The sequence below is a fragment of the Salvelinus alpinus genome, chromosome 37 (assembly GCF_045679555.1).
Source record: "Salvelinus alpinus chromosome 37, SLU_Salpinus.1, whole genome shotgun sequence".
NCBI classification, from domain to species: domain Eukaryota; kingdom Metazoa; phylum Chordata; class Actinopteri; order Salmoniformes; family Salmonidae; genus Salvelinus; species Salvelinus alpinus.
In genome coordinates this window covers 18810913-18865345 of record NC_092122.1, presented here as the reverse complement: position 1 = coordinate 18865345, position 54433 = coordinate 18810913, and the positions used below count along the sequence as shown (strand labels likewise).

Genomic DNA, 54433 nt, shown 5'->3' with positions numbered 1-54433 from the left:
GACAATGTGATACTTTATATTCTGGCACATCAGCATGTCTTTGTTTATGAAACCATACTGAAGTACAATTTCACGAAATGCCCCACATCTGTCATTTTAACAACTGTCCTCCTTTAAAACAACTGGTTACAATATTATGACTTGTGTTTTTTTCCCCTCTGTGGCCCTAATATTCTATCATTTTATATATAGCCTTATAGTCTATGGGAAACTGTAAATTATCTAATGATAGCAACATCATCTAAAAATCATTTTTTATCCAAAATCATTGAAATTAATGATCACAAACGTTTAAATAATAACAGTGGGTCTAGTTATATGTGATAACAATGTATAGTGAGCAGTGAAATAACTATTGGTTTCCATTTGTGGTGACTGCTGACTGACATTAGGGATGAGATTAAATAGATCCTGGAATTTAGCCTGGTCTGGAGCAGGCTAGCTCCACAGAATAAATCTCCATGGTAATTTATACCATAACATATCCTCCTGCCCCCTATCCATCTTTAGTGCAACCGGATTACGGATCAATTGAGCCAGGATCACCAAGATATCCTGGCTTAATCCCTTATCCTAGTTTTGTGCAACAGGCCCCAGGTTTCGAGGCTATTAGGGAGCCCATGCCGTTTATGTGAGCGAGCGCCTGCTTTTGGAGTCACTAGGCAGTGGGAGTGTGCGGTCCAGAGTGCACATGGCTCATGTCATCTGATATCTCGCCACATCAGTGCGGACTGGTTGGTTCAAAGGCAGCCCGGAAGTCTAAAGATGCCGCAGATAGATCGCTAGAGAGGCTATGCATCACCACTGGATGGGTGGCTGGATGGGTGAATAGATTAAAAGAGTGGATGAATGACTAGATCGATGAATGGAGGATAAATGAATGAACGAATGCTTGAGTCGGTGCGGTAGAAGTAGAGCAGCGGTTTTGTAAGCCAGGGGATTCTAAACTTGAATTTGAGGAAACAATGCGTGTAGCTTGACAGATGTGCCATGCCTATTTCTATGGGACGTGTTGGGTGGTTTGACTATATAGGTGATGAGATATTGGGCATCGCCATAGTTTTATTTTGAATGAACACTTCCACTTCACATTTTGCCCAGTTAGGTGTTCACCAGCCATGGTTCTCAAACGGGTGCCGATATTACGAACATATTACTGCAACCACATTCCCGTACGGGATTGAATGCTCAGGCAGCGGTGTGCGGGGCGGTATGCCCGGAATTTTACCTCGCGTGGCGCACTACCCCAATAGCAAGAGCTCCTGTGGCTGACAGATGACTGCTCGGCACTTTCTATTTTTATCCCCGTGGCGCTGTTTCTCCTCTAAGAACGTTTTTTTTATATTGCAGGAAGGGATCCAATAAAACTAAGAAACCCATCCTCTCTGTCTCTCTCTCTCTAACCATATCTCTCTCTCCTATAACCTGGTAGGCCTACTAGTCTTAAAATAGTGTGGCATGTCGTGAGTAACACGTCCTTCGGAGGCTAGCATTGTATGAAAAGGAGAGAGAGGAAGGGAAAAACTGAAGATTATGGATTGATACAAATAGTCGCTCGCACCAACCTCAGCCCGAGTTGAATTAATGTGTTGCTATTTTTGGATCTCCTGTGTTTCCAGGGGAAACCTAATGACGCAATGACGTCAATGCAGGTCACCAGTAGACTGGAGGAATTGAGTGCTTCCATTAGATTTTGCAGTATTTTCCAGAAACGCGGAAAGGACCAAATGGATTAGTTGAAAATGCATAGAAATATAAACAATAGAGTGAATTGGGAGTGTCAACGATGGACATCTCAAGAAAAGCTAAATATTGCATGTCACTGGGATGTGTTCCTCCAAATTCCCGGGGATTATGCAAAAACAGGAGAGAGCTGGGAAATGATGCACACTTCGGATCAGTGGCTATTGGGTGAGCCTATTTCATTTTTTCACAGATTAGTGCATTCAGAAACAGAAATACGCGTTTCGTGTCGTGCGGTTCTGTTTTTGTGCGATAGGACCATTAAGATATATATTTTTTCCGAGTTTGATGGTGAAGCGTGAGTGGATTGTTTTTGCTTCTCCCGCGATAATGAACTGAACAGATAAAGGTAAAATAAAAATATCCGATCTCAAACTCCTCTTAATTTGAGTTGAAGTGACCACCGCGTATAAACGTGCATAAGTGGTTATAACGCCAGGACGTGCTCCGTCTAGATTTCGATGCATTTGCAAAGCCTCGATGCCTACTTTGTTTTCAGCATACTGTTGATTTCAATAACAAAACATATGGTTGTGTTCATCCTTTTGTAGATCAATCATAATCTTGTTCATGAAAATGTAAATGTACATTCTCGTCCCATAGGCTACACAAAAAACGATCAATAATCGATAGTATTTGCCATTTTATATCGTTTTTTGTCTATTTCTGAACTATTAAACTATTCATGACTATGTAAATCCTTTTAATCTGTTTAATCGAGTGTCTGGTATGTGGTGCTGAGATATACTTTACGGCTGGGGTGGGGGGGCAGTCGTGCGCGTGGAGTAGAGAAGATTAGACTGTTCTATCTGGGCTCAAACACTAGCTCTCTCTCTCTCTCTCTCTCTCTCTCACACACACACACACACACACACACACACACACACACACACACACACACACACACACACACACACACACACACACCAGTATACATACTCTTACCTAAACCCAATCATATAGCATTACCGATCCGAGGAGCACAAAAGCATAAGCAACAAGTGCTATAGCCTATAGCCTATAATACGCATCTACAGATTCCATTGTCATTTATACAATGTTAATACAACACACACACACAGACACACACACATACTTGTTGATTGCACTAAAGCCAACGTAATATGAAATACAAAATACATTATTAGGGGCCTATTATTGTTTAATTATTATTATTGTTGTTGTTGTTATTATTATTATTGTTGCACTCCATGTTTCTCCTCATTCACAAACTGTGCTTCAGCAGGGCGAGGGCGTTCACCGCGGCTGGTTTAGGGCTCGACTGTTTCAGCACCATGGACAACTCCCACAGCGCCGTCAGCGCCTCGGAGGTAAGGCCATTACGTTTCAGCACCATGGACATTGTTCTCCTTAGTTGGCTAGTAATAAGCAATAATATGTGCTCATCGTTCAACAGCAAAAAAATTATTAACACAAGTACAACCAACTAAGTTACTTCGGGGGCTTGTGGTACTGATTTAGACAGCTTGGGTGTAACGTCATGAAGCCCCTATCATATAATTAAGTAAAGGGATTGTTTAGAGATATCAAATGTCGTTTATTTAACTCGAAAATTAATGAAAAATTGCACTTCACCCGTGGCCAACAGAAAAAGTCATTGGAACGTAGTAAAATGGGACGCAACCAGGACATATTTAGAAGCGAAGCGTTAGGGGATGTGACACTTTTTCCACATATGACGCATGAGGTGAGGTAAGCGTGGCAGATGCCTATGTGTACAGATGGCCTGCTCTTGCGTTCCCCGACTGCCTTTTTCTTGACGTCACACACACAAGGACACATTCTCCAGATGTGCCCTAATGTGCATCCCTGAAACAACTTTGAGGCCCGCCTTTTAAAATGTTTTGATAAATATATTTATTGCACATGAACTGAATAATTTAATCTAATTATATCTAAATGTCAATGCCTGATCATCAAATACGTTTTTTTTGTTGTTGAGCAAAGTGGAAAGAGTCACGGATCTTAGCCACATGGACATAATCTGAAAACTCAAGAGAAAACACTTTTGTCACAACTTGTAGATAAACCAAGTTGAAAGATGTGTCTGTATGGACTGCTGTGAGGCAGATTGCTGGTTCTCCTGTTTGTTTAGTAGTGATCTGTTGGCCTAACACATTATTGTGGCACAATACAGTGTAGCTGTAGAAATACATTTAGAGGGAGAAATGGGTCATGCCTTTGGGGTGAACAAACAAACACACACATGCCCGTGCGCCACACATTTGCACACACACACACACACACACACACACACACACACACACACACACACACACACACACACACACACACACACACACACACACACACACACACACACACACACACACACACACACACACACACACACACACAGGCACACTGAAATTGCAAGGGGTCAATCAAATCATTGGCAGAGATGACATTACATCAAACAGTTATATAGCCCCCAAAATGTACTTAAATTTGTCCCATTTTTTAAATGTGTTTTGTGAGGTTTATTTCAAGGGGAAATGCAGGAAAGACATTATTGTAACATTTCTAGACGGCCAGGGCAACAATCCCTTTAATGTTGAAATAAAACCTAATGAGAACATATTCGTTTGAGGTCATGTTTGATTAAGGATGTTGGAATACTGTTAAACATTAACAACCAATTTAGAACCATACAGAAACATTTCAAACTTCTAAATACAAATTAAAATGATGGGTAAAAAGGAACACCTGAAAGCCAATTCATTTCCAGCACTGTTCCACTACCTTACGATTTGTCATCAACCAATGGTTAGGTGTGCATTGTGCAGCCCACCAGTGTGGATCTCAAAATGTCACCTTTAATATGTCCTGCTTCAGATTACAGCCAGATGATTGTGTCATTTTGGGGTGTGGAATTTTACCAGATTTGCATCACTTTATTTGGTAGTCTAAAAAGTCACCCTGGATCATGTTTCTTCTGTTTCTCATTTCTGCTTACAGGTAGGGACAGGCCTGAGATCAGTGAACAGTGGCTGTATGGGCTGTACGTTTTGTCCTTTGCGGGTCTTTTTGCGGTCTGGGCTTGCTGTTCATAAGGCAGTAGCCAGGAAGCCCTTACCCCAAAAAGTATCTGCAGAGGACCCCCGCATCTCATCAGGATACTACTACCTGCCCCATCATTGGACAGTGAGTAACTTCCTCTTGCCCCCTCATTGGACAATGAGTCACTTCCTCTTGTCCCCTGATTGGTCAGCAAATACAGTGGGGCAAAAAAGTATTTAGTCAGCCACCAATTGTGCAAGTTCTCCCACTTAAAAAGATGAGAGAGGCCTGTAATTTCCATCATAGGTACACTTCAACTATGACAGACAAAATGAGAAAAAAAAATCCAGAAAATCACATTGTAGGATTTTTAATGAATTTATTTGCAAATTATGGTGGAAAATAAGTATTTGGTCAATAACAAAAGTTTATCTCAATACTTTGTTATATACCCTTTGTTGGCAATGACAGAGGTCAAACGTTTTCTGTAAGTCTTCACAAGGTTTTCACACACTGTTGCTGGTATTTTGGCCCATTCCTCCATGCAGATCTCCTCTAGAGCAGTGATGTTTTGGGGCTGTTGCTGGGCAACACAGACTTTCAACTCCCTCCAAAGATTTTCTATGGGGTTGAGATCTGGAGACTGGCTAGGCCACTCCAGGACCTTGAAATGCTTCTTACGAAGCCACTCCTTCGTTGCCCGGGCGGTGTGTTTGGGATCATTGTCATGCTGAAAGACCCAGCCATGTTTCATCTTCAATGCCCTTGCTGATGGAAGGAGGTTTTTACTCAAAATCTCACGATACATGTCCCCATTCATTCTTTCCTTTACACGGATCAGTCGTCCTGGTCCCTTTGCAGAAAAACAGCCCCAAAGCATGATGTTTCCACCCCCATGCTTCACAGTAGGTATGGTGTTCTTTGGATGCAACTCAGCATTCTTTGTCCTCCAAACACGACGAGTTGAGTTTTTACCAAAAAGTTCTATTTTGGTTTCATCTGACCATATGACATTCTCCCAATCTTCTTCTGGATCATCCAAATGCTCTCTAGCAAACTTCAGACGGGCCTGGACATGTACTGGCTTAAGCAGGGGGACACGTCTAGCACTGCAGGATTTGAGTCCCTGGCGGCGTAGTGTGTTACTGATGGTAGGCTTTGTTACTTTGGTCCCAGCTCTCTGCAGGTCATTCACTAGGTCCCCCCGTGTGGTTCTGGGATTTTTTCTCACCGTTCTTGTGATAATTTTGACCCCACGGGGTGAGATCTTGCGTGGAGCCCCAGATCGAGGGAGATTATCAGTGGTCTTGTATGTCTTCCATTTCCTAATAATTGCTCCCACAGTTGATTTCTTCAAACCAAGCTGCTTACCTATTGCAGATTCAGTCTTCCCAGCCTGGTGCACTTCTACAATTTTGTTTCTGGTGTCCTTTGACAGCTCTTTGGTCTTGGCCATAGTGGAGTTTGGAGTGTGACTGTTTGAGGTTGTGGACAGGTGTCTTTTATACTGATAACAAGTTCAAAAAGGTGCCATTAATACAGGTAACGAGTGGAGGACAGAGGAGCCTCTTAAAGAAGAAGTTACAGGTCTGTGAGAGCCAGAAATCTTGCTTGTTTGTAGGTGACCAAATACTTATTTTCCACCATAATTTGCAAATAAATTCATTAAAAATCCTACAATGTGATTTTCTGGATTTTTTTCTCTCATTTTGTCTGTCATAGTTGAAGTGTACCTATGATGAAAATTACAGGCCTCTCTCATCTTTTTAAGTGGAAGAACTTGCACAATTGGTGGCTGACTAAATACTTTTTTGCCCAACTGTACATCTAGAAATCAGTCATCACTCATAGTGCTTCAAAAAGTAATCTACTGAGGTTGAGGATGACGTTATGTCAATGTTTAATAATACATATCTAATGGAAGGGTGTGGTATTGTGTTAATGTTTAATAATACATATCTAATGGAAGGGTGTGGTATTGTGTTAACGTATAATAATACATATCTAATGGAAGGGTGTGGTATTGTGTTAATGTTTAATAATACATATCTAATGGAAGGGTGTGGTATTGTGTTAATGTTTAATAATACATATCTAATGGAAGGGTGTGGTATTGTGTTAACGTATAATAATACATATCTAATGGAAGGGTGTGGTATTGTGTTAATGTTTAATAATACATATCTAATGGAAGGGTGTGGTATTGTGTTAATGTTTAATAATACATATCTAATGGATGGGTGTGGTATTGTGTTAACGTTTAATAATACATATCTAATGGAAGGGTGTGGTATTGTGTTAACGTATAATAATACATATCTAATTGAAGGGTGTGGTATTGTGTTAATGTTTAATAATACATATCTAATGGAAGGGTGTGGTATTGTGTTAATGTTTAATAATACATATCTAATGGAAGGGTGTGGTATTGTGTTAACGTTTAATAATACATATCTAATGGAAGGGTGTGGTATTGTGTTAACGTTTAATAATACATATCTAATGGAAGGGTGTGGTATTGTGTTAATGTTTAATAATACATATCTAATGGAAGGGTGTGGTATTGTGTTAACGTATAATAATACATATCTAATGGAAGGGTGTGGTATTGGGTTAACGTTTAATAATACATATCTAATGGAAGGGTGTGGTATTGGGTCAACGTATAATAATACATATCTAATGGAAGGGTGTGGTATTGTGTTAATGTTTAATAATACATATCTAATGGAAGGGTGTGGTATTGTGGTAATGTTTAATAATACATATCTAATGGAAGGGTGTGGTATTGTGTTAATGTTTAATAATACATATCTAATGGAAGGGTGTGGTATTGTGTTAATGTTTAATAATACATATCTAATGGAAGGGTGTGGTATTGGGTTAATGTTTAATAATACATATCTAATGGAAGGGTGTGGTATTGTGTTAATGTTTAATAATACATATCTAATGGAAGGGTGTGGTATTGTGTTAATGTTTAATAATACATATCTAATGGAAGGGTGTGGTATTGTGTTCATGTTTAATAATACATATATAATGGAAGGGTGTGGTATTGTGTTAATGTATAATAATACATATCTAATGGAAGGGTGTGGTATTGTGTTAACGTTTAATAATACATATCTAATGGAAGGGTGTGGTATTGTGTTAATGTTTAATAATACATATCTAATGGAAGGGTGTGGTATTGTGTTAACGTTTAATAATACATATCTAATGGACGGGTGTGGTATTGTGTTAACGTTTAATAATACATATCTAATGGAAGGGTTTGGTATTGTGTTAACGTATAATAATACATATCTAATGGAAGGGTGTGGTATTGTGTTAACGTTTAATAATACATATCTAATGGAAGGGTGTGGTATTGTGTTAACGTTTAATAATACATATCTAATGGAAGGGTGTGGTATTGGGTCAACGTATAATAATACATATCTAATGGAAGGGTGTGGTATTGTGTTAACGTTTAATAATACATATCTAATGGAAGGGTGTGGTATTGTGGTATTGTGTTAATGTTTAATAATACATATCTAATGGAAGGGTGTGGTATTGTGTTAACGTATAATAATACATATCTAATGGAAGGGTGTGGTATTGTGGTAATGTTTAATAATACATATCTAATGGAAGGGTGTGGTATTGTGTTAATGTTTAATAATACATATCTAATGGAAGGGTGTGGTATTGTGTTAATGTTTAATAATACATATCTAATGGAAGGGTTTGGTATTGTGTTAACGTATAATAATACATATCTAATGGAAGGGTGTGGTATTGTGTTAATGTTTAATAATACATATCTAATGGAAGGGTGTGGTATTGTGTTAACGTTTAATAATACATATCTAATGGAAGGGTGTGGTATTGTGTTAATGTTTAATAATACATATCTAATGGAAGGGTGTGGTATTGTGTTAACGTTTAATAATACATATCTAATGGAAGGGTGTGGTATTGTGTTAATGTTTAATAATACATATCTAATGGAAGGGTGTGGTATTGTGTTAACGTATAATAATACATATCTAATGGAAGGGTGTGGTATTGTGTTAATGTTTAATAATACATATCTAATGGAAGGGTGTGGTATTGTGTTAATGTTTAATAATACATATCTAATGGATGGGTGTGGTATTGTGTTAATGTTTAATAATACATATCTAATGGATGGGTGTGGTATTGTGTTAATGTTTAATAATACATATCTAATGGAAGGGTGTGGTATTGTGTTAACGTTTAATAATACATATCTAATGGAAGGGTGTGGTATTGTGTTAACGTTTAATAATACATATCTAATGGAAGGGTGTGGTATTGTGTTAATGTTTAATCATACATATCTAATGGAAGGGTGTGGTATTGTGTTAACGTATAATAATACATATCTAATGGAAGGGTGTGGTATTGTGTTAACGTTTAATAATACATATCTAATGGGAGGGTGTGGTATTGTGTTAACGTTTAATAATACATATCTAATGGAAGGGTGTGGTATTGTGTTAATGTTTAATAATACATATCTAATGGAAGGGTGTGGTATTGTGTTCATGTTTAATAATACATATCTAATGGAAGGGTGTGGTATTGTGTTAACGTTTAATAATACATATCTAATGGAAGGGTGTGGTATTGTGTTAATGTTTAATAATACATTTCTAATGGAAGGGTGTGGTATTGTGTTAACGTTTAATAATACATATCTAATGGAAGGGTGTGGTATTGTGTTAATGTTTAATAATACATATCTAATGGAAGGGTGTGGTATTGTGTTAACGTTTAATAATACATATCTAATGGAAGGGTGTGGTATTGTGTTAACGTTTAATAATACATATCTAATGGAAGGGTGTGGTATTGTGTTAATGTTTAATAATACATATCTAATGGAAGGGTGTGGTATTGTGTTAACGTTTATTAATACATATCTAATGGAAGGGTGTGGTATTGTGTTAACGTTTATTAATACATATCTAATGGAAGGGTGTGGTATTGTGTTAACGTTTATTAATACATATATAATGGAAGGGTGTGGTATTGTGTTAACGTATAATAATACATATCTAATGGAAGGGTGTGGTATTGTGTTAACGTATAATAATACATATCTAATGGAAGGGTGTGGTATTGTGTTAACGTTTAATAATACATATCTAATGGAAGGGTGTGGTATTGTGTTCATGTTTAATAATACATATCTAATGGAAGGGTGTGGTATTGTGTTCATGTTTAATAATACATATCTAATGGAAGGGTGTGGTATTGTGTTAATGTTTAATCATACATATCTAATGGAAGGGTGTGGTATTGTGTTAACGTTTAATAATACATATCTAATGGAAGGGTGTGGTATTGTGTTAATGTTTAATAATACATATCTAATGGAAGGGTGTGGTATTGTGTTAATGTTTAATAATACATATCTAATGGAAGGGTGTGGTATTGTGTTAATGTTTAATAATACATATCTAATGGAAGGGTGTGGTATTGTGTTAATGTTTAATAATACATATCTAATGGAAGGGTGTGGTATTGTGTTAACGTTTAATAATACATATCTAATGGAAGGGTGTGGTATTGTGTTAATGTTTAATAATACATATCTAATGGAAGGGTGTGGTATTGTGTTAATGTTTAATAATACATATCTAATGGAAGGGTGTGGTATTGTGTTAACGTTTAATAATACATATCTAATGGAAGGGTGTGGTATTGTGTTAATGTTTAATAATACATATCTAATGGAAGGGTGTGGTATTGTGTTAATGTTTAATAATACATATCTAATGGAAGGGTGTGGTATTGGGTCAACGTATAATAATACATATCTAATGGAAGGGTGTGGTATTGGGTCAACGTATAATAATACATATCTAATGGAAGGGTGTGGCATTGTGTTAACGTTTAATAATACATATCTAATGGAAGGGTGTGGTATTGTGTTAATGTTTAATAATACATATCTAATGGAAGGGTGTGGTATTGTGTTAATGTTTAATAATACATATCTAATGGAAGGGTGTGGTATTGTGTTAATGTTTAATAATACATATCTAATGGAAGGGTGTGGTATTGTGTTAATGTTTAATAATACATATCTAATGGAAGGGTGTGGTATTGTGTTAACGTATAATAATACATATCTAATGGAAGGGTGTGGTATTGTGTTAACGTTTAATAATACATATCTAATGGAAGGGTGTGGTATTGTGTTAATGTTTAATAATACATATCTAATGGAAGGGTGTGGTATTGTGTTAACGTTTAATAATACATATCTAATGGAAGGGTGTGGTATTGTGTTAATGTTTAATAATACATATCTAATGGAAGGGTGTGGTATTGTGTTAATGTTTAATAATACATATCTAATGGAAGGGTGTGGTATTGTGTTAACGTATAATAATACATATCTAATGGAAGGGTGTGGTATTGTGTTAATGTTTAATAATACATATCTAATGGAAGGGTGTGGTATTGTGTCCATGTTTAATAATACATATCTAATGGAAGGGTGTGGTATTGTGTTAACGTTTAATAATACATATCTAATGGAAGGGTGTGGCATTGTGGTATTGTGTTAATGTTTAATAATACATATCTAATGGAAGGGTTTGGTATTGTGGTAATGTTTAATAATACATATCTAATGGAAGGGTGTGGTATTGTGTTAACGTTTAATAATACATATCTAATGGAAGGGTGTGGTATTGTGTTAATGTTTATTAATACATATCTAATGGAAGGGTGTGGTATTGTGTTAATGTTTAATAATACATATCTAATGGAAGGGTGTGGTATTGTGTTAACGTATAATAATACATATCTAATGGAAGGGTGTGGTATTGTGTTAATGTTTAATAATACATATCTAATGGCAGGGTGTGGTATTGTGTTAATGTTTAATAATACATATCTAATGGAAGGGTGTGGTATTGTGTTCATGTTTAATAATACATATCTAATGGAAGGGTGTGGTATTGTGTTAATGTTTAATAATACATATCTAATGGAAGGGTGTGGTATTGTGTTAATGTTTAATAATACATATCTAATGGAAGGGTGTGGTATTGTGTTAATATTTAATAATACATATCTAATGGAAAGGTGTGGTATTGTGTTCATGTTTAATAATACATATATAATGGAAGGGTGTGGTATTGTGTTAACGTTTAATAATACATAGCTAATGGAAGGTTGTGGTATTGTGTTAACGTTTAATAATACATATCTAATGGAAGGGTGTGGTATTGTGTTAACGTTTAATAATACATTTCTAATGGAAGGGTGTGGTATTGTGTTAACGTTTAATAATACATATCTAATGGAAGGTTGTGGTATTGTGTTAACGTTTAATAATACATATCTAATGGAAGGGTGTGGTATTGTGTTAACGTTTAATAATACATTTCTAATGGAAGGGTGTGGTATTGTGTTAACGTTTAATAATACATATCTAATGGAAGGTTGTGGTATTGTGTTAACGTTTAATAATACATTTCTAATGGAAGGGTGTGGTATTGTGTTAACGTTTAATAATACATATCTAATGGAAGGGTGTGGTATTGTGTTAACGTTTAATAATCCATATCTAATGGAAGGGTGTGGTATTGTGTTAACGTTTAATAATACATATCTAATGGATGGGTGTGGTATTGTGTTAATGTTTAATAATACATATCTAATGGAAGGGTGTGGTATTGTGTTAACGTTTAATCATACATATCTAATGGAAGGGTGTGGTATTGTGTTAATGTTTAATAATACATATCTAATGGAAGGGTGTGGTATTGTGTTAACGTATAATAATACATATCTAATGGAAGGGTGTGGTATTGGGTTAACGTTTAATAATACATATCTAATGGAAGGGTGTGGTATTGTGTTAACGTTTAATAATACATATCTAATGGAAGGGTGTGGCATTGTGGTATTGTGTTAATGTTTAATAATACATATCTAATGGAAGGGTGTGGTATTGTGTTAATGTTTAATAATACATATCTAATGGAAGGGTGTGGTATTGTGTTAACGTATAATAATACATATCTAATGGAAGGGTGTGGTATTGTGTTAATGTTTAATAATACATATCTAATGGAAGGGTGTGGTATTGTGTTAATGTTTAATAATACATATCTAATGGAAGGGTGTGGTATTGTGTTAACGTTTAATAATACATATCTAATGGAAGGGTGTGGCATTGTGGTATTGTGTTAATGTTTATTAATACATATCTAATGGAAGGGTGTGGTATTGTGTTAATGTTTAATAATACATATCTAATGGAAGGGTGTGGTATTGTGTTAACGTATAATAATACATATCTAATGGAAGGGTGTGGTATTGTGTTAATGTTTAATAATACATATCTAATGGAAGGGTGTGGTATTGTGTTAATGTTTAATAATACATATCTAATGGAAGGGTGTGGTATTGTGTTCATGTTTAATAATACATATCTAATGGAAGGGTGTGGTATTGTGTTAACGTTTAATAATACATATCTAATGGAAGGGTGTGGTATTGTGTTAACGTTTATTAATACATATCTAATGGAAGGGTTTGGTATTGTGGTAATGTTTAATAATACATATCTAATGGAAGGGTGTGGTATTGTGTTAACGTTTAATAATACATATCTAATGGAAGGGTGTGGTATTGTGTTAATGTTTAATAATACATATCTAATGGAAGGGTGTGGTATTGTGGTAATGTTTAATAATACATATCTAATGGAAGGGTGTGGTATTGTGTTAATGTTTAATAATACATATCTAATGGAAGGGTGTGGTATTGTGTTAATGTTTAATAATACATATCTAATGGAAGGGTGTGGTATTGTGTTAATGTTTAATAATACATATCTAATGGAAGGGTGTGGTATTGTGTTAACGTTTAATAATACATATCTAATGGAAGGGTGTGGCATTGTGTTAACGTTTAATAATACATATCTAATGGAAGGGTGTGGTATTGTGTTAACGTTTAATAATACATATCTAATGGAAGGGTGTGGCATTGTGTTAACGTTTAATAATACATATCTAATGGAAGGGTGTGGTATTGTGTTAATGTTTAATAATACATATCTAATGGAAGGGTGTGGTATTGTGTTAATGTTTAATAATACATATCTAATGGAAGGGTGTGGTATTGTGTTAATGTTTAATAATACATATCTAATGGAAGGGTGTGGTATTGTGTTAACGTTTAATAATACATATCTAATGGAAGGGTGTGGTATTGTGTTAATGTTTAATAATACATATCTAATGGAAGGGTGTGGTATTGTGTTAATGTTTAATAATACATATCTAATGGAAGGGTGTGGTATTGTGTTAACGTTTAATAATACATATCTAATGGAAGGGTGTGGTATTGTGTTAACGTTTAATAATACATATCTAATGGAAGGGTGTGGTATTGTGTTAACGTATAATAATACATATCTAATGGAAGGGTGTGGTATTGTGTTAACGTATAATAATACATATCTAATGGAAGGGTGTGGTATTGTGTTAACGTATAATAATACATATCTAATGGAAGGGTGTGGTATTGTGTTAATGTTTAATAATACATATCTAATGGAAGGGTGTGGTATTGTGTTAACGTTTAATAATACATATCTAATGGAAGGGTGTGGTATTGTGTTAATGTTTAATAATACATATCTAATGGAAGGGTGTGGTATTGTGTTAATGTTTAATAATACATATCTAATGGAAGGGTGTGGTATTGTGTTAACGTTTAATAATACATATCTAATGGAAGGGTGTGGTATTGTGTTAACGTATAATAATACATATCTAATGGAAGGGTGTGGCATTGTGTTAACGTTTAATAATACATATCTAATGGAAGGGTGTGGTATTGTGTTAATGTTTAATAATACATATCTAATGGAAGGGTGTGGTATTGTGTTAACGTTTAATAATACATATCTAATGGAAGGGTGTGGTATTCTGTTAATGTTTAATAATACATATCTAATGGAAGGGTGTGGTATTGTGTTAATGTTTAATAATACATATCTAATGGAAGGGTGTGGTATTGTGTTAATGTTTAATAATACATATCTAATGGAAGGGTGTGGTATTGTGTTAATGTTTAATAATACATATCTAATGGAAGGGTGTGGTATTGTGTTAATGTTTAATAATACATATCTAATGGAAGGGTGTGGTATTGTGTTCATGTTTAATAATACATATCTAATGGAAGGGTGTGGTATTGTGTTAACGTTTAATAATACATATCTAATGGAAGGGTGTGGTATTGTGTTAATGTTTAATAATACATATCTAATGGAAGGGTGTGGTATTGTGTTAACGTTTAATAATACATATCTAATGGAAGGGTGTGGTATTGTGTTAACGTTTAATAATACATATCTAATGGAAGGGTTTGGTATTGTGGTAATGTTTAATAATACATATCTAATGGAAGGGTGTGGTATTGTGTTAATGTTTAATAATACATATCTAATGGAAGGGTGTGGTATTGTGTTAACGTTTAATAATACATATCTAATGGAAGGGTGTGGTATTGTGTTAACGTTTAATAATACATATCTAATGGATGGGTGTGGTATTGTGTTAATGTTTAATAATACATATCTAATGGAAGGGTGTGGTATTGTGTTAATGTTTAATAATACATATCTAATGGAAGGGTGTGGTATTGTGTTAACGTTTAATAATACATATCTAATGGAAGGGTGTGGTATTGTGTTAACGTTTAATAATACATATCTAATGGAAGGGTGTGGTATTGTGTTAACGTTTAATAATACATATCTAATGGAAGGGTGTGGTATTGTGTTAACGTATAATAATCCATATCTAATGGAAGGGTGTGGTATTGTGTTAACGTTTAATAATACATATCTAATGGATGGGTGTGGTATTGTGTTAATGTTTAATAATACATATCTAATGGAAGGGTGTGGTATTGTGTTAATGTTTAATAATACATATCTAATGGAAGGGTGTGGTATTGTGTTAACGTTTAATAATACATATCTAATGGAAGGGTGTGGTATTGTGTTAATGTTTAATAATACATATCTAATGGAAGGGTGTGGTATTGTGGTAATGTTTAATAATACATATCTAATGGAAGGGTGTGGTATTGTGTTAATGTTTAATAATACATATCTAATGGAAGGGTGTGGTATTGTGTTAATGTTTAATAATACATATCTAATGGAAGGGTGTGGTATTGTGTTAATGTTTAATAATACATATCTAATGGAAGGGTGTGGTATTGTGTTAACGTTTAATAATACATATCTAATGGAAGGGTGTGGCATTGTGTTAACGTTTAATAATACATATCTAATGGAAGGGTGTGGTATTGTGTTAACGTTTAATAATACATATCTAATGGAAGGGTGTGGTATTGTGTTAACGTTTAATAATACATATCTAATGGAAGGGTGTGGCATTGTGGTATTGTGTTAATGTTTAATAATACATATCTAATGGAAGGGTGTGGTATTGTGTTAATGTTTAATAATACATATCTAATGGAAGGGTGTGGTATTGTGTTAATGTTTAATAATACATATCTAATGGAAGGGTGTGGTATTGTGTTAATGTTTAATAATACATATCTAATGGATGGGTGTGGTATTGTGTTAATGTTTAATAATACATATCTAATGGAAGGGTGTGGTATTGTGTTAACGTTTAATAATACATATCTAATGGAAGGGTGTGGTATTGTGTTAATGTTTAATAATACATATCTAATGGAAGGGTGTGGTATTGTGTTAACGTATAATAATACATATCTAATGGAAGGGTGTGGTATTGTGTTAATGTTTAATAATACATATCTAATGGAAGGGTGTGGTATTGTGTTAATGTTTAATAATACATATCTAATGGAAGGGTGTGGTATTGTGTTAATGTTTAATAATACATATCTAATGGACGGGTGTGGTATTGTGTTAACGTTTAATAATCCATATCTAATGGAAGGGTGTGGTATTGTGTTAACGTTTAATAATACATATCTAATGGAAGGGTGTGGTATTGTGTTAACGTTTAATAATACATATCTAATGGAAGGGTTTGGTATTGTGTTAATGTTTAATAATACATATCTAATGGACGGGTGTGGTATTGTGTTAACGTTTAATAATCCATATCTAATGGAAGGGTGTGGTATTGTGTTAATGTTTAATAATACATATCTAATGGAAGGGTGTGGTATTGTGTTAACGTTTAATAATACATATCTAATGGAAGGGTGTGGTATTCTGTTAATGTTTAATAATACATATCTAATGGAAGGGTGTGGTATTGTGTTAATGTTTAATAATACATATCTAATGGAAGGGTGTGGTATTGTGTTAATGTTTAATAATACATATCTAATGGAAGGGTGTGGTATTGTGTTAATGTTTAATAATACATATCTAATGGAAGGGTGTGGTATTGTGTTAATGTTTAATAATACATATCTAATGGAAGGGTGTGGTATTGTGTTAACGTTTAATAATACATATCTAATGGAAGGTTGTGGTATTGTGTTAACGTTTAATAATACATATCTAATGGAAGGGTGTGGTATTGTGTTAACGTTTAATAATACATATCTAATGGAAGGGTGTGGTATTGTGTTAATGTTTAATAATACATATCTAATGGAAGGGTGTGGTATTGTGTTAACGTTTAATAATACATATCTAATGGAAGGGTGTGGTATTGTGTTAATGTTTAATCATACATATCTAATGGAAGGGTGTGGTATTGTGTTAACGTTTAATAATACATATCTAATGGAAGGGTGTGGTATTGTGTTAATGTATAATAATACATATCTAATGGAAGGGTGTGGTATTGTGTCCATGTTTAATAATACATATCTAATGGAAGGGTGTGGTATTGTGTTCATGTTTAATAATACATATCTAATGGAAGGGTGTGGTATTGTGTTAATGTTTAATAATACATATCTAATGGAAGGGTGTGGTATTGTGTTAATGTTTAATAATACATATCTAATGGAAGGGTGTGGTATTGTGTTAATGTTTAATAATACATATCTAATGGAAGGGTGTGGTATTGTGTTAATGTTTAATAATACATATCTAATGGACGGGTGTGGTATTGTGTTAATGTTTAATCATACATATCTAATGGAAGGGTGTGGTATTGTGTTAACGTTTAATAATACATATCTAATGGAAGGGTGTGGTATTGTGTTAACGTATAATAATACATATCTAATGGAAGGGTGTGGTATTGTGTTAATGTTTAATAATACATATCTAATGGAAGGGTGTGGTATTGTGTTAATGTTTAATAATACATATCTAATGGACGGGTGTGGTATTGTGTTAACGTTTAATAATACATATCTAATGGAAGGGTGTGGTATTGTGTTAATGTTTAATAATACATATCTAATGGTTGGGTGTGGTATTGTGTTAATGTATAATAATACATATCTAATGGAAGGGTGTGGTATTGTGTTAACGTTTAATAATACATATCTAATGGAAGGGTGTGGTATTGTGTCCATGTTTAATAATACATATCTAATGGAAGGGTGTGGTATTGTGTTCATGTTTAATAATACATATCTAATGGAAGGGTGTGGTATTGTGTTAACGTTTAATAATACATATCTAATGGAAGGGTGTGGTATTGTGTTAACGTTTAATAATCCATATCTAATGGAAGGGTGTGGTATTGTGTTAACGTATAATAATACATATCTAATGGAAGGGTGTGGTATTGTGTTAACGTTTAATAATCCATATCTAATGGAAGGGTGTGGTATTGTGTTAACGTATAATAATACATATCTAATGGAAGGGTGTGGTATTGTGTTAATGTTTAATCATACATATCTAATGGAAGGGTGTGGTATTGTGTTAACGTTTAATAATACATATCTAATGGAAGGGTGTGGTATTGTGTTCATGTTTAATAATACATATCTAATGGAAGGGTGTGGTATTGTGTTCATGTTTAATAATACATATCTAATGGAAGGGTGTGGTATTGTGTTCATGTTTAATAATACATATCTAATGGAAGGGTGTGGTATTGTGTCCATGTTTAATAATACATATCTAATGGAAGGGTGTGGTATTGTGTTCATGTTTAATAATACATATCTAATGGAAGGGTGTGGTATTGTGTTCATGTTTAATAATACATATCTAATGGAAGGGTGTGGTATTGTGTTAACGTTTAATAATACATATCTAATGGAAGGGTGTGGTATTGTGTTAATGTTTAATCATACATATCTAATGGAAGGGTGTGGTATTGTGTTAACGTTTAATAATACATATCTAATGGAAGGGTGTGGTATTGTGTTAACGTTTAATAATACATATCTAATGGAAGGGTGTGGTATTGGGTTAATGTTTAATAATACATATCTAATGGAAGGGTGTGGTATTGTGTTAATGTTTAATAATACATATCTAATGGAAGGGTGTGGTATTGTGTTAACGTTTAATAATACATATCTAATGGAAGGGTGTGGTATTGTGTTAACGTATAATAATACATATCTAATGGAAGGGTGTGGTATTGTGTTAACGTATAATAATACATATCTAATGGAAGGGTGTGGTATTGTGTTAACGTTTAATAATACATATCTAATGGAAGGGTGTGGTATTGTGTTAACGTTTAATAATACATATCTAATGGAAGGGTGTGGTATTGTGTTAATGTTTAATAATACATATCTAATGGAAGGGTGTGGTATTGTGTTAACGTTTAATAATACATATCTAATGGAAGGGTGTGGTATTGGGTTAATGTTTAATAATACATATCTAATGGAAGGGTGTGGTATTGTGTTAATGTTTAATAATACATATCTAATGGAAGGGTGTGGTATTGTGTTAACGTTTAATAATACATATCTAATGGAAGGGTGTGGTATTGTGTTAATGTTTAATAATACATATCTAATGGAAGGGTGTGGTATTGTGTTAACGTTTAATAATACATATCTAATGGAAGGGTGTGGTATTGTGTTAATATTTAATAATACATATCTAATGGAAGGGTGTGGTATTGTGTTCATGTTTAATAATACATATATAATGGAAGGGTGTGGTATTGTGTTAACGTTTAATAATACATATCTAATGGAAGGGTGTGGTATTGTGTTCATGTTTAATAATACATATCTAATGGAAGGGTGTGGTATTGTGTCCATGTTTAATAATACATATCTAATGGAAGGGTGTGGTATTGTGTTAACGTTTAATAATACATATCTAATGGAAGGGTGTGGTATTGTGTTAACGTTTAATAATCCATATCTAATGGAAGGGTGTGGTATTGTGTTAACGTTTAATAATACATATCTAATGGAAGGGTGTGGTATTGTGTTAATGTTTAATAATACATATCTAATGGAAGGGTGTGGTATTGTGTTAATGTTTAATAATACATATCTAATGGAAGGGTGTGGTATTGTGTTAACGTTTAATAATACATATCTAATGGAAGGGTGTGGTATTGTGTTAACGTTTAATAATACATATCTAATGGAAGGGTGTGGTATTGTGTTAATGTTTAATAATACATATCTAATGGACGGGTGTGGTATTGTGTTAATGTTTAATAATACATATCTAATGGAAGGGTGTGGTATTGTGTTAACGTTTAATAATACATATCTAATGGAAGGGTGTGGTATTGTGTTAATGTTTAATAATACATATCTAATGGAAGGGTGTGGTATTGTGTTAACGTTTAATAATACATATCTAATGGAAGGGTGTGGTATTGGGTTAACGTTTAATAATACATATCTAATGGAAGGGTGTGGTATTGGGTCAACGTATAATAATACATATCTAATGGAAGGGTGTGGTATTGTGTTAATGTTTAATAATACATATCTAATGGAAGGGTGTGGTATTGTGTTAATGTTTAATAATACATATCTAATGGAAGGGTGTGGTATTGTGTTAATGTTTAATAATACATATCTAATGGAAGGGTGTGGTATTGTGTTAACGTTTAATCATACATATCTAACTGACTGGTGTGGCATTGTGTCAACATTGAATAAAAAGTAAGTGTAAAGGAAGATGATAGGAAACAGCTTGGGAGGTGTATCAGCCTGATCCCACATCTGTTTGTGCTGTCATGTCAACTCCTTGTTTGGTATGACAAGGGAAGTATCTCAATTGCATACTCTTCGCGTCCTCTCCCCTCACCTCCTTCTCAAAACCCATTGGATGAGAAAGCCAGAGGTCCCGCCCCTCTGAACTTCTCCTCCAATAGATTTTGAGAAAGAGGCTAGGAGAGAGGACACAAGGAGTATGCAATTGAGATTCTCCCAAGGAGTGTTATGATGGCACACAGAGACTGGTACACAGGCTAGTTTCAGCTGTAACACGGTTAACAACTCCAATACAGCATAAACAACCAGAGAGTAATCGTATTGTAGAGGTTGAGTTCAAGCATCTTTATTGCAGCTGCGCTGCCCAGATTAACAGATAACACCCGGAGAAGTGTTTAATATCTCAAGAAATATGTTACTTTAATATAGAATGTTATTGTATGTGAAGCCCAGCTGCAATAAAGACGACCTGGAGGGCAATGCATATCTGCAGTGATTGAATTCCGTCCCTACTCTCCTCGCAGCCTGATTGGACAGTAAGTAATGTGATACCTCTTTACTTCCTGCTCTTACAGGAAGTCATTAAGTGGATCTTACTTATTACATTCTACACAGAGAGGTTTGAATGTGGAGCATTGTAAAGTAGAGTCTTTATTATCCATGGGGGGCAATTCATTAAGCAAAACATGATGGACACATTACATTAAATATACACAAAAACAATATACACAGCTATACACTGAGTGGACAAAACATTAGGAACATCTGCTCTTTCCATGGCATAGACTGACCAGGTGAATCCAGGTGCAAGCTATAATCCCTTATTGATGTCACTTGTTAAATCCACATCAATCAGTGTAGATGAAGGGGAGGAGACAGGTTAAAGAAGGACGTTTAAGCCATGAGACAATTGAGACATGAGTTGTGTATGTGTGCCATTGAGAGGGTGAATGGGCAAGAGAAAATATTTAAGTGCCTTAGAATGGGGTATGATAGTAGGTGCCAGGCGCACTGGTTTTTGTCAAGAACTGCAATGCTGCTGGGTTTTTCACACTCAACAGTTTCTCATGTGTATCAAGAATGGTCCACCACCCAAAGGACATCCAGCCAACTTGACAACTATGGGAATTATTGGAGTCAACATGGGCCAGCATCCCTGTGGAATGCTTTCAACACCTTGTAGAGTCCATAACCATATGAATTGAGGCTGTTCAACTCATTATTAGGAAGGTGTTCTTAATGTTTTGTCCACCCAGTAAGTCGACCTCTAAACCAGGCATGTGTAATGTGTATGGGTGTATGGTAATATGGTCGACACATCTTCCATCCACCGTTCATTGGCTGTTGTAATTGAATGACAGGGATGTTCTCAAATCAGAGGCTTTGAGTGTGAATGTATCCATTCCGGCAAAGTGTAAACTTAGAGTAGGGATGTGAAGCAAGCGGGTGTAATCTTCTGTGCAATTCTAAATCAACCCCTACCCCCCTACCGCCTACACACCTAAATAGATCTGAAAGGATTGGACATGTTGGCGAAGGTTCCACCTAGCCAACCAGACGGCAAGGACGATGTTATCATGCTTATACTAGTGGAGGCTGGTGGGAGGAGCTATAGGAGGACTGTCTCATTGTAATGGCTGCAATGGAATAAACGGAACGGAGTCAAACATGTGGTTTCCATACGTTTAACGTGTTTCAGTCCATTCTATTGAGTGCATTCCAGCCATTACAATGAGCCCATCCTCCTATAGCTCATCCCACCAGCCTCCACTGGCGTATACGCTATAGCTATGAGTTCCTTTCAGATATTTAGTACATTTGGTATTTGGTATTTATTAGGATCCCCATTAGTCGCTGAAAAAGCATCAGCTACTCTTCCTGGGGTCCACATGAAACATGACATAATACATAGTACAGAACATTAATAGTCCAGGACTGAAATACATACATTTAAAACATCCCACCTAACCTACATATCAGTATATACACACATCATATGATAAAAAAAAGAATATCTGGAATAGAATGTGTGCCGTCTGAGGGTTACGCAAGCTTGGTATTCATCCAAATCCATGGGCATACACAATCTGGTTCTTGTATGTCCATGCCTGCAGCTTTCCTTGTCTTATGCCTCCTGTGCACTCACTGGGACAGCCAGTTGAGTGCTGCTTCCCTCTCTCCAACTGCGTGTGCCTGGGGTGTGTGAGTGACGTGTGTGTGTGTGTGTGTGTGTGTGTGTGTGTGTGTGTGTGTGTGTGTGTGTGTGTGTGTGTGTGTGTGTGTGTGTGTGTGTGTGTGTGTGTGTGTGTGTGTGTGTGTGTGTGTGTGTGTGTCTGCCCATCTCTATCACTCTTTCTATCGTTTCACTAATGTAAATGTGAAATGTAGATGGATGTCAGACAGTAATTGTTGGGGTTTTGGCTGATGAAAAAGCAAGAAAGCTGAGAAAGCTGACGCCTTTGATTCCTACTGTAGATGTAAGTTTCACTTGATCTTCATTCATGATAGTAGGGAACATGTTTATTTGGAGCAAGGTACACATTCAATCAAACCTGCCCTGCGGAAAGTAGGACATGGCCCCTGTGCTGCCATATCCTGTATTTTCACTAACAATAAAGTTGTGGTGAATGTAGTCGATTTTTCATTCACCCCCCAAATGGTCTAAATAATCAAATAATGTATTGTGTTTAATACTGAGGTGATTACTTTCTCCAGAAAGCTATTAGATTGAATTCCAGCGCGAATCACCCTACAGATGACCATTCAGCAAGTATTACATTCCGTCTTTCTGGAGTCGGTGTATCAGAATGAACATAGTCCAGTTGATCTTCATAGACAACCCATCAAATCCCAGACAACTCCACTCGTCTTGCCCTGTGGCTGAGCAAAACTAACCGTACTACAAGTCTAATGACCTGAATGTGTTCTTCAGAGAGCTCTGCTGCATCCTTTAATTGAGCCAACGCATCTCTGACCTTCATATGGGGTCCGGCAGTCCCTGTGAATTAGGGACGCCCCAACGCCGCCCACCATTTATGTGTCACACCGTAGCCCTGGGAAATGGAGCCGTGCCTTCTCCATGTCATCAGGCGGGGACGCGGGGTGGTGGATGCACTTTGCCCTCCTCGTCCACCGTCCATGTTGTAAGGGATCTTATGAAGTTGGTAAGTCAATGTGAATGTTGGGCTGAGCTATTTGAATGTAAACAGGTCTCATGGATCCAGCGACAGATGCTGAATATCTGTGGCTCAGTGTTGTATTGAAGTAGAGACTCAATAAAAGTGTTTAAGAAATGAATAGTCTGTTGGAACTGTTGGATATCTTCCAAAATGTAAAATGGTTGCCATTAACGACTGTGTATTTGTTTGAAGGATATGCCAACTTCACTCTCTATGTACTTCCATTGACTGCATTAAACTTCTTGCCAAAAGTAGAGGCAGATGGAAATCTGTGTAGGTAAACCTGTATTTTTCCACCATAGTATTCTGTAAGCACTACATTTCTGAATTACAGCGCTAACGTAGATCGTCCTCAATTTTGTTGTTATCGTCAATGTACAGCTGTTGATATAGTATCTCCTTCCTATTCACAACACATTAAAAACATGTAGATTAAGACAACCTGTTCATAAATCAGGGACAGAGCAGAGAGGTTGGCAAATAAAGGTGCCACGTGACTTGGTACATGTAAGCAAACGAACTGGAGAGAAGTCAGACTGCAGTATAAATGCAACATCATATTTACAATATGGTGCAGGCTATACATTGATATGCAGGTACTGTACCTGGGTAGCAGGGTTGGGGGTCAATTCCATTTCACTTCAATTTCGGTAGAATCAATTCAGGAAGTGTCCCGTTGTCTTCTTTCAGTCGTCTGCACTGATGTGAAAGAGTGGTAGTGGTGAATGCTATTCTTTGTTTTCAGATTAGTGCAAATGAAATAGAGTTGACAAAGAGAGGACGCCAGTTAAGACTATTGAGATGCAGCCCCTACATTTTGTATTCATAGATGATTCTCCATAGCCTACTTTCTCACATTGCAACTGTGGGTGACTAGAGCCCCCCAGAGGTCATTTTCAGAACTGCACCTGTCTGCTGCGTTGGGCCAGCAGTAGCACAACAATCTGGAGTATAGAAACCAAAATCAAGGCTTTGTTCTTAATCCATTTGAAAGCAATGGGATGCAAAATTTCAAAAAGCTTCCCCAGGTTCCAAAAAGCATCAGATCAGATCCATCCGTTCACACTTACAAAATGATTCCTCCCAGTCCCGAGGAGAAGTTGTGCCCGTTGAAAGGAGAGAGAGCATGAACCACATCAATTCTATCCAGTTAGGCGCCATTGAATTTGTCACTCAGTGCCAAGACATTAGATGCATTGACCCCCGTGCCCACAGTGCTGAAGCAGAGAGGCTATAATGTTTCACATCACAAGGTGAGTTTACTGTAAAATGCACATTGAGTCTTGAATATCCTCTAATTATACCAGTATTTGAAGATCAGAAATGGAAAAGTTGGTGCCATGCGCTGGCGTACCACACACCCCACGGGCTCTGGGAGCATATGAACATGGCATAAACCATGGCAACAAAACATTTGAATGAAAGGAAATTAGTTGTAAAACTTCAAGATTTTCTTACAGCCATAAGGCAAAATGTGAAGAATAGCAGAAAATGTACTTTAAAATGTGTGAAACTGTGGTACGCCACTGGTGCCCTTCCACCCATTTCAACCAGGTTTGGATTAAAAAGAGCCAACTTATGCAAACACTGATGAGAATGAGCTAGTTGTTGTTGTCCCTCATGCTTTATGTGGAAATCTACTGCCTTCCATGTATCAATCAATCAATCAATCAAGTTTATTTTATATAGCCCTTCGTACATCAGCTAATATCTCGAAGTGCTGTACAGAAACCCAGCCTAAAACCCCAAACAGCAAGCAATGCAGGTGTAGAAGCACGGTGGCTAGGAAAAACTCCCTAGAAAGGCCAAAACCTAGGAAGAAACCTAGAGAGGAACCAGGCTATGAGGGGTGGCCAGTCCTCTTCTGGCTGTGCCGGGTGGAGATTATAACAGAACATGGCCAAGATGTTCAAAATGTTCATAAGTGACAAGCATGGTCAAATAATAATCAGGAATAAATGTCAGTTGGCTTTTCATAGCCGATCATTAAAAGTTGAAAACAGCAGGTCTGGGACAGGTAGGGGTTCCATAACCGCAGGCAGAACAGTTGAAACTGGAATAGCAGCAAGGCCAGGTGGACTGGGGACAGCAAGGAGTCATCATGCCCGGTAGTCCTGACGTATGGTCCTAGGGCTCAGGTCCTCCGAGAGAGAGAAAGAAAGAGAGAAGGAGAGAATTAGAGAGAGCCAAGATTTTCAAAATGTTCATAAATGACAAGGATGGTCAAATAATAATCAGGAATAAATGTCAGTTGGCTTTTCATAGCCGATCATTAAGAGTTGAAAGCAGCAGGTCTGGGACAGGTAAGGGTTCCATAACCGCAGGCAGAACAGTTGAAACTGGAACAGCAGCAAGGCCAGGTGGACTGGGGACAGCAAGGAGTCATCATGCCCGGTAGTCCTGACGTATGGTCCTAGGGCTCAGGTTCTCCGAGAGAGAGAAAGAAAGAGAGAAGGAGAGAATTAGAGAGAGCATACTTAAATTCACACAGGACACTGGATAAGACAGGAGAAGTACTCCAGATATAACCAACTGACCCTAGCCCCCCGACACATAAACTACTGCAGCATAAATACTGGAGGCTGAGACAGGAGGGGTCAGGAGACACTGTGGCCCCATCCGATGATACCCCCGGACAGGGCCAAACAGGAAGGATATAACCCCACCCACTTTGCCAAAGCACAGCCCCCGCACCACTAGAGGGATATCTTCAACCACCAACTTACAATCCTGAGACAAGGCCGAGTATAGCCCACAAAGATCTCCACCACAGCACAAACCAAGGGGGGGCGCCAACCCAGACAGGAAGATCACGTCAGTAACTCAACCCACTCAAGTGACGCACCCTCCTAGGGACGGCATGAAAGAGCACCAGTAAGCCAGTGACTCAGCCCCTGTAATAGGGTTAGAGGCAGAGAATCCCAGTGGAGAGAGGGGAACAGGCCAGGCAGAGACAGCAAGGGCGGTTCGTTGCTCCAGAGCCTTTCCGTTCACCTTCACACTCCTGGGCCAGACTACACTCAATCATATGACCTACTGAAGAGATAAGTCTTCAGTAAAGACTTAAAGGTTGAGACCGAGTCTGCGTCTCTCACATGGGTAGGCAGACCGTTCCATAAAAATGGAGATCTATAGGAGAAAGCCCTGCCTCCAGCTGTTTGCTTAGAAATTCTAGGGACAATTAGGAGGCCTGCGTCTTGTGACCGTAGCGTACGTGTAGGTATGTACGGCAGGACCAACTCGGAAAGATAGGTAGGAGCAAGCCCATGTAACGCTTTATAGGTTAACAGTAAAACCTTGAAATAAGCCCTTGCCTTAACAGGAAGCCAGTGTAGGGAAGCTAGCACTGGAGTAATATGATCAAATTTCTTGGTTCTAGTCAGGATTCTAGCAGCCGTATTTAGCACTAACTGAAGTTTATTTAGTGCTTTCTCCGGGTAGCCGGAAAGTAGAGCATTGCAGTAGTCTAACCTAGAAGTAACAAATGCATGGATTAATTTTTCTGCATCATTTTTGGACAGAAAATTTCTGATTTTTGCAATGTTACGTAGATGGAAAAAAGCTGTCCTTGAAACAGTCTTGATATGTTCGTCAAAAGAGAGATCAGGGTCAAGAGTAACGCTGAGGTCCTTCACAGTTTTATTTGAGACGACTTTACAACCATCAAGATTAATTGTCAGATTTAACAGAAGATCTCTTTGTTTCTTGGGACCTAGAACAAGCATCTCTGTTTTGTCCGAGTTTAAAAGTAGAACGTTTTCAGCCATCCACTTCCTTATGTCTGAAACACAGGCTTCTAGCGAGGGCAATTTTGGGGCTTCACCATGTTTAATTGAAATGTACAGCTGTGTGTCATCCGCATAGCAGTGAAAGTTAACATTATGTTTTCGAATAACATCCCCAAGAGGTAAAATATATAGTGAAAACAATAGTGGTCCTAAAACGGAACCTTGAGGAACACCGAAATGTACAGTTGATTTGTCAGAGGACAAACCATTCACAGAGACAAACTGATATCTTTCCGACAGATAAGATCTAAACAGGCCAGAACTTGTCCGTGTAGACCAATTTGGGTTTCCAGTCTCTCCAAAAGAATGTGGTGATCGATGGTGTCAAAGGCAGCACTAAGGTCTAGGAGCACGAGGACAGATGCAGAGCCTCGGTCTGACGCCATTAAAAGGTAATTTACCACCTTCACAAGTGCAGTCTCAGTGCTATGATGGGGTCTAAAACCAGACTGAAGCATTTCGTATACATTGTTTGTCTTCAGGAAGGCAGTGAGTTGCTGCGCAACAGCTTTTTCAATTTTTTTTGAGAGGAATGGAAGATTCGATATAGGCCGATAGTTTTTTATATTTTCTGGGTCAAGGTTTGGCTTTTTCAAGAGAGGCTTTATTACTGCCACTTTTAGTGAGTTTGGTACACATCCGGTGGATAGAGAGCCATTTATTATGTTCAACATAGAAGGGCCAAGCACATGAAGCAGCGCTTTCAGTAGTTTAGTTGGAATAGGATCCAGTATGCAGCTTGAAGGTTTAGAGGCCATGATTATTTTCATCATTGTGTCAAGAGATATAGTACTAAAACACTTAAGTGTCTCTCCCGATCCCAGGCCCTGGCAGAGCTGTGCAGATCCAGGACAGCTAAGCCCTGGAGGAATACGCAGATTTAAAGAGGAGTCCGTAATTTGCTTTCTAATGGTCATGATCTTTTCCTCAAAGAAGTTCATGAATTTATTACTGCTGAAGTGAAAGCCATCCTCTCTTGGGGAATGCTGCTTTTTAGTTAGCTTTGCAACAGTATCAAAAAGAAATTTTGGATTGTCCTTATTTTCCTCAATTAAGTTGGAAAAGTAGGATGATCGAGCAGCAGTGAGGGCTCTTCGATACTGCACGGTACTGTCTTTCCAAGCTAGTCGGAAGACTTCCAGTTTGGTGTGGCGCAATTTCCGTTCCAATTTTCTGGAAGCTTGCTTCAGAGCTCGGGTATTTTCTGTATACCAGGGAGCTAGTTTCTTATGACAAATGTTTTTCGTTTTTAGGGGTGCAACTGCATCTAGGGTATTGCGCAAGGTTAAATTGAGTTCCTCAGTTAGGTGGTTAACTGATTTTTGTCCTCTGACGTCCTTGGGTAGGCAGAAGGAGTCTGGAAGGGCATCGAGGAATTTTTGTGTTGTCTGAGAATTTATAGCACGACTTTTGATGCTCCTTGGTTGGGGTTTGAGCAGATTATTTGTTGCGATTGCAAACGTAATAAAATGGTGGTCCGATAGTCCAGGATTATGAGGAAAAACATTAAGATCTACAACATTTATTCCATGGGACAAAACTAGGTCCAGAGTATGACTGTGGCAGTGAGTATGTCCAGAGACATGTTGGACAAAACCCACTGAGTCGATGATGGCTCCGAAAGCCTTTTGGAGTGGGTCTGTGGAATTCTCCATATGAATATTAAAATCACCAAAAATTAGAATATGATCTGCTATGACTACAAGGTCCGATAGGAATTCAGGGAACTCAGAGAGGAACGCTGTATATGGCCCAGGAGGCCTGTAAACAGTAGCTATAAAAAGTGATTGAGTAGGCTGCATAGATTTCATGACTAGAAGCTCAAAAGACGAAAACGTCATTTTTTTTTTTTGTAAATTGAAATTTGCTATCGTAAATGTTAGCAACACCTCCGCCTTTGCGGGATGCACGGGGGATATGGTCACTAGTGTAACCAGGAGGTGAGGCCTCATTTAACACAGTAAATTCATCAGGCTTAAGCCATGTTTCAGTCAGGCCAATCACATCAAGATTATGATCAGTGATTAGTTCATTGACTATAACTGCCTTTGAAGTGAGGGATCTAACATTAAGTAACCCTATTTTGAGATGTGAGGTATCACGATCTCTTTCAATAATGGCAGGAATGGAGGAGGTCTTTATCCTAATGAGATTGCTAAGGCGAACACCGCCATGTTTAGTTTTGCCCAACCTAGGTCGAGGCACAGACACAGTCTCAATGGGGATGGCTGAGCTGACTACACTGACTATGCTAGTGGCAGACTCCACTAAGCTGGCAGGTTGGCTAACAGCCTGCTGCCTGGCCTGCACCCTATTTCATTGTGGAGCTAGAGGAGTTAAAGCCCTATCTATGTTGGTAGATAAGATGAGAGCACCCCTCCAGCTAGGATGGAGTCCGTCACTCCTCAGCAGGTCAGGCTTGGTCCTGTTTGTGGGTGAGTCCCAGAAAGAGGGCCAATTATCTACAAATTCTATCTTTTGGGAGGGGCAGAAAACAGTTTTCAACCAGCGATTGAGTTGTGAGACCCTGCTGTAGAGCTCGTCACTCCCCCTAACTGGGAGGGGGCCAGAGACAATTACTCGATGCCGACACATCTTTCTAGCTGATTTACACGCTGAAGCTATGTTGCGCTTGGTGACCTCTGACTGTTTCATCCTAACATCGTTGGTGCCGACGTGGATAACAATATCTCTATACTCTCTACACTCACCAGTTTTAGCTTTAGCCAGCACCATCTTCAGATTAGCCTTAACGTCGGTAGCCCTGCCCCCTGGTAAACAGTGTATGATCGCTGGGTGATTCGTTTTAAGTCTAATACTGCGGGTAATGGAGTCGCCAATGACTAGGGTTTTCAATTTGTCAGAGCTAATGGTGGGAGCCTTCGGCGTCTCAGACCCCGTAACGGGAGGAGTAGCGACAAGAGAAGACTCGGCGTCAGACTCCGACTCGCTACTTAACGGGGAAAACCGGTTGAAAGTTTCTGTATGCATTCTGTTCATTCTGTATGAATTGCATATGCACATTCATATGATACATATGGAGATTGCATATGCACATTCATATGATACATGACAAATGGTGAATGTTATGCAACATTATTAGAGTGCAGATTCTTAGAAGTACAGATGTGAATTATTAGTAGGGGAAAATGGGTGAAGGTATTTAGCTACCCCACAGGGAAAGATGGGTGAAGGTATGTAACTACCCCACAGGGAAAGATGGGTGAAGGTATGTAACTACCCCACAGGGAAAGATGGGTGAAGGTATGTAACTACCCCACAGGGAAAGATGGGTGAAGGTATTTAGCTACCCCACAGGGAAAGATGGGTGAAGGTATTTAGCTACCCCACAGAGAAAGATGGGTGAAGGTATGTAGCTACCCCACAGAGAAAGATGGGTGAAGGTATTTAGCTACCCCACAGAGAAAGATGGGTGAAGGTATTTAGCTACCCCAAAGAGAAAGAGGGGGGAAGGTATGTAGCTACCCCACAGAGAAAGAGGGGGGGAAGGTATGTAGCTACCCCACAGAGAAAGAGGGGGGAAGGTATGTAGCTACCCCACAGAAAAAGAGTTGTGAAGGTATGTAGCTACCCCACAGAAAAAGAGGGGGGAAGGTATGTAGCTACCCCACAGAGAAAGAGGGTGGAAGGTATGTAGCTACCCCACAGAAAAAGAGTTGTGAAGGTATGTATCTATCCCACAGAGAAAGAGGGGGGAAGGTATGTAGCTACCCCACAGAGAAAGAGGGGGGAGAAGGTATGTAGCTACCCCACAGAGAAAGAGGGGGGAAGGTATGTAGCTACCCCACAGAGAAAGAGGGGGGGGGGGTATGTAGCTACCCCACAGAGAAAGATGGGTGAAGGTATGTAACTACCCCACAGGGAAAGATGGGTGAAGGTATTTAGCTACCCCACAGGGAAAGATGGGTGAAGGTATTTAGCTACCCCACAGAGAAAGATGGGTGAAGGTATGTAGCTACCCCACAGAGAAAGATGGGTGAAGGTATTTAGCTACCCCACAGAGAAAGATGGGTGAAGGTATTTAGCTACCCCACAGAGAAAGAGGAGTGAAGGTATTTAGCTACCCCACAGAGAAAGATGGGTGAAGGTATTTACCTACCCCACAGAGAAAGATGGGTGAAGGTATTTAGCTACCCCACAGGGAAAGATGGGTGAAGGTATTTAGCTACCCCACAGAGAAAGATGGGTGAAGGTATTTAGCTACCCCACAGGGAAAGATGGGTGAAGATATTTAGCTACCCCACAGGGAAAGATGGGTGAAGGTATTTAGCTACCCCACAGAGAAAGAGGGGGGAAGGTATGTAACTACCCCAAATAGAAAGAGGGGTGAAGGTATGTTACTACCCCACATAGAAAGAGGGGGGAAAGTATGTAACTACCCGACGGAAAAAGAGTTGTGAAGGTATGTAGCTACCCCAAAGAGAAAGAGGGGGGAAGGTATGTAGCTACCCCACAGAGAAAGAGGGGGGAAGGTATGTAGCTACCCCACAGAAAAAGAGGGGGGAAGGTATGTAGCTACCCCACAGAGAAAGAGGGTGGAAGGTATGTAGCTACCCCACAGAAAAAGAGTTGTGAAGGTATGTATCTATCCCACAGAGAAAGAGGGGGGAAGGTATGTAGCTACCCCACAGAAAAAGAGTTGTGAAGGTATGTAGCTACCCCACAGAGAAAGAGGGGGGAAGGTATGTAGCTACCCCACAGAGAAATAGGGGGGAAGGTATGTAGCTACCCCACAGAGAAAGAGGGGGGGGGGAGGTATGTAGCTACCCCACAGAGAAAGAGGGGTGAAGGTACAGTATCTATCCCACAGAAAAAGAGGGGTGAAGGTACAGTATCTATCCCACAGAGAAAGAGGGGTGAAGGTACAGTATCTATCCCACATTGAAAGAGGGGTGAAGGTATGTATCTACCCCACAGAGAAAGAGGGGGGAAGGTATGTAGCTACCCCACAGAGAAAGAGGGGGGAAGGTATGTAGCTACCCCGCAGAGAAAGAGGGGGGAAGGTATGTAGCTACCCCACAGAGAAAAAGGGGTGAAGGTACAGTATCTATCCCACAGAGAAAGAGGGGTGAAGGTACAGTATCTATCCCACAGAAAAAGAGGGGTGAAGGTACAGTATCTATCCCACAGAGAAAGAGGGGTGAAGGTACAGTATCTATCCCACATTGAAAGAGGGGTGAAGGTATGTAGCTACCTCATGTGGAAAATGATTCCTCACTTCTCCTTCTTCTCTCCTCTTGTAAGTCCAGTGAAGTGGGGAAAAAGAGGGGGAAAGTGAGAAGGGTTTACACTTTTTAATGGACTGTACTGTATGTCATATCAGCTTGACTTTACTGGAAATGGCTTGAGCACATATTACCATAAATTATGTAACATCAAGTATCAGGCCAAGTTTGTGAATGGACAAAAAGCCCCCCTTTCTCCACCCCCCCCCCCTTTCTCTTATACTCCACTCCATCTTCTCTTGTTTAACTTTATCCATCCCCCTCCCTCCCTGCAACTCCTTTATCCATCCTTCTCTCCTTCCCTCCATCTCCTTTATCCATCCCTCTCTCCCTCCCTCCAACTCCTTTATCCAACCCTCTCTCCCTCCCCCCAACTCCTTCATCCATCCCTCCCTCCAACTCCTTTATCCACCCCTCTCTTTTTCCCTCCAACTCCTTTATCCATCCCTCTCTTCTTCCCTCCAACTCCTTTATCCATCCCTCTCCCTCCCTCCTTGCAACTACTTTATCCATCCCTCTCTCTCCCTCTCCCTCCCTCCTTGCAACTCCTTTATCTATCCCTCTCTCCCCCTCCCTCTCTCCCCCCTCCCTCCCTCCCTCTCTCCCTCCAACTGCTTTATCCATCCCTCTCTCCTTCCCTCCAACTCCTTTGTCCCTCCCTCCCTCCCTCCAACTCCTTTATCCATTCCTCTCTTCTTCCCTCCAAGTCCTTTATCCATCCCTCTCTCCCCCTCCCTCCCTCCCCCCTCGCTCCCTCCCTCCAACTCCTTTATCCATCACTCTCTCCTTCCCTCCAACTCCTTTGTCCCTCCCTCCAACTCCTTTATCCATCCCTCTCTCCTTCCCTCCAATCCCTTTATCCATCCCCCTCTCCTTCCCTCCAACTCCTTTATCCATCCCTCTCTCCTTCCCTCCAACTCCTTTGTCCCTCCCTCCCTCCAACTCCTTTATCCATCCCTCTTTCCTGCCCTCCAACTCCCATATCCATCCCTCTCCCTCCCTCCAGCTCCTTTATCCATCCCTCTCTCTCTCTCTCCCTCCAACTCCTTTATCCATCCCTCTCTCCCTCCCTCCAACTCCTTCATCCATCCCTCTCTCCCTCCAACTCCCTGTATCTATCCCTCCCTCCCTCCCTCCAACTCCTTTGTCCTTCCCTCTCTCCTTCCTTCCAACTCCTTTATCCTTCCCTCTCTCCTTCCATCCAACTCCTTTATCCATCCATCCCCCTCTCCCTCCCTCCAACTCCTTTATCCATCCCTCTCTCCTTCCCTCCCACTCCTTTATCCATCCCTCTCTCCTTCCATCCAACTCCTTTATCCATCCATCCCCCTCTCCCTCCAACTCCTGTATCCATCCCTCTGAACTTCCCTCCAACTCCTTTATCCATCCCTCTTTCCGTCCCTCCAACTCCTTTCTCCCATCCTTACACCATCCTCCCCATATTTCCCTTTCTTTAATCAAACTGCACCTTTGATGCAACTGCGCCTTCCCACTGGACAACATGTATTATGTCCCAGTCACGTCTGCTGCATCAGCCATTTCTCACACATAACTGGGTCCCGCTGTGGCGTGAATGCGTCTGCAAACAGTGGATTGTTAGACGGCGCGCCAGCCCGAATTACTGTAACACACAACCAGCTTCCAACACTGGCATATTACTCATCCAGTTCCCCTCTTCCCCGAAACAGACACACACACACACACACACACAGATCGTTTTTTTTAGGGCAGCTGCCATCAATTAAAGCAACGGAAGTCACATGCTGCTGCGTATTCACTGAGAATCAAGCACCAATTAGTGATGCACACACTGTCCCCTCCACATACACACATACACATCCACATACACACACAGCACGTACGGTGCAGGTCACATGGAGTTTTACTCATAGGGAAGCAGTTGCGCAATTGTGCCCCAGAGACATGCTCCGGGGACGAAGAGCTTGGATGTTGTGGTGACAGAGCATGTGTTTAATCTGTGACACCAGGTGAGCATATGGAGGCGGAGGAAACTTTAGAGTACTTGGTACGGAGCATCCATTGGCCCAGTGGGCCATCAAGCAGAGGAAGTGTTATCCTGATGAGGATGCTCTGAGAACATATAAACCTGGCTTCCCTAGTCTAACTCCATGTCAGCCTTGATAATGGTGGAATTCCAGATTCGCTTTTTGCAGCTGCGCTGCACAGGTTATCACGAGAAACAGAGAAGCACTTAGCATCCACATGAACAATCTTCTGAGATGTCCAGCAGAAAAGAAGATGACATGGAACCACCAGCCTCTTTGTCCGCTGTGGACAATCCTCTTCTAATTTACAGTACACCAATGGAAACCACTGGCTTCAAGCTAACCAATTCAATTCAAGTGAGAAACAGACAGCAGAAGACACAGAGACCCACGTGGAGTGTGAGTTGTGCATTAAAACATGACATTGCAGCACAGACACTCAAGATTGCTGGTCTGCAAAGTCATAACAAGCCAAAATGTCTCCAGCATGTCAAATAGCCATGAAAACTCACAACACACACAAACACAACGTTTAAACAGACTTTCACTAATCCAGCTTCTGGGTCTGTTTGCTGGTGAGCTGTCGTTGAACTCACCTTTTAGACACAGGAAGTTCCAGATCCACGTTTTAATAACAGATTTTAATAACAGGTTTAAATAACAGGTTTTAATAACTGGTTGGCACTCCGTTTAAATGGTCCCTCGTCGGTATGGCTGGCCCATTGACGTGTGCTGTCATGTGCTTTGTTGTCATTGGCTGATGGGGTTGAGAATGCCTGGAAGTACCTAGAAAATAGAAATACCTCAAGTCTCAGCAATCCTGAGCAGAGACCCAGAGGCTGCATCAATCAGTCAGTTACTCAAACACACACATGGACACGGACACACACTCACACACACACACACAGAAACCAAATAAAACAGCCAAAGACATGTACACGTGCACTCACAGAGACACCCAGGCATTGACAAGTGCAAACACAGACACACTTGCATGAACCCAAACAAAAACACACACACACTGCAAGTGCACGCAAACACACATTATGCATAAACACACACCTGTATGTGTGTCATGCGGTGGGTGTAGCTGGTGCATGGAAGTCAGGCGCAGGAGAGCAGAGATGAGTGAACAAAGAAGCACTTTACTGAGGCAATAGTAAGAACAGAACGCAACCGCATCACAAAAACAAATGCCCAAAGAACAAGTGAGGCAGCACAAAGTACAACAACCAAGTACAAAGTACAAAGTACCGGCTGCCACAAATCACGGGTACAAATAAAACCCGGCGCAACCCAGCCGAAAGCGTGCCAACCTAGACAATAAACAATACCCCACACAGACATGGAGGGAACAGAGGGCTAAATACACATAGTAATCATGAGGAGATGTAAACCAGGTGTGTGGAAAACAAGACAAAACATATGGAAAAATGAAAGGTGGAGCGGCGATGGCTAGAAGAACGGTGACGTCGACCGCCGAACGCCGCTCGAACAAGGAGAGGGACCAACTTCAGCGGAAGTCGTGACAACGTGTTACAGCCAGGATCTGAACCCGGGTCGCCCATGGGAGATACCAATGTCTTAACCAATAGACCAAGAGGAAATGTCCTTTTGTGCCGAGGGCTGAAGTGTTTTGACAGGTATACACACAGATGAAGTACAGCACAACCTAGAGAGCTGCACCAACAGCTGAGACTAACTAATGAACATATGAAGCTTTGATCTGAAATGATTTTTCACCCTGAAGCAAATTAACATTTCTTTAAATCAGGGGTGTTAAACTCAGTCCATGGAGGGCCTGGTGTCGGCTGGTTTCTGTTATTTCCTTTCAATGAAGACCTAGACAAGCAGGTGAGGGGAGTTCCTTACTAAACAATGACCTTCATTCATCAGTCAAGTACAATGGAGGAGTTAAAACCCGCCGGCGCTCAGCCCTCCGTGGAATGAGTTTGACAAGTGCCTAACGGGTAAAGGATAGCGGGGCACTTCTGCCGGATCGAAGGCCTCGTGGAATGAGTTTGACGTGTTAGGTTATGGCGGGGCACTTCTGCCGGATTGAAGGCCTCGTGGAATGAGTTTGACGTGTTAGGTTATGGCGGGGCACTTCTGCCGGATCGAAGGCCTCGTGGAATGAGTTTGACAAGTGCTTTAAATGGTTCAGTCTTACTTAATTATCATAAACAAACATGCAAGAATGTTTTTTTGTTTTAGTTTTGTTAGCAACATTACAGCACACAATAAAGAGGCAATGCTAAGGTATTACTGTGGTAACTAGTTGTGATAACTTGCTGTTTCTCATAATTACCCAGGTAATAGATAAGTAACTACATCACAAAAACACCAAAAATGAGGAATGACATTTCACATTAATGAAATGAAATCATGGCTGGAAAATGCAGTTGACCCTATATCAGTAGTATTATCATTAGGTTATTCATCAAATTACATTTTATTGATCACATATACCTATTTAGCAGATTTGCGGGTGTAGTGCTTGTGTTCCTAGCTCCAACAGTGCAGTAGTATCTAAAAATTATTCACAACAATACACACCTACCTAAAAGTAAAAGAATGGAATTAAGAAATATATAAATATTAGATTGAGCAATGTCGGAGTGGCATTGACTAAAATACAGTAGAAATGAACACAGTATATACATATGAGATGAGGAAAGCAGTATGTAAACATGATTTAAACTAGTGTTCCATTACTAAAGTGGCCAGTGATTCCAAGTCTGTGTATATAGGGCAGCAGCCTCTAAGGAGCAGGGTTCGCCTTCTGGATGATAGTGGGTGAACAGGCCGTGGCTCGGGTGGTTGATGTCCTTGATGATCTTTTTGGCCTTCCTGTGACATCGGGTGCTGTAGGTGTCCTGGAGGGCAGGTAGTTTGCCCCTGGTGATGGGTTGGGCAGACCGCATCACCCTCAAGAGTGTCCTGTGGTTGCGGGTGGTGCAGTTGCATCCATTGTCTGATAGAAGGTGTGAGAGGATATGCTATACAGTAGCAAACGAACTCATCATTTTAAAGCTTAAGGCTAATGGGTTTCAAAGCTGCAGTCAGCATTATTTGTATTTTCTTAAGAGAAGTATCTAGCTAACTAGCTACAAATAGTAATGCAATCAGCCAACTATGGCAGTTTCTTTCAATTCTATGAAAATAATACTGGCAAAATTACATTTTACTAGACTGTCACAATAAACACTGAATCAGCTTCTTGAATTGCAGAATCAGCTTCAGGTTCCCAAGATGCCCATGTGAAAGGTGAAAGGTTAACATTCACTAGTTCTGCTGATTCACTTTGCACATTGCTGTAAGAAACAGTGCTGCATTGAGATTCCAGTGTCTTGAGTAAAGGTAAATGCATCCTTCGGTTGATTATAGTCTTTGGGACTATAGTGCTCTTTCATTTTTCATCTTCTAAATTGTGCACCATGTGTCACAGTTTAATCCACAATCCAATTCCATTCACTGCTAAAGTACACAATTACCTATGGCAATAAATGTATTTTTATTGAAATTTGAATTATGGAAATCGATCAAATACAATCAAAGTCACACCATTGTAATGCATTTTCACATAAAAGAATGAGTCATCATCTATTTGATTAGTAAAGTAATCTATAACTAGATAATTGGCATCTATTATTGATTACTTCATCACATGGTCTCTTTCAATCCTTACAAACAATGAGACGTTGTTATAGGTAAAAACCTCAACTTAAAAACATGAACTGGCTGTCTGGACATGAGCTTAAACTTACACTGTGCAGTGTGTTGGTCCTTCAGGGAGCATAAATACATGTAGGTGGATGTCCTGACCTGCACCATGACGGACTGGTTGTGTCTGGGCCCATAGGCTGGGTCCGGATGGAGAAAGAAGGTGGGGGTTAGGGGGGGTAGGAGGAGAGGAGGAGAGGAGCTGCCCAGGACCTGGGGGTGACACAGTGATGATGATTCACGCAGGCTGTGAGTCAACCGGACAGGGCTCCAGCAGCTATAAAGCCAGGGAACCATGCAAGGAGGCATGGATGTTTCTGGTTAGCACACATCCACCACAGCCTCACAACCACCAGGTAAGACTTGACTCCAGCACTGACTGGGGGTGACGGGATAGAGCTCTAAGGGACAGATGTGGATGGGGAGAGAGGACATGAGATTCTGAAGATGAGTATGTTCATTTGAGTGGCATGACAGCTCAAAGTTAAGTTTTTGAAGAAACAGACTAATTATGCATGCATTCAACTTTAGACATATTCAGTCATTTTATTTTTCATGATTTTACAGATTATTTATGATTTTTACATGAAAGCAAATGTAATAATTTCAACATTTTAAACCACATTTTCTATGCAGCATCTTGGTTGTGGTGAAAAAACTTAATTGACTTTAACCATGTTTTGAAGCTATATACTGTTTGTTTACATTGACGTTATTTACGAACACTGGAGTAAAACAAGCTTATATTTTGGGTTCTGATGAGGTACAACAGTTGAACTAATGCATTTCTAAGTTATATTCTTCAATGGGTACATATCATTAATTTGTTTTTATTTTTAAATGTATGTAGCAACTACAGATTGCCCCTTTAAATTGTATGACAGGGTCGATTTTGAAAAAAGCTTCTGCTAAATGGTATATCTTATTTTGTTACTATATATTAAATAGCGTGGTATTTGTATTGTTCTCCAGATAAAACAAGATGCATGTCTCTGTGGTCCTTCTCTGCCTGGGCCTGGTGGTGTCTGTGTCTGTGTGTCACCCTCAACGCGGTCGGCCCCTCAACGGGGACATCCAGATGAGGAACAACATCAAGTTGCTGGCCATGATCACTGTGGTCCACATAAAGAATTATCTGACCGAGGTACCACACACACCTCTTACTCAGCTACTCTGTATGCGTGATACGACGTAAAAGTATTCTGTAGTCAACGGACATGAGTAGGATAAATTTGTTCAATGGAAATGTGGTTGGGTGTACTACAGACCTTCGCTTAATAGCAATGTGTGGGTACATGTGTATGTGCATGTATGAGTCAAACATGAATGTGGTTAAAGAAAACATGAGGGTATATTTTACTGACTGACTCGCTCAGGATAGTATCATGCAAAGTCTACTGATTAAAATTATTAAGATAATCCCTGTGAACTAAAGATTCCTTAGAAAGAAATACAATGCATTACATAACCAATGTCCATAAAACTATTTTATATTTAATAAATGCAAAGAAAAGAAAAACAAATATACAAATCCCTCTACTCTCGCTCCATTCCCTCAGTTCGACATTCCCCCGGAGATGGAGTTCAACCCCATGAACCCCCCCATCGAGGGCCTGGCCTCCATCTGGGTCCACCTGGGGGGCCTGGAGGAGAGTCTGCAAGACAACAGGTGTGGTCAGGTGTATGAGGACTTGTCCAGCATGCGGGGGTGGGTGCACTCCTTGTCCCAGGCCCTGGGCTGCCCTGATCTGGCCAAGCCTGGCGAAGAGGCCCTGAAGACGGTCTATCAGAGCCTGGTGGAGGGGCAGAGGTACATGGAGAAGATCAGTCTCAACCTGTACAAGCTCAATATCTGCTGAGACCCCACACATGTGCACAGAAGCAGTCAGGCAGCCGGATAACCAGGCACACACAGATGCATAGTTTCTACACACCACACACAGTGTTATTCTAAATTATGTTTTTACATAATTTTTTTCTTTAAATGTATTTTGTCTCATCATTATTATGAATATATTGTTATTCTGTTCATAACTATTAATGATTCTTTTTTATAATAATATTTAATGCTTTAAAAGTCATATTTAAAGTTTATTGTTGTAGCACTGATAGCTCTTCATGCTCTTTTTGACAGAGGTGCAATACATTTATCTAATGAGTTGTTTGAATATATTGAAAGAATTGAAGCTTTTGTGGCACTGAAGAATGAACTGTTGTAAAAAGGTTTTATATTTGAAACGGAGGGCGCAGGCCAGGGCTCTCCAACCCTGTGAAAACCGACCGGAAGGGTAGCTTTCCAGGAACAGGGTTAGAGAGCCCTGGCCTAGGCCAATGTATTTTGCCAATGTATTTTAGGGATGCTATTTTTTTAATGAAATAATTCAGCTTCTGTAGCATTGTTACCTAGAGCTTTCAAGGATGTGTTGTTTTGTAATTTTGCAATAAATGATTTTGAAACGAGAGCAAAAGTATCCTATCCCTTAAAAACACACAAAAAAATCTTGAAAATGTAGGCATATTAATTGTTAATTCTATAGCCTCAATTATCGGCAGCAATGATAGCCACTTTTATTTAAAAGGTCAATTAAAAAGTGGAACTAAAACTCAGCACTATCTTCTATAAATGTTGTGTTGGTATTTCCGCAAGCCACTACAAGAGTAGCCCAGACTACAAATGAAAAGATAACATAATGGATCCATTTTGTAGGTAAAGTGAACTGTTCCCAAATTGGTCACTTTTCCCATTGTCATGTTTAAATAGGCCTAGATATCAAAGTGAAAACCGTACTTGAAAGTAAATGAATAACAGTGGGTGGACCCGAGACAAACTGTTAGGCAACCTTTCCTATTTCCAGGCTAATCATTTTTCAACAGAAATTAATCATATGCTACAGGCCTATTTTAAGCTGAGGTTTGAGCTGTTTCAACAGAGCTGCAACCACCACATTTTATATAGCCTGGGAACTTCAAAAAGTAACCTGGTCTCAGAGTATTTCGTATTATTCTGTACGTAAATGCGAACCACTCCAATGAGTATCATATGTAGATTACAAGTTGCTAATTAGCTAAAATGCTAAAGTTGTCCGCAGTAAGATTCAAACACGCAACCTTTGGGTTGCTAGCCGTTCGCGTTATACATAACATATCATACTATTTTGAGTGTGCCAGATTTACTTTTTTTAAAGCGCAACATGAAACAATGTGAAAGATTTTACTGAGTTACTGTCATATAAGGAAATCAGTCAATTGAAATACATTCATTAGGCACTAATCTATGGATTTCACATGACTGGGAATATAGACATGCATTTGTTGGTCACAGATACCTTAAAAAATAAGGGAAGTGGATCATCAAACCAATCAATATCTGGTGTGACCACCATTTTCCTCATGCAGCACGACACATCTCCTTTGCATAGAGTTAATTAGGCTGTTGATTGTGTCCTGTGGAATGTTGTCCCACTCCACTTCAATGGCTGTGTGAAGTTACTGGATATTGGCGGGGGAACTGGAACTCGCTGTCGTAAAAGTAAATCCAGAGCATCCCAAACATGCTCAATGGATGACGTGTCTGGTGAGTATGCAGGCCATGGAAAAACTGGTACATTTTCAGCTTCAGGAATTGTGTACAGATCCTCGGGGCATGGGGCCGTGCATTATCATGCTGAAACATGATGGGATGGCGGCAGATTAATTGCAAAACAATGGGCCTCAGGGTCTGGTCATGGTATCTACGTGCATTTCCATTTATAAAATTACATTTTCATCAGCTGTCTGGGTGGCTGGTCTCAGACGATCCCACAGGTGAAGAAGCCGGATGTGGAGCCCCTGGTATGGTGTGGTTACACGTGGTTACACGAGGCCAGTTGGACGTACTGCCAAATTCTCTAAAACGACGTTGGAGGTGGCTTATCGTAGAGAAATTAATTATTAAATTATCTGGAAACAACTCTGGTGGACATTCCTGCGGTCAGGTCTCTAGTGGCACATTCAAACAACTTGTAACTCAGCAATCTCTGATTGCGACTTCAGTGCGACTTCAGTGCGTTGAAGACAACTAGGACCTCAGAAAAAAATTTGCTCTGACTGGGAAAAATTGTTTTGAACGGTCATCCAACTCAGAATTCCAATTCAGAAACTCTGGCATCTTTCTCTGACTTTCTGACCTGAAAATCACTGATGGCAAGATTTGACCTCGTTTTTTCCCCCTCAGTTCCCAGTTCACCACAAGTTTAATGGTTTAACAGACACTATCACTGTAAACATGCAATCCTTAGCCTATCAATTTCTGTGGAGATGTCTTATGGTTAAAAGCAGGGCTTGAATTGAGAGAGTATGAGAGGATATAGGCCTAACCCTTGTTATAGAGATGGGCTAAAAGCGATCTAGGCTATAACAATGATTAACTCCACGATTATTTCTACATAGTCTACTAGCCTATCGAAGGTCTAGTTCAGCCTCAACATGGTCTCTTGTTAGGCCTAAAGGCTTATGAAAACATTCACTTTTAAATGAAAAGCAAGTGGTCATTATCACACAGAAAATATGGTTGTTTCTGTTAAATGATCCGCAATTTAGAATGCCTATGCCTATAGCAAAAGACCAAAGAGATAGAATCGGTATGGAAGCTGTATGGGTCTATTCAGACTTAACAGCTTAACAGATCAACTTTTATATTTTTTATTCAGGAGAATCGCATTGAATCAGGCTATTCATTTCAGTGCAGTTGCGTTCTTACGCATAACCTTACAGAGCATTCGGAAAGTATTCAGACCCCTTCCCTTTTTCCACAATTTGTTACGTTTCAGCCTTATTCTGGTGGGGGTTTTTTCCTCATCAATCTACACACAATACCCCATAATGACAAAGCAAAACAGGTTTTTAGAAATGTTTGAAATGTATTAAAAATTAAAAAACAGAAATACCTTATTTACAAATCAAATTAAATCAAATTTTATTCATCACAAACATGTTTAGCAGATATTATTGCAAGTGTAGTGAAATGCTTGTGTTTCTAGCTCCAACAGTGCAGTAATATCTAACAAGTAATATATAACAATACACACAATCTAAAGTAAAGGAATGCAATTAAGAATATAGAAATATTTGGATGAGCAATGTCAGAGAAGCATAGACTAAGATACAGTAGAATAGGACAGAATACAGTATATATATGAAATGAGTGAGATGAGTAATACAAAATGTGTAAACATTATTAAAGTGACTAGTGTTCCATTATTAAATTGGCCAGTGATTCCATGTCTATGTATATAGGGCAGCAGCCTCTAATGTGCTAGTGGTGGCTATTTACCAGTCTGATGGCCTTGAGATAGAAGCTGTTTTTCAGTCTCTCGGTCCCAGCTTTGATGCACCTGTAATGACCTCACCTTCTGGATGATAGCAGGGTGAACAGGCAGTGGCTCGGGTGGTTGTTGTCCTTGATGATCTTTTTGGCCTCACTGTGACATCAGGTGCTGTAGGTGTCCTGGAGGGCAGGTTAGCTTGCCCCCGGTGCTGTGTTGGGCAGACCGCACCACCCTCTGGAGAGCCCTGCCATACCAGGCGGTGATACAGCCCAACAGGATGCTCTCAATTGTGCATCTGTAAAAGTTTGTGAGGGGTTTAGATGCCAAGCCAAATTTCTCCAGCCTCCTGAGGTTGAAGAGGCGCTGTTGCGCCTTCTTCACCACACTGTCTGTGTGGGTGGACCATTTCAATTTGTCAGTGATGTGTACGCCAAGGAACTTGAAGCTTTCCACCTTCTCCACTGCGGTCCCATTGATTTGGAAAGGGGGGTGCTCCCTCTGCTGTTACCTGAAGTCCATGATCAGCTCCTTAGTTTTAGGTGAGAGGTTATTTTCCTGGCCCCACACTCCCAGGGCCCTCACCTCCTCCCTGTAGGCTGTCTCGTCATTGTTGGTAATCAGGCCTACTACTGTTGTCTCATCTGCAAATTTAAAGATTGAGTTGGAGGCGTGCGTGGCCACGCAGTCATGGTTGAACAGGGAGTACAGGAGGGGGCTGAGCACGCATCTTTGTGGGGCCCCAGTGTGGAGGATCAGCGAAGTGGAGATGTTGTTTCCTACCTTCACCACCTGGGGGCAGCCCGTCAGGAAGTCCAGGACCCAGTTGCAAACGGCGGGCTTCAGACCCAGGGTGTGTTTCCTGTACCTCATGAGATCACTGAAACACACTCGTCACAACTGTCCCTTAAGTGTCCACGGACCATTCCCACATTCTCAAATGTAGCAATATTGTTTAATACTCCCATTTTGGGGATTTAGGAGTTCGGCCAAGTGAAGTCCTTTGTCCTCTTTCTGTGCTCTCTCCCTCTCTTTCTGCATGACCAGGGGGAGAGAGTCTCCATCAGGAATTTATGACCTGAGATAACAGAACCTGGTTGTAGGAGAGAGAGTGAGAATGGGGGGGGGGGGGGGGTCACGATCTACACCCAGAAAGGGCCACGTCATGACACTAGGCACACCTCAATATCAGTCATTGTGGACAGGAACACATCCATTAAGAGGAATAATGCATACAAATGATAATGCAAAGCCAGTCACAAAAGAGGCAAAGCAACTATTAGCAGAGTGTGTAAGGCAGTGTTGAATGTGTCACTGTCTGTCACCTTGATTATTCAAAACTCTCTCGACCTGTGCACCTACGTTGTAAACTTTTATTCATAGGCTAGGTTGTAGTAACCTCAGATGGGTAAAGGGGAAATTTGAGCATCATGTAATAGCCTCAACCTATCGATGTTACGTTGAGCTGGGTGAATGGAATATGAATGACAGTCATCCATTATGCTGTAGTAGAAATAAGGCTATCAATCATCCTCCCTCATCTTAAAAGGTACAGACCGCCACTGGTTACACACACACACACACACACACACACACACACACACACACACACACACACACACACACACACACACACACACACACACACACACACACACACACACACACACACACACACACACACACACACACACACACACACACACACACATTATTCGTATGTGACCTTTGGATTAGATTCTAGATTGGATTAGATGTATCTGATACTGTAGAAACACCATGTAAAGTGGTGCCATTATATTTCCTAATACTAATGTCATTTCTTAACCTTGGTCTCTTTGCTTCATTTTGGCAGTGGTTATATCCTATTATAGATGCATTCTTAAAATAGTCGCTCACTGTCTGATTAACTTCAGCCCCCTCCTGTACTCCCTGTTCACCCATGACTGCGTGGGCACGCACATCTCCAACTCAATCATCAAGTTTTCAGACGACACAGTGGTAAGCCTGATTACTAACAATGACGAGACAGCTTACAGGGAGTTGAGGACCCTGGCAGACTGGTGCCAGGAAAATAACCTCTCAACAAAATGAAGGAGCTGAACGTGGACTTCAGGAGACAGTAGAGAGAGTGTTCATGCATCTAACAGTCTAACTATCTACCCCATTGGCTTCTTTTTTCATCTTTATTCACCTTCTCTCCTGTCTGCACACTGCTTTCAGCCCCTCCCTCGCTCTCGTGCACGCCTGTGAAAGAGAGAGAATGTGTGTGTGTGTGTGCGTGCATGAGTGTGTGATTCTTTGTTAGGGAGGTTAGGCATAGGTCACTCCTCAACTGTAAACCCATGCCAACTGGGGTGTCTGCAGCCAAGAGCTCGATGCATGACCACATGGGGATGGTAGTACAGAGTGTACCCTTGGCCAAGATACTTATCCATAAGTTAACCCTTTACTTCCTCATCCAGCTGTGGTGGCTGGTAATGCACTTAGTATTTTGTGGATTAAACTAACACGTGCTGTATAGACCAGGGCTGTTTAAATCTTATCCTATGGAGGTCCAGACTACTGCTGGTTCTGTTCTACCTGAATTAATTGCACCCACCTGGCATCGAGATCCAGATTTGAGAGGTATAGAGCAGAGTTTCCCCAACCCTCTCCTCGGAATCCCCCAGACATTTCCGTTTTTTTTGTTAACCCTAAACTGGCACATCCGATTAAATTAGTCAACTAATCAAACTTTTAACTGAATCAAGTGTGCCAGTTTAGGGTTAAAACAAAAATGTGAAACATCTGGGGCTTCGAGGAAAGAGTTGGGAAACCCTGGTAGAGACAGTAAAATTAAAGACAAACTGAGATGAACAGCAGAGGCAAATCTTCCATTTCATTGGTTAGGCCCATCGCTCCTTCCATTTCATTGCTTAGGCCCATCGCTCCTTCCATTTCATTGGTTAGGCCCATCGCTCCTTCTATTTCATTGCTTAGGCCCATCGCTCCTTCCATTTCATTGGTTAGGCCCATCGCTCCTTCGGGAGCTTAGACCATTGACGACTGCTCTCCATTGCACTCTGTTCTGGGCAGTATTCTCCAGCTGGTTCCACCTCATGTTGGTTTTCCTTGTATCTTCCTTCAGCTCTCACCTCCAGGTGTTTCTTGGGAACACTTGTCCTTTGTGGGTTCCAGGATACAGCTTGCCTGGTGATGTTGGAGGGGGGTGTTTGGATGGTGTGGCTGATCCACCCCCATCCTCCAGATCTTCTCTTCCACCAGAACATAGCTGGAGCGCTCCATCTTCCCATCAGCCTCCTATAAAACATTGGTGTCCACAGTTCTATCAAATAAATACAACAGATTCTAGAAACGCATGATAAGAAAACATCCCTGCATGAAGATGTCCAGAAGTGTCACACCCTCCATCGTGGTGGTCCTCTGAAGAGGTCTCATACCCTCCATTGTAGGAACTGGTGGTAGTCCTCTGAAGAGGTCTCATACCCTCCATCGTAGGGGCTGGTGGTGGTCCTCTGAAGAGTTCTCATACACTCCATCGTACGGGCTCGTGGTGGTCCTCCGAAGAGGTCTCATACCCTCCATCGTAGGGCTGGTGGTGGTCCTCCGAAGAGGTCTCATACCCTCCATCGTAGGGCTGGTGGTAGTCCTCTGAAGAGGTCTCATACCCTCCATCGTAGGGGCTGGTGGTGGTCCTCTGAAGAGGTCTCATACCCTCCATCGTAGGGGCTGGTGGTAGTCCTCTGAAGAGGTCTCATACCCTCCATCGTAGGGGCTGGTGGTGGTCCTCTGAAGAGGTCTCATACCTTCCATCGTACGGGCTGGTGGTGGTCCTCTGAAGAGTTCTCATACCCTCCATCGTACGGGCTCGTGGTGGTCCTCCGAAGAGGTCTCATACCCTCCATCGTAGGGCTGGTGGTGGTCCTCCGAAGAGGTCTCATACCCTCCGTCGTAGGGCTGGTGGTAGTCCTCTGAAGAGGTCTCATACCCTCCATCGTAGGGGCTGGTGGTGGTCCTCTGAAGAGGTCTCATACCCTCCATCGTAGGGGCTGGTGGTAGTCCTCTGAAGAGGTCTCATACCCTCCATCGTAGGGCTGGTGGTGGTCCTCTGAAGAGGTCTCATACCCTCCATCGTAGGGCTGGTGGTAGTCCTCTGAAGAGGTCTCATACCCTCCATCGTAGGGCTGGTGGTGGTCCTCTGAAGAGGTCTCATACCCTCCATCGTAGGGCTGGTGGTAGTCCTCTGAAGAGGTCTCATACCCTCCGTCGTAGGGCTGGTGGTGGTCCTCTGAAGAGGTCTCATACCCTCCATCGTAGGGGCTGGTGGTAGTCCTCTGAAGAGGTCTCATACCCTCCATCGTAGGGCTGGTGGTGGTCCTCTGAAGAGGTCTCATACCCTCCATCGTAGGGGCTGGTGGTGGTCCTCTGAAGAGGTCTCATACCCTCCATCGTAGGGCTGGTGGTGGTCCTCTGAAGAGGTCTCATACCCTCCATCGTAGGGCTGGTGGTAGTCCTCTGAAGAGGGCTCACCTTGGCTGGGGTGAGATCAGCATAGTTATTGTAGAATAGCTCACTGTTCTCCATAAACCATAGGACTATAACGGTGTTCATGCATCCAACAGTATTTTAATCTTGATACTATTTGACCCATTGTTTTTTTTTATCCACCTCTCCTTTCTTCCTACTTACTGTATGTAATGTGGGGGAAATACACAAAATACTATATCTGTAGCCTCAAGTCTAGTGGAGCCAACGGCACTAAGCCTAAAACACTATGTATAAAATTGCCACAGTTCCATATTTACTTTTGCTAAACCGTCACCGTCCTCCAACGGTACGTCGACCATAACATAGTAAAGGGGAACCCCTGACTGAACAAACAGAGCTGACTTAAATACTGTGGGTCACACCCTTAATCAACAATGAGCCACACCTGGGACGGACAGCCCAACAAGGCTACGTTCACAATATCAACAGTTCTACCCCATTACACGTGCACGTGCCTATATTTATGTATGGTTCAAAGTCTCTTTGTGCCGGTGCCAGAGGTTAGGCATAGGTTGTTCCTCAAGTGCAAACATATGCCTACTGGGGTGTGTGCAGTCAATATCACGGGGGATGGGATTTCACAGGATGTACCCTTGGCCAAGATACCTCACCACAAGTTAAGCCTTTAACTCCTCATAAACAACTCTGTTTTGTGAGACCAAAACAAATGTACTGTCTAGACAAAAAAGTTGAATACAAACTACATCGAATTGCAGAGGGGGAAAAAATTCTGCTGCATAGCATTGTTGTCCACACTTTATCATTTATATGCAACAGATGCTCTGTCGTTCTGCCCCTGAACAAGGCACTTAACCCACTGTTCCCCGGTAAGAATTTGTTCTTAACTGACTTGCCTAGTTAAATAAGGGTTCAATTTAAAAAAATAAAATTTAAAAAATGCTGGAAATGCATGAAAAGAAAACAGATTGTGTTAGTAGCTACTCATAGAGTTGACAGTCATTAACTACTTCCAGGACAGGGCCTGGTTGTGGTTCTCTGTGACTGAAGAGGGCTGACCCTGGCTTGGACAAGCCTGATGCATGGGAGGAAGCATACAGTGTGGAGAAAAACTGAGGCAGCAAATCTTGGGAATTGAGTATCACTGTTGTTATGAACTTTGAACTCTCGGGTTAGATCAGAGAAGTGACCAACAGCAGGGGAAAGCAGACGGTATGCTATATGGACTGTGATGACAGGACAAAATGAGACTTGTTTTACATAACTCATTTTGGATTCTTGTCCTTTGTTTAACTGTATTTTGGCAGCATTTTTTAGGTTGTACATGGCAAAAATTTAATGTTAAACCATCAAAACATAAGGGTAGACATCACCTTTTCTGTGTTATGTTTGGTATAGCAAATATGAAGGAAAATACATTGTCCGGCTGTGGCGGAATAGCAAAATGGCCTGCCCAGCCACCAGGGGCCATTTTTTTAGGTTTTACATGGCACCATTTTAATCGCTGACCATCAAAACATAGGTGTAGACATCACCTTTTGTGTTATCATGTCAGCAACGCTTGGAAATTGCATATCACTGTTTTAACTCCACCCTCTTGGGTTGGATCAGAGAAGTTACAAACAGCAGGAGAAAGCAGATTACATGATACTGTATTTGGACTCTGATGACAGGAGACTTGGTTTACATATAGCTCATCTTGGGAATTCTTGTCCAGACTTCTCAGTAGCCTCTCTCTTTTTTTCCACCTCATATTACCTCTTCCCTATCTCCTGTGTTTCTTTTCTATTTCTTTCCTTTCTTGTTACGCTCACCCTCATTCTTTCTGTATTCTTCCTCTTCAGTTCTTTCTCATCTTCAAAATGTTTCCTCTCCCTCTCTCTCCCACTGTACTCCCTGTCACCAGCTATTGAGAATGAATATATACTCATGTAAAAACAATTACAATCAATATTTACAATAAATACTAAATAAATATCTATTGCGAATCAACGTATAGTGAGCTGTGTCTGTCATGTGTTTCACCGTTAACATAGTGACCTTGCTGTTATCTGGTGCGTATGAACTGTCACAGACCAGGGTTTCCCAAACTCGGATCCTGGACCACAGGAAATACAGATGAGTCTTGGTGATCTACATAAATTCAGTGAAAACCCACGCTAAAACCCACGCACTTTTCATGTAACCTACTTTTGTCCAGCTAATAGCCTAACCACCGATCAAACAACATTATGGACTAAACGTTGCTGCAGGATTATTTTGCTACAACAATGCTGGTAAAATGAAGATGCTATATCTGTACATGTTCCCACAAGGCCTTGGCAATGATAATAATAATAGGTAAACAAATGCTAGGAGATATGTTGTTATTATTGCAACCGGGAAGTAAATAATGCAGACTTCCTTTGAACATGAGTATGCAGGCTTTATTGAATTATCAAACTGTGATTAGCACATGAGCCATTCACATCTTCTCCCTGAGGGGGGCGATGTTGAGCGAGATCATAAATTTTTCCAACGTGGAGAGGTACTCCTCTGGGTGACAGCGTAGATGAGCAGCGTGCACAGATTCCTTCCAATTCCTGGTTTCCACAGCAACGCCCCGCTTCCTCCAGAAGTCGAGTACCGCCTCCATGGCGACGGGGTCGCACATCGCGTCGTTCTCGCAGAAAAAGAAGAGCGCCGGGGCGGTGACGGGGCTGTTGTAGAAGACCTGGACTGAGTTGTCATAGTAGTGCACCGTCTGGGATTTGAAGAGCCAGAAGTAGAGCAGAGCGGTGTATCGCACCAGGGGCTCGATACGAGGGAACAGGGTCTTGCCCAGGCCTGAGGCACACACATAGACACACACAGATTATTTTATTAATTACATTTCAATTCTTGTTAATTCAATGGGATAGGCCTATGTAATTTCCCCATACAGTAAACACAATAACATACTATCATGTGTGAAAGTCCTCCTCTAAGTCAGCAAATATATTTGAATACAATCCAATATTGTGGAGCAGGTAAGGTGGGAGTATGATTACTAGGTCTTCATCACACAAAGCAACATTGTGACAAACAAGGATGCAAAGTGCAGGCCTTTTCTCTGTCACACATCCACACCGTCTCAGTAACAGATCCCTCTCCTTTCCAAATAATCCAAACCGACAATCCTACCTCCTTTCCTTCCCCTCTCTCTCACCTGTAGCCATATGCTCGAGCGACCCGACCACCATGCTGTCATAGACATGTCCTACAACCCGTTGGGCCAGGCCTGGGTACTTGTGTGGCTCCCTGGCCATCTGGCTGAGCAGCTGGGTGAAGGTGTACCCACCGATGGAGAAGGCGTGGACCAGAAGGGGGCGCCCTTTGAAACGCGGGTCTCCCAGGACCTCCAGGACCTCAGACCCATACTCCAGCCCCCAGCGAGGCCACAGGAAGTGCCACACAGTGCTCTCCACAGATAGGATGTCCAGGCCGCGTTCCAGGTAGAGGTCCCGGTACTTCGCCATGGCCCCCGGTCGGGCGCCAAGCCACGGGAGGAGCAGGAGGAGGGGACGGGGGGAGGAGGAGGGCGAGGATGGAGAAAGGGTTGGTACATCCGAAAATGAAGGGGTGAGAGTTGAGGAAACGGTGGGGTGAGAGGGCATGTCTGAGATAAAGGGGGTGGAGAGGGAGTAGGAGGGGGAGGGAAGAGGAGAGTCTAGATGGGAGGATAAGGAGGAGGTGGGAGGAGAGGGGGCAGGGGTATCGCTGGTGCAGTAGTAGGTGATGCTTCTGGTGACCCTCCAGGCTATGACCCGCCCCTCTCCCACTATCACAGACATGTCTGACCCAGAGTGGGACTTACTGGGGGAAAGAACAGGGAGAAGAATTAGAGCAGGAGTAGAAGTTTAATGACAGAGGGAGAAAATATGGGTTAAACAAAAAACGTTATGCCTCAAGTTAAATTAATGTATACCTACATACACAGACACATGCAAGGTTGTGGGATCCACTCAGGGTTGGATCCGGTTGGTATATATATATATATATATATATATATTGGTATACAGATAAGACTCAAGTAGGCTATTAGTGTTACAATGAAGCATTAGACAGTACAAATTGCTTTGGTCCATATTAGACCAATAAGCGAAGTAAGTTTTGGACTCAACACAAACATATTTCTATCCATGTGCTGCTGTAAGCAACTGTGTTACATGTCAATTTGGATCAGAAACATTCCTTTGTAAATATGCTCTACTTTTTGATGCCCAATGACTTATGTTAAGCAAATTCTGACATGGTTAAATAGCTCAGTGTCATTTAGACATACACAGTTTCATGAAACTTCTTCAAACCAAGCCAACACCCCACACAGCAGGCAGAGTTCACAGCATTATGTACAGGGTATAAAAATTACTTTTGGTCTAGCAGCCACTGTGGCAGGTAACGTTAGATGAAAAAATCTCTACCAGCCACTAATTTTTACCAGCCCAAATATATTTTGCCCATAAAATTACACTAACAAAACACAACAAAATTGATGAACATGCTTTGTAATGTTTCTAAAACAATAAATGTATTGTTTAGTAATAAGTAACTAACGTGGTATAATGTTTAATTAAATGTTTTGTGACCTGTGTCTTTTAACCAAAATATCACAGATGAGACAAAACATTTCACCTACCGCCTTTAAGGTCGGGAGGTTACTGTGGCAGCGCGACTAGAGTCATGTTTGTGGCTGTGAGTTTCAGTCTGACTAGTAGAAGCGTGGTCTTCTCTTCCCTAGCATTTAAAACTCAAACATAGAAAAACAACCTAACTTGTGAACAAAACATTGTAAATAGCCTAGAAACACAACAACAAAGTCTCACTTCAGTAGACTTTCGTTTCAAGTAAATTAGACCAATTTTTATGCATGTGCGCAGCGCTTCTAAAAATGAATATGTCACTCAGCTCTTCACGTGCGCACAGCCAGGCAGTGTTGCAGCGCGAACTGCTACATAGGATTCGTAGTTCTTTGACTTTGTGCGATTAATTGACCAGCTACGAAACAAAACGGCGGAAATTCTTTGAAAACAGCTATTGCAGCATTTGTTTTACTATACATGAGATCATACTTGACTATTTTTATTCACTAAATGAATGCGAGTGAAATGCTCGCACTGTGGAGCCCTGATCACCTGCAAACGTGGCTGGTGAAATAGACATTTTACCCTCCAATGCCAAAATCTACCGTCATTTGGCAGGTGGTGGGTGTTAATTTTAGGCCCTGCTTATGCATCTGTACCGCATGAAGAAATCGAGTATCCCCATAGCAGTTGAAATCTGTCCACCGTCTTCTTTCTGTGAATTAACCGGTTTAGTAGATTCCAGCATTCATCTGACACGTCCGTTAAAACCGATCTCCGTTTACAAATAGGGTGGGAAATAACCACAGCTGTCAAGATCTACCCCCCAGCGTGTCACGGTTTTGCGCAATGGAAATGTCTATTTTCTGACAGAAAAATGCTACGTTAGGTAAGATTTAGATATGTACATAATGGATATCCTTAGACAAACACACAAGTGGGCAGAATTTAAAAAAAACATTGTTATTAAATTAAAACAGAAACTTTATAAAGGGGCCGTTTGGTCCCACTATTGGGGAAAACGTCCCACTCTATGTAAATGCACCCTTGAAGATTAAATACACATCACTTTAAAACGTCTACGTTAGCTTGGCTCAGTTGGCTGCTGGACATGCGCATATTTCAAAAGAATACCCTCTTCCTGCCAAGTAGGGTAATTTGAGGAAAAACATTTTGCCCCAAA

At 40.5% G+C, this 54433-nt stretch overlaps 2 protein-coding genes and 1 long non-coding RNA gene across 7 annotated transcripts; 1 reads left to right on the top strand and 2 right to left on the bottom strand.

Annotated features, from left to right (window-relative positions):
- Positions 1 to 25738: 25738 nt before the first annotated feature.
- LOC139565766 (uncharacterized) lies at positions 25739 to 35836 on the bottom strand. The gene is made up of 4 exons (XR_011672973.1): positions 35711 to 35836; positions 34577 to 34687; positions 33078 to 33119; positions 25739 to 26501 (listed from the first exon to the last, which is right to left on the bottom strand). It is a non-coding gene; the product is annotated as an uncharacterized lncRNA (long non-coding RNA).
- On the top strand, positions 33854 to 41299 carry LOC139565765 (leptin-B-like). Its single transcript, XM_071386303.1, has 2 exons — positions 33854 to 39981; positions 40397 to 41299. The coding sequence occupies exons 1-2, from the start codon at positions 39820 to 39822 to the stop codon at positions 40694 to 40696; spliced, it is 462 nt and encodes a 153-aa protein (XP_071242404.1). The 5' UTR covers positions 33854 to 39819; the 3' UTR covers positions 40697 to 41299.
- Positions 41300 to 51053: 9754 nt separating this feature from the next.
- LOC139565730 (transmembrane protein 53-like) lies at positions 51054 to 54049 on the bottom strand. Of its 5 annotated transcripts, none has more exons than XM_071386234.1 (3): positions 53910 to 54049; positions 51837 to 52483; positions 51054 to 51475 (listed from the first exon to the last, which is right to left on the bottom strand). In XM_071386234.1, the coding sequence occupies exons 1-3, from the start codon at positions 53996 to 53998 to the stop codon at positions 51114 to 51116; spliced, it is 1098 nt and encodes a 365-aa protein (XP_071242335.1). In that variant the 5' UTR covers positions 53999 to 54049; the 3' UTR covers positions 51054 to 51113. The 5 variants fall into 5 exon arrangements, with proteins under 5 accessions (XP_071242335.1, XP_071242340.1, XP_071242337.1 ...); XM_071386239.1 differs by having other exon boundaries at positions 51969 to 52483; XM_071386236.1 differs by having other exon boundaries at positions 53803 to 54032.
- Positions 54050 to 54433: the final 384 nt, after the last annotated feature.

Bases quoted from the DNA above. Each gene is read 5' to 3' on its own strand.
- LOC139565765 (XM_071386303.1), top strand. From the start codon at position 39,820: ATGCATGTCTCTGTGGTCCTTCTCTGCCTGGGCCTGGTGGTGTCTGTG. The intron at 39,982-40,396 runs GTACCACACACA...CCATTCCCTCAG, and splicing joins TAAAGAATTATCTGACCGAG to TTCGACATTCCCCCGGAGAT.
- LOC139565730 (XM_071386234.1), bottom strand. From the start codon at position 53,998: ATGCTGGAATCTACTAAACCGGTTAATTCACAGAAAGAAGACGGTGGA. The intron at 52,484-53,909 runs GTACAGATGCAT...TCTTTCCCCCAG, and splicing joins ATACTCGATTTCTTCATGCG to TAAGTCCCACTCTGGGTCAG. The intron at 51,476-51,836 runs GTGAGAGAGAGG...TGTGTGCCTCAG, and splicing joins GCTCGAGCATATGGCTACAG to GCCTGGGCAAGACCCTGTTC.